This window comes from Phocoena phocoena, chromosome X (assembly GCF_963924675.1).
Source record: "Phocoena phocoena chromosome X, mPhoPho1.1, whole genome shotgun sequence".
In the NCBI taxonomy this organism is placed as follows: Eukaryota; Metazoa; Chordata; class Mammalia; order Artiodactyla; family Phocoenidae; genus Phocoena; species Phocoena phocoena.
Genome location: NC_089240.1, coordinates 84,008,370 through 84,080,458, shown reverse-complemented (window position 1 = coordinate 84,080,458; position 72,089 = coordinate 84,008,370).

The following is a 72,089-nucleotide window of genomic DNA, read 5'->3' as shown; positions in this document are numbered from 1 at the left end:
GGCCTTACATTTAGGTCTTTAATCCATTTTGAGCTTATTTTTGTGTATGGTGTTAGGGAGTGATCTAATCTCATACTTTTACATGTACCTGTCCAGTTTTCCCAGCACCATTTATTGAAGAGGCTGTCCTTTCTCCACTGTACATTCCTGCCTCCTTTATCAAAGATAAGGTGTCCATATGTGCCTGGGTTTATCTCTGGGCTTTCTATCCTGTTCCACTGATCTATCTTTCTGTTTTTGTGCCAGTACCATACTGTCTTGATTACTGTTGCTTTGTAATATAGTCTGAAGTCAGGGAGCCTTATTCCTCCAGCTCCTTTTTTCGTTCTAAAGATTGCTTTGGCTATTCGGGGTCTTTTGTGTTTCCATACAAATTGCGAAATTTTTTGTTCTAGTTCTGTGAAAAATGCCAGTGGTAGTTTGATAGGGATTGCATTGAATCTGTAGATTGCTTTTGGTAGTAGAGTCATTTTCACAATGTTGATTCTTCCCATCCAAGAACATGGTATATCTCTCCATCTATTTGTATCATCTTTAATTTCTTTCATCAGTGTCTTATAATTTTCTGCATACAGGTCTTTCGTATCCTTAGGTAGGTTTATTCCTAGATATTTTATTCTTTTTGTTGCAATGGTAAATGGGAGTGTTTTCTTGATTTCACTTTCAGATTTTTCATCATTAGTATATAGGAATGCCAGAGATTTCTGTGCATTAATTTTGTATCCTGCTACTTTACCAAATTCATTGATTAGCTCTAGTAGTTTTCTGGTAGCATCTTTAGGATTCTCTATGTATAGTATCATGTCATCTGCAAATAGTGACAGCTTTACTTCTTCTTTTCCGATTTGGATTCCTTTTATTTCCTTTTCTTCTCTGATTGCTGTGGCTAAAACTTCCAAAACTATGTTGAATAAGAGTGGTGAGAGTGGGCAACCTTGTCTTGTTCCTGATCTTAGTGGAAATGCTTTCAGTTTTTCACCATTGAGGATGATGTTTGCTGTGGGCTTGTCATATATGGCTTTTATTATGTTTAGGAAAGTTCCCTCTATGCCTACTTTCTGGAGGGTTTTTATCATAAATGGGTGTTGAATTTTGTCGAAAGCTTTCTCTGCATCTATTGAGATTATCATATGGTTTTTCTCCTTCAATTTGTTAATATGGTTTATCACATTGATAGATTTGCGTATATTGAAGAATCCTTGCATTCCTGGAATAAACCTCACTTGATCATGGTGTATGATCCTTTTAATGTGCTGTTGGATTCTGTTTGCTAGTATTTTGTTGAGGATTTTTGCATCTATGTTCATCAGTGATATTGGCCTGTAGTTTTCTTTCTTTGTGACATCCTTGTCTGGTTTTGGTATCAAGGTGATGGTGGCTTCGTAGAAGGAATTTGGGAGTGTTCCTCCCTCTGCTATATTTTGGAAGAGTTTGAGAAGGATAGGTGTTAGCTCTTCTCTAAACGTTTGATAGAATTCACCTGTGAAGCCATCTGGTCCTGGGCTTTTGTTTGTTGGAAGGTTTTTAATCACAGTTTCAATTTCAGTGCTTATGATTTGTCTGTTCATATTTTCTATTTCTTCCTGATTCAGTCTTGGCAGGTTGTGCATTTCTAAGAATTTGTCCATTTCTTCCAGATTGTCCATTTTATTGGCATAGAGTTGCTTGTAGTAATCTCTCATGATTTTTTTTATTTCTGCAGTGTCAGTTGTTACTTCTCCTTTTTCATTTCTAATTCTATTGATTTGAGTCTTCTCCCTTTTTTTCTTGATGAGTCTGGCTAGTGGTTTATCTATTTTGTTTATCTTCTCAAAGAACCAGCTTTTAGTTTTATTGATCTTTGCTATTGTTTCCTTCATTTCTTTTTCATTTATTTCTGATCTGATTTTTATGATTTCTTTCCTTCTGCTAGCTTTGGGGTTTTTTTGTTCTTCTTTCTCTAATTGCTTGAGGTGCAACGTTAGGTTGTTTATTCGAGATGTTTCCTGCTTCTTAAGGTGGGCTTGTATTGCTATAAACTTCCCCCTTAGAACTGCTTTTGCTGCATCCCATAGGTTTTGGGTCGTTGTGTCTCCATTGTCATTTGTTTCTAGGTATTTTTTTATTTCCTCTTTGATTTCTTCAGTGATCACTTCATTATTAAGTAGTGTATTGTTTAGCCTCCATGTGTTTGTATTTTTTACAGATCTTTTCCTGTAATTGATATCTAGTCTCATGGCGTTGTGGTCGGAAAAGATACTTGATACAATTTCAGTTTTCTTAAATTTACCAAGGCTTGATTTGTGACCCAAGATATGATCTATCCTGGAGAATGTTCCATGAGCACTTGAGAAAAATGTGTATTCTGTTGTTTTTGGATGGAGTGTCCTATAAATATCAATTAAGTCCATCTTGTTTAATGTATCATTTAAAGCTTGTGTTTCCTTATTTATTTTCATTTTGGATGATCTGTCCATGGGTGAAAGTGGGGTGTTAAAGTCCCCTACTATGAATGTGTTACTGCTGATCTCCCCTTTTATGGTTGTTAGTATTTGCCTTATGTATTGAGGTGCTCCTATGTTGGGTGCATAAATATTTACAATTGTTATATCTTCTTCTTGGATCGATCCCTTGATCATTATGTAGTGTCCTTCTTTGTCCCTTTTAATAGTCCTTATTTTAAAGTCTATTTTGTCTGATATGAGAATTGCTACTCCAGCTTTCTTTTGGTTTCCATTTGCATGGAATATCTTTTTCCATCCCCTTACTTTCAGTCTGTATGTGTCTCTAGTTCTGAAGTGGGTCTCTTGTAGACAGCATATATAAGGGTCTTGTTTTTGTATCCATTCAGCCAATCTGTGTCTTTTGGTGGGAGCATTTAGTCCATTCACATTTAAGGTAATTATTGATATGTATGTTCCTATTTCCATTTTATATATTGTTTTGGGTTCGCTACTATAGGTCATTTCCTTCTCTTGTGTTTCGTGTCAAGAGAAGTTCCTTTAGCATTTGTTGTAAAGCTGGTTTGGTGGTGCTGAACTCTCTCAGCTTTTGCTTGTCTGTAAAGGTTTTAATTTCTCCATCAAATCTGAATGAGATCCTTGCTGGGTAGAGTAGTCTTGGTTTCAGGCTATTCTCCTTCATCACTTTCAGTATGTCCTGCCACTCCCTTCTGGCTTGTAGGGTTTCTGCTGAGAGATCAGCTGTTAACCTTATGGGGATTCCCTTGTGTGTTATTTGTTGTTTTTCCCTTGCTGCTTTTAATATGCTTTCTTTGTATTTAATTTTTGACAGTTTGATTAATATGTGTCTTGGCGTGTTTCTCCTTGTATTTATCCTGTATGGGACCCTCTGTGCTTCCTGGACTTGATTAACTATTTCCTTTCCCATATTAGGGAAGTTTTCAACTATAATCTCTTCAAATATTTTCTCAGTCCCTTTCTCTCTTTCTTCTTCTTCTGGAACCCCTATAATTCGAATGTTGGTGCGTTTCATGTTGTCCCAGAGGTCTCTGAGACTGTCCTCAGTTCTTTTCATTCTTTTATCTTTATTCTGCTCTGCAGTAGTTATTTCCACTACTTTATCTTCCAGGTCACTTATCCGTTCTTCTGCCTCAGTTATTCTGCTATTGATCCTATCTAGAGTGATTTTAATTTCATTTATTGCATTGTTCATCGTTGCTTGTTTCATCTTTAGTTCTTGTAGGTCCTTGTTAACTGTTTCTTGCATTTTGTCCATTCTACTTCCAAGATTTCGGATCATCCTTACTATCATTATTCTGAATTCTTTTTCAGGTAGATTGCCTATTTCCTCTTCATTTGTTAGGTCTGGTGGGTTTTTATCTTGCTCCTTCATCTGCTGTGTGTTTTTCTGTCTTCTCATTTTGCTTATCTTACTGTGTTTGGGGTCTCCTTTTTGCAGGCTGCACGTTCGTAGTTCCCGTTGTTTTTGATGTCTGTCTCCAGTGGCTAAGGTTGTTTCAGTGGGTTGTGTAGGCTTCCTGGTGGAGGGGACTAGTGCCTGTGTTGTGCTGGATGAGGCTGGATCTTGTCTCTCTAGTGGGCAGGTTCACGTCTGGTGGTGTGTTTTGGGGTGTCTGTGGCCTTATTATGATTTTAGGCAGCCTCTCTGTTAATGGGTGGGGTTGTGTTCCTGTTTTGCTAGTTGTTTGGCATAGGTTGTCCAGCACTGTGGCTTGCTGGTCGTTGAGTGAAGCTGGGTGCTGGTGTTAAGATGGAGGTGTCTGGGAGATTTCCGCTGTTTAATATTATGTGGAGCTGGGAGGTCTCTTGTTGACCAGTGACCTGAAGTTGGCTCTCCTACCTCAGAGGCAGAGCCCTGACTCCTGGCTGGAGCACCAAGTGCCTTTCATCCACACGGCTCAGAATAAAAGGGAGAAAAAGTAGAGAGAATTAGTAGAAGTATGTGGAAAGAAAGAAGGAAAGGAGGAAAGGAAGGAAGGAAGAAGCAAAGAAGGAAAGAAAGGAGGGAGGGAGGGAGGGAGGGAGGAAGGAAGGAAGGGAAAGAAGGAACAAAAGACAGAAAGAAAGATGATACAGTAAAAATAAAATAAAGTATAATATAGTTATTGAATTAAAAAATATTTAGAAAAGAAAAAAAAAGGGACGGATAGAACCTTAGGACAAATGTTGGAAGCAAAGCTATACAGAGAAAATCTTACAGAGAAGCATACACATACACCTTCACAAAAAGAGGTAAAGGGGGAAAAATCATAAATCCTGCTCCCTGAGACCACCTCCTCAATTTGGGGTGATTCTTTGTCTAAAGGAGGGAGGGAAGGAAGGAAAGAAAGAACGAAGGTAAAGTATAATAAAGTTATTACAATTAAACTTAATTATTAAGAAAAAGAATTTTTAAAAAAAAGTCATGGACGGATAGAGCCCTAGGACAAATGGTGGAAGCTAGAGTATACAGACTAGATGTCACACAGGAGCATACACGTACACCTTCACAAAAAGAGGAAAAGGGAAAAAAATCATAGATTTCGCTCCTAAATTCCACCTCTTCAATTTGGGATCATTCCTTGTCTATTCAGGTATTCCACAGATGCAGGGTATATCAAGTTGATTGTGGAGCTTTAATCCGCTGCTTCTGTGGCTGCTGGGAGAGATTTCCCTTTCTCTTCTTTGTTTTCACAGCTCACAGGAGCTCAGCTTTGGATTTGGCCCTGCCTCTGCGTGTAGGTCGCTGGAGGGCGTCTGTTTTTTCGCTCAGACAGGACGGGGTTAAAGGAGCCGCTGATTCGGGGCCTCCAGCTCACTCAGGCCGGGGGTTGGGGGATGGGGGAAGGAGGGGCACTGCGTGCGGGGCCGGCCTGCGGCGGCAGAGGCAGCGTGACGTTGCGGCAGAGGCCGGCGTGACGTTGCACCAGCCTGAGGCCCGCCGTGCGCTGTCCCGGGGAAGTTGTCCCTGGATCCCGGGAACCTGGCAGTGGCGGGCTGCACAGGCTCCGCGGAAGAGGGGTGTGGAGAGTGACCTGTGCTCGCACACAGGCCCCTTGGTGGCGGCAGCAGCAGCCTTAGCGTCTCCCGCCCGTCTCTGGGGTTTGCGCTTTCAGCCGCGGCTCGCGCCCGTCTCGGGGGCTCGCGCCCTCAGCCGCGGCTCGCGCCCGTCTCTGGGGTTCGCGCTTTTAGCCGCGGCTCGCGCCCGTCTCTGGAGTTCCTTTAAGCAGCGCTCTTAAACCCCTCTCCTCGCGCACCAGGAGACAAAGAGGGAAGAAAAAGTCTCTTGCCTCTTCGGCAGGTGCAGGCTTTTCCCCGAACTCCCTCCCGGCTAGTCGTGGTGCACTAACCCCTTCAGGCTATGTTCAAGCCGCCAACCCCAGTCCTCTCCCTGAGCTCCGTCCAAAACCAAAACCCGAGCCTCAGCTCGCAGCCCCGCCCGCCCCGGTGGGTGAGCAGCAAGCCTCTCGGGTTGGTGAGTGCTGGTCGGCACCGATCGTCTGTGCAGGAATCTCCCCGCTTTGCCCTCCGCACCCGTCGCTGTGCACTACTCCGCGGTCCCGAAACTCCCCCCTCTGCCTCCCGCAGTCTCCGCCCGCGGAGGGGCTTCCTAGTGTGTGGAAACTTTTCCTCCTTCACAGCTCCCTCCCACTGGTGCAGGTGCCGTCCTTATTCTTTTGTCTCTGTTTTTTCTTTTGCCCTACCCAGTTACGTGGGGAGTTTCTTGCCTTTTGGGATTTCTGAGGTCTTCTGCCAGCCTTCAGTAGGAGTTCTGTAGGAGTTGTTCCACGTGTGGATGTATTTCTGGTGTATCCGTGGGGAGGAAGGCGATCTCCGCGTCTTACTCTTCCGCCATCTTCAAGGTCCCCCCCATAGTTAATTATTGATTTTTATTTATTGCAGAGAAAACAAGAGACATTAGGTATGTTTATCTATAATTTTTTCTTTTGTCTCAAATAACAGTAAAATGGGCTGGCTTGCATTATTAGTATACAGGGGATAAAATCCATATAGAATAATTTTTTATGGTTTAAATCTCCATTGTCTTTTTAACCTTCATTCATTTTCATTTGTTTTTACTTTTTGCTGCCAAAGGAGCTAGAGTCGATACAAAACAAGGGAAGACAACTGGTCTATTCAACCAATTTTTTTCCAATAACGAAAAAGGATTTTAGACAGATATCGCTCATGTAAATGGAGCCATTGTAGCCAGAGTTTCTCCAACCTGGATGACTCATTTCTCATAATCAATGTTTCCTTGGGGTTAGTGTCTTCCATGCCCCAGCCAGGGCTGATGAGACAGCTGTTACAGTGAACTAGCCTCTTCACCTCCCTGGTGCACCAGACTGGCTTTACATATCATCAAAGCTTCCAGTTTCTTAGATGTTGTGATTCAGATGGCTTGCTGGCAATGATCTTTACCCAGAGTATCTACTTCACTAGCTCTACCTGGGACTTTTCATATTAGCAGTGATAACTTATTGAGGTTCAAATGCCAATGTGATCTCAAAGCATTAAGCTCTTAAATAATTATCAACACTTTATCACAAAATTAGTTTATCCTTTTAAATTCTGGTCTCTAAGGAAATGGAACAAAATGTAAATAAGGTTCAATAGAAAGAGGAAGTCAGGAAGAATTTAAAGAAGTTATTATTGACAGAAAAAGCAAACAGGTGGGACATGGTAGTGCAGGACAAGAGGCAGCAGAAGAGACTGTACATTTGTTTATGGATTCCAAAAGGTGGTAAGTTACTATAGATGGGGATTGGAGAGGTACAATAAACAGGTTTCCACTTTTTAAGCAGTTTTATAGATCATGGTTATGCTATGGAAGTGTGTAATTTTTGATACAGAAAGAAAGGTATCAAAGGAAAGAAATTCCTCTGGGTTAATTATTTTATATGTAATCAGATGTTTTCTGGGGCTGCTTGGGGACTCTTATTTACCATACCCACAGGTCAGTGACACTGTCCAGTGTCACTTAGCTTAGTTTATTTCTACCATTAACTGCTTTTTTCTTTGGCAAAATTGGCCAAGGAGGCAAAGAAAAGGATTATTTAGTTAATCTTCTGCTGTGTTTTGTTTGGTTTTCAGCTTCCTTTCAGAACTTCCCATACAACTCCAGTGCTATCCACTCCCAAGTCTGCAGTCAGACTGTAATGCATTTATAGTTATATAACAGAATGCCCAAAGCCCTTTTTAGTCTCTAATACAGGAAGACACAGTGGTACAGGGATTGAAAGTAAAGGCTTTGGAATCAGATAGGCCTAGGTTAGCATCTTGGCTCTGCAGCTTACTAGCTTCGTAATCTTGACAAGCTATTTAAGCTTTCAGAATCTGCATTTCCCCCATTGTTATGTGAGAATATTAATAGTACCTACCTTTTAAAGTTACTGTGAGAATTAAATGCGATTATATATGTAAAAGTTTTTCACAGTGCTTGGTACATTGTAGTCACTCAAGTGTTAGTTATAAGCATGGTATATACATTACTTATAATTTTAATATCCTTATTGTAAACCAGGCAGCTCTTTTTTTCCCCTCTCTCTCCTCTCTTTCCTCAAAGATAGGATAAAAAGGAGGAGCTCGAGTATGCTTGGAAAGAGGTAGTCTAGGCTTCTACATCACTGTCCTCCACTCCCCCTAGGCCTGAATCCTTAAGAGGAAGCAAGAGCTGGTTTAGTCATTACTATAAATAGATAAACTAGGTCCCATCCTTTTGATTTGTCCTAAACCTACCTCCTACAGTCTTGGCTGCTCTGTACTGACCCACACAGATACCCACACTCCTGATACTATCGCCATATACCTTATGGCAGAGACTTACCAATTGTAGAAATTGATCCATTGCCAAAACCCTATTCCTCTTTAGTGTCATTTTCTCTATCTTCCCCTGTCCAGGGAAAAGTTGCCACTGACAATCACATCTGAGCATTTAAAATCTTACCACCTCTGAGAAGCGATCTGCTATAGTTCTCTCTATAGAGATTTTCTATGAAAGAGAAATACAAAGTAATTTATTTATAACTTCTGAGTGTTCACACTTGTTTCCAATTCTGGTGGGGATATTGTTCCCAGGTTGCATTTTCAAGGGTTCTTTCTTTAAATGGAATAGTTCCAAGACTGGTCTTTCTCTACTGTATTGGACAGGGAAATTTTTTTTTGAATACTGTATAGATGGATTTTCCTTCTATCCCTTGTTTGCTCTTTACACTTCCAGGGGTGCTGTGAGGGTTAGTTTATATTTGAAAAGCTCTCTGAGCTCCTTAGATGAAAGATGTCACAGAGAATGAAAATATACAGGAAATAAATAAATCATGCTAATTGGTTGCAACAGATCTCTAAAAATGCCTCAAGACTCTGTTTTTCCAGTCCAGCATAGTGCAATGTTTATCATATATACACATTTAAGAAATCTCTTTGGAGGGGAGCAAACAAAATTTAGAGTTCTAAAAAGCAAAGTCAGAGGGAAATGTCAGGGGAGTCAACCAATAGCCAGGCAAACAGCCATCTTGAGACACACACCCAAAAATTGAATTGTAGTGCAGTAGGAGGCAAATGAGTTTTTTAAATGGGTGTATTTTGAACACAAAAGGAAATACAAGTTTGTATTATTTCTAAGCATAATGTGTCAAACACAGGCTAAGGGCTATAGCTTCAGGGATCTCTATATGACTATTAGGATGATTAGTAGATGATATGTGAAAGACATGGAGTAGGTAAAATAAAGAGGATCAAGTGGTTTTAGTCACATTGAACGTTTGAAAGTTTTATTTATGAACTAGTCTTTTGGAATTTGAGCTAAAGGACAGAACACATGTCTTTCCTCCATGCCCAAGACTGATACTTTTATAATGATGATTTCTTTCAACAATGGTGTTTCTTTCAACCATGGTGTTTAAATAAAAATTACAGATATGTGAGTAAAGTTTGTGTTCAACACATTTTTATCCTTGGTTTCCCCCTATACCTTTCCCATGCACTCATTACACTTATTCTATTCTTTGACCATCCTTTGGTAGCCTCCCAAACCCCAAAATGTTCTTGCCTGTTCCAACCTTTTACACCCATTAAAACTTAGCTGTCCACTGTCATACTCACTTAAGGCCATTATCTTTACTAGATAAACTAATTTGTTTTCCTTTCCAGAGCTTACACTCACACTTGATCTGGGCCCTTGAGTTACTAAAGCCAATAGAGAGAGATAGTTGAAATTGTACCAGGGTCAATAGAGGAGATTTTTTTTATTTTGTAGGGTGAGGTAGATGTAGAAGATATTATTAGCAAGTGTCACCTAATATCCTGAAGTTCTCTGGTGGCTCTACATATTATTTACAGTTAGGGCAGCCCTAACTATATGCAAATAACATGTGCACAGATATTATTGGACTAGCCTGATAGAACGGTGAGAGAAATCTTAGTTTGGTCCTCTGGAGGATGGTGGCTATGGCCATAGTTGCAAAATCATTCCAACCCTTGAAAATAAAGGTTTATATAAAATATTTTCTTCAGAATTTGAGTAATACTGGTAAGCTTAAGGTCAGATAGATGAAATACAGGGAAGAATGAGAAACAATGCTTGTTAGGGAGGTAATTGAGTGGAAAAATGATTTTCCTTACATTGCATAAGAGTCAGCATTTTTTCACTGTGATAACAGAATGTGAAAACACACACAAACACATATATCTGTATTTCAAGAGAGAAGTGAAAGATATTGGGATGTTATAATGACTGTGATTTTGAAGAGATAAGTGGATGAGGAAGATTTTAAAGGAATTTTGTGGTGTGTAAACTTTGGAAATTCTTCTTGGAATTTCCTGACACAGTAAGTATTTTAATAACTTTGAATTATTTCTTGTGTGTTGATTTTTCAATTCTTTATGTGCAACACTGAATAGAAATTGGTCCACATGGTGTGTAAGCTTTATATGGGTTATGCAAAGATATAAACTTGTCTCATAGAATCAAAGGGCAGTGGGATGGGCTGAATCATGTCCCCCATAAGATTAATATGTTTAAATTATAATACTCAGTATATCAGAATGTGACTGCATTTGGAGATAGAGATTTTAAAGAGTTAATTAAGGTTAAATGAGGTAAAAATATTGGCCCTAATACAATATGACTGGTTTCCTTATAAGTAGATGAAATTTGAACACAGAGAAACAGACAGGGGAGATCATCTGAATACACAGGGAGAATACGACTATGTACAAGCCAGGGATAGAGCCTCAAAAGAAACCAACCTGTTGACACTTTGATCTCAGATTTCTAGCCTCCAGAACTCTAATAAAATACATTTCTGTATTTAAAAACACTGTGGTACTTTGTTATAGTAGCCATAGCAGGCTAATGCAGGTAGAAGCACATCTGGACCTCAAAAAGGGACTAGAATCAGGATATAGAAAGCTGCCATAAACCCAGCGAGTACTGTCTATTGCTTGATTCTCTTTATTTGCTTCATTTTTTTAACTTATACTGAAGACTAACTTTCCTTGCTTCTATACCCATGTGGCAAAATACGGTTGCCTTACAACTCTCAAATTTAGAGCCATATGAAAAGATTGACATGCAATTTCTGAATCCTAGATTTAAATTTCCAGAAGAAAAAAATTGATCAGCTCAGCTTGGCTAGTGTGTCTGCTCCTTGCCAAACAGCAGTAACCCAGTGCAGGGAGAGCAATGGCACATAATGCAAACATGATTGCCAGAGACCACCTATGTTATTACACTTTCTTGTCACTTCTATCTCCTCCATTGATTCTCTTATTTTATCACAAGTGTTTTAAAAGGGATATTTAAAGATATTTTATGTAGCACTTTAAGTTATTCTGTGTGAAGGTGTATTTTCTGCTCATCTAGTATACTCTATTGCCAGAAACTTATAGATTATGTTTGTAGCATGTGAGGTAAGTACAGTGTTCTGTGCCAGGAAGCATTTCTCTGTACATATAGTCCACCATATTACCAGAAACATAAAATATAGAGTGTAAGACTGTAACATATTAGGATAGATCAGTTCCTAGATATATAATATGTATAGTAAAGGCGACATAGGTCCTTAGGTTTTTGGTTGATGGGGTGAAGGAGGCAATAAGAGGAGGGCAACAATTTAAGAATACTACCAATAATAAAATGATTCTATTGTAAAGTTATATCTATGTCATACATACAGTCTAGGATAAAAGGTGGATAGGTAAACCATTTTAACCATTCAGCAAATGTTTAAATAGATAGCACTCACGATATAGGGGAGGCATTGTATTTTTTCTCTAAATGGAAAGCAAAGTAAACATTTATTTTTGAAATTTCAAGTGAGACATTTGCATAGCACCACCAGCATCTTAATCTTTCGAAAGGCTTTTTATAAGTCATTTCAAGCACTCTAAAATAAAGTTCCTTTTTATAACGTGACTGCTTGGCATTAAAAACAGAGCTGAATGTTGCCCTTCATGGTGCTATATGAAAAAGGAACATGGATTCTCTTTCTTTCTTTACTCTCAACAGCTCTGTGGCTCTTCAAGTAGGAACTGTTTGAAGCTCAGACTGTATAGTTGTGTTTGGCTGTCCTCCTGTTAGACAAACCTTTCCTCCCTTTTCATTATTTTAATTTCAAAGCACACGGGAGTTAGATTTTCAGAACTTCATCTCTCTGTGTGAAGAACCAAACTGCATATTTAACCAGGTTTTTTTCTAAGGGAATCTAGTCAAGAGTTTTAAATCAAGCAAAAGCAAAACAAAACATCAAAGAAGCACATTAACTATGATTATTGTTTAGTTAATATTATCTTTCCATTTCTTTCCAAGTAAAAGAGTGGCCCAAATCGTACATTGAAATGATACATACATTTATGTACATCATGTAAATAAACATATGTATATATATAGATCTCATATATGTGTATATATGTACAAATTACTTGAAAATATATATGATATCTGATGGCTGTACATACTGTAGTATATAGCAGCACATGTAAAAATACTTTGGATCTTCGTTTTTTGTTTAATGGAAAAAAACACTGAACAATAATGGTTTCAATTGCAATCAGCCCCATGAGGGTAAAATGAAATTTCTGACCTTCTCTCCAACTACACTGATCATGGGTGTATTTCTCAATTCCTTCTCTTCTGGACTCATCTAAACAAGTTAAAGGTCCTATGAGAATCTTCCAGATTTATATTCTACCTCAATTGTCTGGTGCTAGGTCACCAAAACAGTGAGGAAATGTTAAATAGGAGTGGCTCACTGATGGGTGGATGACACCCTTGGGGCCAAAAAAGAAGCAAGTGCAAATACACTTTGAAATGGAATTTGAAGGCTAACTAAAATTTGGCACTAATTTTTATTGACATTCATTGGTCTTAGCTACATCTATTAGCGAAAGAGAACTTTTGACCTCATGCACAGGAAAATCTGGAGGTAACTGATACTAAAGTACCTTTATGCCTTGAGCACATTGTAAAAGATTAAGTGGAGTCTGAAAACAAGAACTAACCCTCTGAGTTGGAATAAGTGGTCTCTGATGACTAGTAAAGTATTTGTTCTTTGCTTCTTGTTTCATTTTCCAATGTTGTTCCATTTATTCATTTAGTTTTTCGTTATTCAAGTCATTCATTCCTACAACAAATAGTTACTGAGGGCCCACTGTGTGCTAGGCATTGTGTTAGACACCAAGAATCCCATGGTCAGCAAGACATATATAGCTACTGCCTTACTTCTTCCTTCCTGACACAATAGCTTCATGGTATAAATCTTAGTTACAGTCAATATCTTTTTGTGGTAAAAGCTAAATCTCTTGTAAAAGGAAAATGTAGCAAGTTTTAAACTTAAAATCTCTTCTCTCTTCCTCTCACTCTAGCTCTTTAACAATATGGTCCAGGTGCCTCTTACTTTCTCCTATAACAGTATGAGCCAATCAAAGGCCATCTCTGGTTATGGACCCATCTCTGAAGTTATCAATTATCAGGGCTAATTCATCAACCCTGAAAGTTCCTACTAAAATGTGACAATTATTTCATAGACACAAGAGGGAAGAAGGCTGTGGGAAGAGATGTATGGGCTATAAATAAAGGGTTTTAAGGTCATTGACAAGGCTCATTTTTCTTTCCATTAGAAAGTATAGCCACAAACTCTTAGGAAACAGGGTATTTAACCAAAGATAGGAAGTCATTAGTATCTACCATCTACACATTTTTGGAGGTGTTACTATAACCACAACATATACAGTGTACTAGTTTTATGAATTTTATTCATTCACTTCACAGATATGAGCTATATATTGAAATTTCAAAAATAAATCATTGCATCTTCTGTATGACTATATCTTACTTAGCTGTCAGAAACAACCCTCTGATATAGATTTTATTACTTTTAAAGATGAGAAGATTGAAGAATAAAGGGGTTATACTCCTTGAAAAATCAACGATCACATAGCAAAATAGATACGATCTAGGACTATAATCTAGGCTACTTGACTCAAGAACTGATTACGTGGCCGGCACTATGTTAGGTGTGGGGATGCAGTAGTGAACTATTCTTTTTGACTAGTGTGGAAGACATACATTTATCAAATACCCTATGAAATATATGTAAAATTACAAATGAGAAAAGTGTTATAAAGGAGAGGCATATGGTCAATAAGATTCCATAATATGGAGATTTGAATTACTCTAGGTGGTTAGGGAGGGCTTCCCTTAGCAAGTAGTGCTTAAGATGAATTCATACTTTGAGTCAACATTAATTGGATATGAGAGAAGAGACAGACAGTCCTTGGAGATAATAGTATGTGCAAAGATATTAAGTTGGGAGAAAGAATGGTGAGTATGAAAAATCCAAATAAGATCAGTGTGGTTAAACTACAGTGCATTGCAAGGGAACACTGGGTGTACTGATGGAGAGAAGGTGGTCTTAGAATAAGAGGTAGTAGAATAAGTAGAATAAGAAGCCTTAGAATGAAGAAGTATATTGTTCCAGGCTGGCCCGTAAAGGGTTTATAGACTGGTTACATTAATGAATTAGTTTGTATCCTAATGGCAATAGATAACCAATGGAGAGTTATAAGCACAAATGGGTTGAGACAACATGATTACATTTGCATTTTGAAATGATTACCCTGGCTGTATATTGAAGATATGGGATGAAGGTAGATTAATGTACAATACTGAGGAAGCAGTTGTATTTGTTTAGACAAAAAATGATAGTGGTTTGGACTAGGCTAGAGGAAAGTTAGTGCACATCTTTGAAAGATATTTAGGTAGTAAAACTGCCAAGTCTTAGGGGTGAATTGCATATGAAGAGTGAAGGAGGTGAATGTATTAAGGGTCATGGGACATGATCAGAAGATCAGATCTTAAAAAGGTGATTTCGGAGCCAGTGATCTTTCTTCATCATGGCGACTCTATTATAATTTCAAAGGTCTTAAAACTGGAAAGCTGAGGTAAACCTTGGAGAGTCATAAGTCTTGTCTCTCTTTCACCCCTTTACGAGAAGACAGAGAGGTTATGGTTTTCAGTTCAGACAGCTAATAAGTGACAGAACCAGAGCTGAGTCCAGGTTCCACAACCTCAATACACAATGGCGGCTCACTCCAGAAATGGATGTTCTTCTGTTCAGTTTATACCAATTGATGTGAGGAGTTCAGGATTGGAAGGACAGTCTAGCTTTGGATACAGGCAAGATAGTTATGAGAGAATCTGAGGCAGAAGAAATAAATGGTGGAAATTCTATAAAATATTAGATTTTATAGGTCAAAGTGAAGATGAATATGTTTGAAATATATCCTATTGTTGATACAGCTGATGATTGAGCTGTAACTACCCCTATAGTTGGTTATTTCTACTTACTAGAGACAATTAAGATCAAATTGTTTCTAGACCTGGTGTATCAATGTGTACCGCTATGCAGTGATTGCCACCGATGGATTTGAAGTCAATGGGAAATAAATTTATTTCTTACCAAAACTATTTCAACAACTTGAACTGCAGAAAAGAATACATTCTGACACATGTACTCTGCCTACTTTTACTTTATTATTTTTGACATCTTTATTGGAGTATAATTGCTTAACAATGGTGTGTTAGTTTCTACTGTATAACAAAGTGAATCAGCTATATGTATACCTATATCCCCATATCTTCTCCCTCTTGTGTCTCCCTCTCACCCTCCCTATCCCACCCCTCTAGGTGGGCACAAAGCATGGAGCTGATCTCCCTGTGCTATGTGGCTGCTTCACACTAGCTATCTATTATACATTTGGTAGTGTATTTATGTCCATGCCACTCTCTCACTTCATCCCAGCTTACCCTTCCCACTTCCGTGTCTGCCTAGTTTTATAACTTAACCACATTATCATTCCATTTTCCAAAGAGGGGCTTAGAGAAAAGCAATTGACCATTCAGCACATTGCTGCTGTTGCCAGACTTTTGGTGATCTACATAGAAATCTTGACCTTTATATTAATGATTCTAATGAAAATGAAGATATGTTCATGTGGGGCATTTTGGGTGGTGTGTGGTGTTTAGAAGGTTGAGGGAATAGAGGAGTTTTCAAAAAAAACTCTCTTCAGAAAATTTCCCATAATGAAGCATTATGGTTGTAAAGTGCAAAAACGTGATAATGGAAGCACATATGCTTATGCTAGATCAAAATAAATTTAATCATTTTAAAATTAGAATATCCCAGCCTTCTTTTTCCTTTTCCTTTCCCTTTATCTACCCATACATTGCATTTCCCTTCCATTTCTTTCTCTTTCCTTTCCTTCTTTTTGAAAAATTCAGTCCTGAATCCACTAGGTGGGGCAGAGCAATATTGTTGAAGAGAAAGACCTCGGAGCCTAGAAGGGTAAGACTTCTGCATAGGAGGGATGTGTGGTATGTTAGAACCTGAGCAGGGTTAAGAGGGCATCCCCAGGGAGGAGTGGGTAGAATGTGGTGTCAGAGGTAAGTCAGGCTGAGAAGAGCAACCTCTCAGATGGACAACACGGTGGGATGGCATAGACTGACTGGGGTAAATTTGAAATCCACACATCATTGTTGGCTTAGTGCATGGTGTCCAAGCATGGTTGGAATGAGGAAGTTGTCCACATATGAAACAGCAGTGGCAGCCCAGCACAGAGTTCAAATGAGGTGAGATTGGAATTCATTTGAGGTGATGAGAGCAACTGAATGTGGGAAGGTGTAGCAATTGTAATGGGGTATTGGTCACATACAGGGGTAATGACCAAATAAGTAATTATATTAAGGATAATGAGAACCAGGTTCTTCCTCTTGGAGAAGGGAGTTACAAATATGGAAAGGGAGAAGGCTAAAATGAACACTGTGTAATTGGATTGGAATTGGAGTTCTCAGAATGAATTCTTGGTTTTAATATACACAAAAATATGAAATATAGATGTGTGTGTTTGTGTATGTTTTTGCACTTGCATATGTGTGTGTACATGTGTTTATATTCTGTCCACTGAAGGGTCTGGGAGCAGTGACAATCTGAGATTAATGAGTACAACCATTGACCAGAACATCACATCTTTTAACATAATTCTTCCTTAAAAGGAGCCAGAACTTTTTGAGGAAATGGTTGATTCCAAGACTGGGGCAAAGAAAGTATCAGATAAAGATGGAACACCTTGTTCATCAGAAAGCCAGGGAATTCTCAAATAATGATGGGACATGGTGGGGACATGTCAAAAGGATACTGGAGGTAGATTCAGTAGTATTCCCACTGCTTAAGTCAGGAACAATTTCAGCGTAAGAATAAATAATGATAATAATGGATTATAATCCATTGAATAAATTAAGGAACAATGAATCTATACTAATAAATGTTGATGAAATAAATAAATTGAAAGTGTGATGAAGACCCTGATATTTACATATATTCAAAGTGTCTCTCACAAAATAATTATTAATTACAAAAATAAAAAAGAGTAACTACAATGGAGAAGCCCTACAGGCACCACCCTAATTGAATGATCAATGTGAACACCATCTGTAATGAGACAGATTGAAATTGTGCACCACCTGATAAGGTACAATGAGAAGAATGCAGCTTCACTTCTGTGGTAATCCTGTCAAAGGTGTATAACCTGAATTTTTCATGAGACCACATCAGACAAACCCAAACTGAGGTATAGCCAACAAAATAACTGGCCTATAATCTTGAAAGTTATAAAGGTGGTGAAAGCAAAGGAAAGTTTGAGGAACTGTTCCAGTGAAGGAAATTAAAGTGGTATGGCAATCAAAGGCAACACACTATTGTGAGTTGGATCCTTGTTATAAAAAACATTATTGGGACAATTGTGGAGACTTGACTGGTGGTCTGAAAAATAGATACTAGTGATGTAGCAATGCAAATTTTCTGATTTTGATGGTTGTGTTGTGATTATGCAGGAGAATGTCTTTTATGGTAGAAAACACACAATGAAATATTCAGGGTTGATGGGGCATCATGTTGGCAACTTACTCTCCAGTGGTTTAGGAGGAAAAAGTTTCTTTGGCCTGTACTTTCATAATTGCAAATTTTCAGTAAGTTTGGCATTACTATCTGTGTATAAAGAGAAGGCAATATAGTGATAGTGGCTGAGAAAATGGGCTTTGAAAATCAGACAGATTCTTGGCTTTATCACTTAATAGTTATGTCACAGTGAACCAGTTATTTAACTTCCCTGAATCTAAGTTTTCCTATCTGAAATATGAGGATAATGATGATTACATTCTCACTGGGCCTACATTACAGTTAAATAGGAGATGACATCATGACCATCATCATCATTTTTCCTATTACTGAGAATTTCCTATTATGCATTGCATTTAGTGGAGTACAGTACTTGTCAAACTCTCCGTGATGAAGGATCAGATATTTAAAAAAATTAATTTAATTCATCAGTGACTAATACTTTTAGAAAATACAATAAAACTGAATTCAATACAAAAATATAAACCCACATTTTTATTAGATTCAACAAACATGAAAGTACATTTTAGTAAATATAACAATAAAAGACATAATAAGAAAAAAATAATTATAAAAACTGTATGTTATTCATTGAAAGTATAAGTATAGACAATTAATAGTTACATGAATGAAATAGGGAGTCCCTGTATCAGATGTCTATATGCACACTTTGAAAGACACCATATATATCAACACCAAAAGTTTTTAATGTGACAAATGAGTCTGCTTCTTGATAATTAATTTACATAATCTAGACTGGATCAATGACAATGATACTTGCAAGGAATGATTGTATGTATAACTCTTTCTATGCTTTGTTTTAATAACACTTAGAATAGAGAAATACATCTCACATAAGTATGTTGACAAGAATAAAAGAGATTTTAAAGCAATTTCAGAAAGCTCAAGTTATTCATTTTTTACCTTTTACTCAAAATGAAATGAATGATACTGTTACTTCAGAATTTATCTTCAAGTGTTCATTGACAGCCAGTTCCAAAATGTTAACCTGTAAAATTATAGTTAAATTATCTTTTGGTGAAGGAAGTGGATTTTGTATTTTATACATGTTTGGGTTTTAGTTTATAAACTTATCTTAAAGTTTCACACGTTGCAATGTGGTCCTACTGAACATGACTGCAACACAGGTTGCATCAAATGCAACTCTTCACATGAGTTCAACAACAACTGAGTTTATCAATACCCTCCTGTTCAAGGAGATAAGCACTTTCTTTGATATCGTGACAATGTCAATGTTGTTATAGAAGTTTCTAAACTCAGTTTCTATGCTTATTTCAGTGTGGACTGATAACAAACAGTTCACTTACTGGCACTGCTTCAAAGACTACATTTTGAGTAGTACTGGTTTAGAGCTTCAGATGGATTAACTCAAGAAATAATGTATGTAGAGCATTCAGCACTATGAGAGATACATTATAAGTACTCAATAAAGATAGCTATTTTTCATGTTGACATTATTAATATTATTTAAAATGTTGACCACCAAGCTTGAAGGGCTTTGCTCAGTGGGAAAAGCAACTTTCAATAGTTAAGACATATACAGCTTTAAGTTAAAGTACTGCCCACAGACCATGTAAATAGGAGATGTTCTCTCTGTCATCCATTCAACAGCAGGAGCTATCCATGCAAAAAATTAAGTAAATGCTTGCTTCACTAGTCACACTTGTCTGGCAATATAGTCTTTACCTAGTTTTGGGCAGACCCCCTTCAGAAAATACCTGTGCATGTCCTATCGCACACCATTCTGATTTTAGCTAAAGCAACAGCAAAGAGGAACAAGAGGTTTAAGTAGTCTCTTCAGGTTGACTACTGAGTCTCTTCATTTCCAGGAAACATGTCAAACTTCAGCTAAGTCAGGGAGTTCCTGATGCTCATCCTTATATTTTCTTCCCTTACTGGGGATATTTGAACACAGGAGTTGATATTTTGAAATTGCCTAATGGGTGCATGGAGGTCTCATGAGATTACAAAATTGACTGAGTTAACTTTCCACAGAGCAGACTGGGAAAGTGTGCTTGATTCTCTGTCATTAGCCAAAATTTTGAGGACCTCTGGCAACTGCTTCTCCATTTTTCTTTGCCATATTTTACCCTTATAAATAAATCACATCACCTGATTGGTCATAGAAAGAATGCTGGGTACTGTTTCCTTATTAATATTCCCCCTTGGCTATGAACCACCAATCTGGTCCCATAATCATCAAAAAAGTATAATCCAGGTAGAATAATTCAGTAGTGAATGACATCACAACAGAAATATATTAGTAACCACTAGACCAGTAGAGAATTCCTTGGGTAAGAAATGCCCAAAGGGATCTGAACTCTTCCTGCCATATTACAAAATGACCTCAGACTGCATTTATTGTCTTAAGATACCTAGAGGGTATCTATTTTTCTTTTATTTGGTATGTTTATTATTATTTTTGTGAAGTTGTTTATGACATTGTTTTGTTACTGTCTGGAATGAATATGCATATTTTCTGTGTTCAGTTGCACATTTTTTGTGGGTCAATGGTTTTAATTATGTATTTATTTTAAAACATTGTTTGATCATGGTTCTTATTAGTTCAATTATCACTCTGTTCCTGCTTTTATGTGTATGGCACAGTAACCTTGAAACTTTAGAGTAAGACAGACCTAGCCTCCCAACCCAAGAAGGTACTGTTTCATAGCTCACTGAAACATCTCTAAAAAACAACCAGAATAGATGAAAAATGGAGAGTGACAAAAGCCTTTCTAATGGCTGCTTCCAAGTTAAATTATCTCCTGAGTCCAATTCCAGTAAGATATTTCTAATAGCAAATGCCACAGCTACATTTCACTGTGAGAAAATAAAAGAGGACTCTGAGCAATTCATAGTTCAATTTTCACTTCTAAAAATCAAACAACTAGAAAATGATCATCTTCGAATTTGAGAAAACAGTGTTTTTAAGACTAGGAATAATTTCGTTGTATATTTTGTTGTAGAGACAAAATAAACTTCTAGTATTTAAAAGAAATCAACTGAAATTTGGTTGGATTGATAAGAATCATCTTTCTATTTTCTTATATTTGAAGAGTATCTCCTGGGTAATATTGAAGAAAAATGAGTTAACTTGGACTTTGCTAAAATTAATTGAAAAATTACAGTTTCCAGATGACCACCACAAAAAAGCTTACTGCATTATAATTACATTATTGTTTTCCCAAAATTTATAATATTGTGATGTTTCCAAAATATATAATATCATGACTTAATTAATGATCATGCTGGTTTAACTATTCTCTATTCAAAAAGTAATATATATATGTGTGTGTAAATACACATACATACATGGTTTTCATATACGTTCTTATTAAATATTATTACTATGTATTACTTCTTGATACATGCAGTTGTTTTTGTGGTCTCTTATACATAGTTTCCAGGTTTCAATACATTAAGCTTCTGAAGGAAATATCATTCTTGCTCCTATTGTATGCTCTGCTGACAATTAATATATAAGCCACTTAAGTATAATATATGTGCTTTAATAAGCTTTAGAGAGTTCTTCATTAATCATCCAATGTAGAGTGAGTCCCATTCCTTCATGCCATTCTTTATATGGGATCCTTGTTTGTTTATTTCATGGTACTTATAATTTTCAATAACTTTATTTTCTATTTACTTGATTTGTTCTTTCTCTCACCTCCACCAGAATGTAAGCTTCATGAGGCAGGGCCTGTGCTGGACATGTTCACTTTTGTATTCCTAGTACCTGAAACATTGCCTGGCACATAGTTGAAGCCTAATAAATTTCAACAGATGGAATGAAGATTCTTATAATTCTTTATAATAAACCTTGTACTTAGTACCATAGTAGGCATTCAGTAAATTTTTAGTAAATTACCATAAAAAATTACAATTACTAAAAAATTTAGTAAATTACCATAGTAGGTAATTCAGTAGGTATTCAGTAAATTTTTATTGATTATTAGATTTTTGGATATGACATAAGTAAAGCTATCTCCTCTGTGCAGTGATTTTAATACTGAACTTGCTAGTTAAGATGATACTACATTCATTTCTTATTTTTGTCTAAACAATGGCTGAATCTCTTTTTCCAGAGTGCCAACTCTAATATACTATCACTGTTCCACTGAGTCCCCAAAACATATGTAGCCCATTTTTCAATATGTTTTATCAACATGTAATATTCAGAAGAGCCAAGTACCATATGTGACCAGGAAATCAGTACTGCTAATGGAAATAGTGCAAAAGAAATACCTAATGCTGGTGAGGAGCAAGAAAGAGTGAAGCAAAAAAGAGAGGGGACAAAAAGAAATATAATCATTAAGCAGTCTGGGTAGTAGAGAGGAATGAAGCAGATAAAAAGCTGGTTATTTACCTGGTCTCTATGAGTTAAAGTGGTAAGGACTCCGGTTTGAAAATCTGATGATCTTGGTTTGAATCCTAGCTCTGCTACATACTAATTGTGTAACCTTAAGCAAATGGCTTAATTTCTTGGATCTTGTTCCCACCACTTTCAAAAGGGTGTAGTAATAGTCTCGTATATTATAGTGAGTATTAAATGAGATCATGTATATGCAGTTCTATGGACAACTACATTTTATATTAACCATAAGGTTTAATTTCAGAGAATGGAAAAATTAATTTCTTTATTATTTTCCCATTAGGCAACGCCACTTACTTTGGTAAATTATTTAACTTTGTGGGTCTCAGTTTCCTCATCTGAAAAATGGTCATAATTTTATCTACCTAATTGGATCACTGGGAAAATTACCTTGTGACATTACCTTGAATAGTGGCTCAATACATAGTAGATTATTAATACATTGAAAGTGCTGCTGTTGTGGCTAATGATAAACCTCAATTCTCTAAAAGTCTGTGTGAGTGTGAGTGTGTGTGTATGTGTGTGTGCTTGTAGAAATGAGGATAAAAACTTGCTTTATAGGAGCTTGCATCAGAGAGATACACAGAAAGTATAAAAGGGACACTAATAGTCCACAAAGACCAATTTAACCCTCTTACACTGTTGGTGGGAATGTAAATTGGTACAGCCACTATGGAGAACAGTATGAAGGTTCCTTAAAAAACTAAAAATAGAGCTAACAGATGATCCAGCAATCCAACTCTTGGGCATATATCCAGAGAAAAACATGGTTTGAAAGGATACATACACCCCAATGTTCATTGCAGTGCTGTTTGCAAAAGCCAAGACATAGAAACAACCTAAATGTTCACCGACAGATGAATGGGTATGTGGTACATATATATATTGGAATATTATTCAGCCATTAAAAGGAATGAAATAATGTCATTTGCCGCAACATGGATGGACCTGGAGATTATCATACTAAGTGAAGTAAGTCAGACAGAGAAACACAAATATTATATGATATCACTTATAAGCAGAATCTTTAAAAATGGTAAAAAGAACTTATTTACAAAACAGAAACAGACTCACACACTTAGAGAAGGAACTAATGGTTACCAGAGGGGATGGGTGGGGGGAGGGGCTGATTGGGAGTTTTGGATTGACATGTACACACTGCTATATTTAAAATAGATAACTAACAAGGACGTACTGTATAGCAGCAGGGAACTCTGCTCTTTATTCTGTAATAATCTAAATGGGAAAAGAATTTGAACAAGAATAGATACATGTATATGTATAACTGAATCACTTTGCTGTACACCTGAAACTAACACAAAACTGTTCATCAACTATACTCCAATATAAAATAAAAAAAAATGTAAAAGGCCAATTTAGAGATTCTATGATCCACTATAAGCTCCAATATTAGTGCATAAGTTGGAGAAAACTTCTGGACTTTCTGGAGATTGATCCTCTGAAATAGCACCATAATGCCACCCCTCTCCCAAAATTGTTGTAAAATATAATCAAAATAGTAGCTTGGGGACACCTTGAAAGTATAAATATACTATAGAATTGTTTAATGAGAAAATTAAAAAGAATATACTTCATCTCGTTCAACAATAAAAGTTGGACAGATACTATAAAGGTCAATAGTAGTCATAACAAATTGTATACTTTTCCACAGTTACAGTCAAAGAGAATAGACCAGGCAAATTTTCAGAGTAACAGGGTCATTTTCTCAGATAGAACATCTGGTGATAGAGATGTGAGGGAGAAGAATTTCAAAATAGCATAATGAGATTCAATGAAAATCAACTTAAGCACCCTCTGCTGAGCTAGGACAGCTAGCTCTAAACACTGTGGGTGGGGAGAGAGGGTAAGGTTTAGAGAAACCACATTCTTTTCAATCACCCCTCTTCTTACCATTGCCATTTATATCTCTCCTTCAATAGATAGGCTTTACAACTGTTAGCTATGTGGGGAGGCTTTGCTTTTAAGGAGCTCATCTGGATTATGGCCAGTATGGTGTGCTGGTAAATGTTTAAAAACTGTTGCTCCCCAAAGCCCTGATTTGTAGCACTTCCAGATTTTCATGGTAGAAATACACCCACTACCATTGGTTTAAAGCTACCAATGGTTTAATTACCAGCTTGAAAAACATTTGAAAATATAACAATAAGCTCTTGTGGTCTGGTGGTAGCTAACCCTGACACTGTGGCTGTAATTCACATGATTTCTGGTATAGGTTATGTAATTTTATGTGGAATTGTTGAGACAGAGATGGATGCTTTCATAAGAAACCCAACTGGGATGCGCTCAACTAATTTCATCATGATAGCAATACTTTCTATTGAATATTTCCATCAAGTTCTCTCTAGTAAATACAGTCTAAACGTTGAGTCTCTGGAGATGTTTAATTATTAATATCTTCCTAGGGTTTGGCTTTTTTCAGTGTTGCCTTCTCTTATTTTTTCCTGGTTTAGATGTTCTGAAATATCCAAATCTATTGTTTTAGGGATGAAGTTTTAAGGCTATGTCTTTGTAATCATCATCGTGGCCATTTAACTAAACTGGCAAGTCATTTCAGTCTAAACATTCAGGAAAATGGATTTAGTCCTCAAAAGCAATTGTCATTGAGTGATTGCTTCTCCTCAGCCTGCCAGTGGGCTAACCACTTGCCAATAAAAAATGAAGAAGATGTAGCTCTTGCCTTTGTAGAGATCATCATCTTGCCAACAAATTAGTTAGTGTTATGGATTAAATGGTGTCTTCTCACACTTCATATGGTGAAGTTCTAGGCCCCAGTACTTCAGAATGTGACTGTATTTGGAGGTAGGACCTTCAAAAATGTGACTACATTAAAATGATGCCATTAGAGTGAACCCTAATCCAATCTGACTGGTGTCCTTATAGGAAGAGGGAATTTGAACACACAGAGACATCACAGATGTGGATGCACAAAGAAAATACCATGTGAAGACAAAGCAAGAAGGCCACCATCTGCAAGCTAAGGAGAGAGACCTCAGAAGAAACCAAACTTTCTCACACTTTGATCTTATACTTCCAGACTCCAGAACTGTGAGAAAGTAATTTTTATTGTTTAAGCCACACAGTCTGTGGTAGTTTTTATGGCAGCCCTAGAAATTAATGTGGTTACCATAACTAAATATTCACAATATCTATCAGTTAGGGTTATGTTCAGTTATGAGGAGCATAAAACTAAAAGTAATAGTGGTTTTATGAGATAGGTTATTGCTCTCTCATATGAAAGTTCAGGTTACAAAGAGCACAGAACTGTCATGGCATCTCTGATCCATGATATGCATTTGAGACCCCAGTTCCTTCCAGTCTATCACTCTGCCATATTGAGTATGTTGCCTTTACCTTTATGTTTCAATATTGTGACATCTGTATTCCAGACACAAGGATGGACGAGGATTTGAAGTAGAGAAGGCAAAGTTGTCAACGGAAGAAGAATCCTGGAAGTTGCTTCATATTATTTCTGCTTATGTAGCATTGCAAATAACTGTGACTCGTGGCTACATTTAGCTATAAGGAAGGTTGGCAGTGTAATATTTAGCTCAGCTAAAAAGTGTACTACTATGAAAAAAGTGGATACTGGAGAAAGAAACAAGTAGTAGCCTGTGATGCACTCTGCTTCATTGACTATCCAAATGACATTGCTCACCCTTCCTTCCAAACATAGAACATATTTCACTCATTCCCAAGAGAGAAGACCCAATGTCCCATTTAGTTACTGTATTCATCTCAAAGTTCAAGATATCTGGTGACACACCTTTTAAAAATCACGTTCAGATGTGATTCATTGTGTTCTGGCCACCTATAAACTAAGAAATAAGTTCATTGTGCTTTGGTCACCCATAAACTAAGAGAAAAGTCATCTGACCTTGCACTCACCATCCAGTATACAATTGTAGAGAAGAAACAGAATAGTTGCAACAAAAACTCACATATATAAAAGGAGAGAATGAGAACTATTCAGAAGTTACTCATCCACAGCAATGATCAAATCATTTGGGGCAGAAGTTGTAAACACCCTGAACAGAAGCATGGAAGTATGAAATTGAATTTTATGAGTGGAACAGTTATTTCATATAGCTGATTAGTGATTTCAATGAACTGACCAGTTTATTTAAGTGTTCATAAATAACAACTGAATGATCACTTGATCAGTCTATTTCAAATGATCTTAAAAGTTAATACAATTTCTGATCCAATATAAAAGAAAAGGAAGAGAATGAAAATTACATTTACTGATTGCCTATTATATTCATTCATTCAACAAATTAAAAAATAATGATTTACTGCTATTCTGGACATTGCGGATAGAGTGAAGAAAACTGGTAAAGTGTATGCTTTCATGGAGTTTATTCTAACAATGAGAGATATTCTATAAACAAAAACATAGTTAAGTATATGTTGTACCATGTTTTAAGTGCTATAGATTAAAATAAAGCTTGATATAGGTCTTAGGAAGAGCCAGGTTGGTGTGCTTAGTGGTGGTAGTGGTTTATACAGAGTTGTTAAGGAAGATTTGAGAAGAGATCCAAAGAGACTGTGAAAGGTTGCATTTCAGTCTTAAGAATCATAGATAATTATATATGTATATTATATATTTATAATAAATAAATATATATATTTATATATATTTATACATATATAAGTATATATATATATATATACACACACATCTTATTCACCCTTCAGAACATTGCTATCATAAACATCAGTTGTTTGGATTATAATCTTACAGAGGAGGAAAAGAAGAGGGAAGATGGGAAAACTATACTTAAAGAAAACAAATGTCATATATCAAGGTGATCCAAAGACTAGATCTGTACTCAGGTCTTATCACCTGCTGTGCTTTCAACCTGGCTCAATTCCTCAGATACTTTTCAGATACATTTTGAAATTTTTATGCTTATATCATTTATAAAATACACAAAAAGTTTCTATTTATTTAAGGTAAGCATTACCTTTCTATATTTTATTATGGATGGACAAAGAAATATGGGCAGTACTGAACAGGGGCATAAGGCTTTAGAAGCAGATTGAAGATGGATCCTAGGCCTACAACCTACCCGTTGTGAGAATTTAGGCAAGTTGGTTTGAGTCTCAGTTTTCCAGGCTATTAAAATGGGTTAACACTTACTTATCTTAAAGCTTTGAGGAAATTCAACATAAGCATTGATATTAACGTTCTAGAATCCTACTTGGTAGATTCTCAGTGGTGATTTCCTTGCCCTTTTCCACAACATATCTAAAAACCACTTTAAAACATTTGAAAAGTTAATAAAACCTAAAAAATATCATTCATAAGAATATAAAGTTAATTCAGTTTGATGTAAATAATAAGGTGTTGAAAAAGGGGAATTTTGGAGTCAGGCAGACCTAGAGCTTCCTCCCTGTTCCATTACTTAATAATATGTGTCTGGTGTGTAGTCAGGCAGTATAACTGCATTCTTGCTTGATTCTCACAGCACTCCTGTGAGTTCAGTCTTATTCTGTTTTACTGATGTGAAATAGACTCAGAGAGGTTAAGTGATATATCCGTGATCACAAAGCAGTAAATATGGTATTTGAATCCATGCCTATTCAATTCAAAACCATGCCTTTTCTATTGTATTGTACTGCCATTACAGCTATCTGTTGGTAGATCAGATAAGCATTGTCATATTGTCTACTTTAGTTCTCTAAAGCCTTAAGATATCTAGTAGTACAATGAGAGGTTGGATCAAAGGAATACCCATCAATTTTAATTTCTGATTCTTACATACCACTGAAGGGTTTTCCATCTTTTGAGTCACTTTTTAATTGTCCATGACAGAAGCTATATGTTTGTCCCATTTCAGGGGAAACTTCCCAGTTCATCTTTGACATTCTGAATTTCTGCACTGGTTCCCAGTTTGTTGATTGTGTCACAAAGTTTTCTCAAAGTTGGATTAGTCTGGCAGTAGAATGGGATCATACAAATGTAGGTAGATATTCTCTACAATAAAATGTAAGTGCCCTTGAAATCAGCTTATGAGAGTTTTAATTCTGTTGCCTTTACAATATTTTGGACAATTATTTTGATTTTTTAAGGCAAATGTCTCAGTGATCACATTTTCAACAATCACTATTTTCTCCGGATATATTGCTACAGGAAGGAGACTTTGTTGAGGAATACCAATATCCTTAGTATGAATACTTCAATTTACTTATGAAAAAATAAATGCTTGGGGCTTCCTACAGCTTTATTGATTCCATGTGTATTATTGTGCCTAGTTTTAAAACCATTCTTTGAGTGTACATCGTTAGGTTCTTTGAAAGCAAGGGAATAAATGTAAAAATGTTCAAAATGAGCAGTAGCCTCAATAGACCACCACCTTATTTTTCTGAGAGTGTTTGTATAGGAGTCTTCATAGAAGTTATGTCAATTAACTACAAGTTTTGGAGTTTTAGAAAGGCAATACAGAATTTTAACAACATCAATATCAAAATAATTCCCATTTTATCTGAAAAATTAAAAACTCATGAAGATTATCACATACGCATTTGGTGAGATAGGGTTTTGTTGTCTTTTCCTAAAAACAGAACAGGAAGAAAACCCACTAAACTTTCTCTCAGGGTTTGATACTTAATCAACTGAAAATTTTACATTTTCAAGAGAAATTGTGTTTGATCTAAGAAGACTTATAACACTGAATCATTTTTCAACACTTGACATTGTTTGTTATCAATATCAAAATTTCTTAGTTTTATAAAAAGCTTTCTCTTAATTTTTATAAATTATCTTAATATTATTGAACCAACATTCGTGATTCTTGTCTTGCTCACTGTCATTCTAAACTGAAAATGTACCAGTGTCTTTAACAATACCAGTAACAGACTTTGTAAATAATCAACTAATACTGTCCATAACAGTTCAATACTGAGTTATAATTGTAAATTCAGTGAGCACTTCTTCCATCTATAGTTTAATTTATACAATATACTTTTGTAAAATAAGAATAAATTCGAGCTTTTCCTTTGTTAGTTACCATATTTCTGACTCAAAAAAGGAAGGTTATAGCTTGGCAAAAATTAAAATAGTGATTATTTATTGGATGCCTACTATATGACAAGTGCTTTCCTAATAATACTTCATATAATCCCCACAGCAGCCTGTGTGAAAAGTATTATTATACCCATTTTACAGATAATAAAATTGAGGGTTTTAGAGGTTTATAACTTTTCCAAGTACATATGGCTAATAGGCAATAGAGCCAGAATTTAAACCCAGATATATTTACTTCCAAAGCCTGTTTTCTTTCATTGGGTGAAATTTCTTCCTTAGATTATTTTAAATGAGAAAAGCCCTGAAGAATTCAAGACATATGTGGGCTTCCCTGGTGGCGCAGTGGTTGAGAGTCCGCCTGCCGATGCAAGGGACATGGGTTTGTGCCCCAGTCCGGGAAGATCCCTCATGTTGTGGAGCGGCTGGGCCCGTGAGACATGGCCGCTGAGCCTGCGCGTCCAGAGCCTGTGCTCCGCAACGGGAGAGGTCACAACAGTGAGAGGCCCGCGTACTGCAATAAAAAAAATAAAAAAGAAGAATTCAAGATATATGTTCTTTATAAGTCTGGGTTACTATTTTTTTTTAGCTGCTTTGTCCCTTGAAATCTGAACTTTCACTTATCATCAAAGTTAAAACTACTGTTTATTTTTCATAAACTTAACTTTTTATCTGGGCCTCTTCTGTTTTTGTGGCCTCTTGATTGTGAAATTGGAAAAAAGGAAGGAAGAACTGTGGTATCACTTCTAGGAATTTTGTCATATGTCATTATTTCATTTGAATTAAAAATTGTGTATTTCAATCTCTTCAGTTTTTATGTATGTCTCTATTCTATCATCCTGAATGTAAATTATTTAATGTAAACCTGGGTCTTTACTAAGCACATTGTACTAAAGAGTTCCTATTTGTTTTGAGAATTACTAAACTATATTGCATCTTTATGAAGAAGTACATATTTCTCAGGGAAATAATTATTTTAAAAAGTTTAAAATCCATAACCATGAGGAAAAATTCCAGTTGGTTAAATACAGGGAATTGAAAGTCTAATCCAAGAATGCCTTTTGGCATCAGACCCATGGCATGTTCATTTTATTGTAAAATAGATAAAATTTCAGTCTTGTAAATTTATTGTCTCTTAGTAATCTACTGAGAAGTGAGCAAGTGTCAATGACCATGCTGTCTTTAGTTAAATGATTCACCTCAAGTGCATTATTTACCATTAAACACAGCATTGTGCTTGCCAGAATGGAAATTGATCTAGTGAGAGATTACAGAAGAAATGGTGATGTTTTCCTACATAGTTTGTTTTCTTCTATCACTAACCTGATTTTTAAAAATTTTTTTAAACATCATTTTTTAAACATCTTTACTGGAGTATTATTGCTTTACATTGTTGTGTTAGTTGCTGCTGTATAGCAAAGTGAATCAGCTATATGTATACTTACATCCCCATATCCCCTCCCTTTTGTGTCTCCCTCCCACCCTCCCTATCTCACCCCTTTAGGTGGTCACAAAGCACTGAGTTGATCTCCCTGTGCTATGTGGCTGCTTCCCACTAGCTATCTATTTGAAATATTACTAACCTGAATTTGTATCTTGTTTCTTACAGACATTTTGCAAAACATGAGAAAAAAATCCTAAGTAAATCATTTTGTGTTTTGAGGGTCTCCTTCATCCACTCTTGGGTCTTACTATCTAACTCAACCTGGTTCTCAGTTCAGCCAAAAGCATGATGCTTCACTGTCCTGTCTTCACTCCCTTATCATTTCTTACTGTGAGCAATACTCACCCAGTGTAAAGGTAACTGCATGCCAGACATGATTTATAGATATTAAAAACTCCTCTACCTAAATAGCTCCCATTGTCAAGATATCTGATATGTTTATTTTCTTTAGCAATTCTTTTGAGTTGAGTGTTGAAAAAGTATTTCAAATGCAAATGTTATATGGGTAGAGTAACGTATTATAAGACATTAACTTTCTTCTTATTTTATTAATTAATACAATGTTGGAACATCTACTATATGATAAAGTACATGGCTTGTTGCTGTGGGGTGGAAGACAAATTAAAAAAGAAAAGAGTCTCAGTATTCAAGAAATTTAATTGAGGAGTTAAGATAACTCCAGCCACCTGACTGCAAGCCTGAACAATAACATGGACAAGACTGGGTGGACTACTTCTTTGGAGAAGGTCTAGGGTCAGCCATGGAGGGACAGTATGATGGTACTGGGTAACATTTTTTGTGTGTGTGTGTGCACGTGCGTGTGCATTGCATCCTAAGTGAGAGAGAATGAGGCCCCAACACAACCTCCCAAGCACTTGTTCTGGTTGTAAGTGCTGTTACACTCATCCATAATCACATATTTCTCGTTGATTCTGCCATTCCAGGAAGTTGGATGACTTCTGCCTAGTAGACTTTATAGAAGGCTGGGTGGTCACTGGAGTGAAAAATATGCTGTACGTACTGAGATTGGTGAGAAAAAAGAAAGGAAATAAAATTTTTATTATGACTTGCCTTGTCTTTGATCCCTTTCCATCTATTCTATGTGCCTGAGACAGCCTGAGGACATTTACTAAACTCTAGACTTCTTTTACTTATAAACAGGACTTAAAAACATGTTTCCCATTGAAATGTAAAATAGTGCAGGCTCTGTGGAAAATAGTATGGTCGTTCCTCAAGAAATTAAACATAAAATTACCATAAGATTCAGCAATTTTGCTTCTGAGTATATACAAAAAGAATTGAAATCAGGGACTTGAACAGCTATTTATACATCAATGTTCATAGCAGCATTACTCACAATAGCCAAAAGTTACAAAAAACTCAAATGTTTATTGACAGATGAGTAGATAAACAAAATGTGATGTATGTATACAATGGACTACTATTCAGCCTTAAAAAAGAAATGAAATTCTGACACATGCTACAACATGGATTAACATTAGGCTAAGTGAAATAAGCTAGATACAAGAGGACACATTTTGTATGATTTCACTTATATGAGGTACCCAGAGTAGTCAAACTCATAGATATAGCAAGTATAATGGTGGTTGCCAGGGTCTAGGGAGAAGGGGAAATTGAGTCATTATTTAATGAGTATAGAGTTTCAGTTTAGGATGATGAAACAGTTCTGGAAATGGGTGGTGATGATGGTTGCACAACAATGTGAATTTACTTGATGCAGCAAAGCTGTGCACTTGAAAATGGTTAAAATGGTAAATGTTATATGTATTTTATTACAATAAGGAATTTTTAAAAATTAAAAACAGGTTTACCTAAGTCTTCTCTAAGTAAGCAGAAAATTCCATGGCACATCTGCATTATAAATTTTACATAGAGACATAAATCTATATGTTTACAAATTATTCCTTGAAGGCAAAGCCTATCATTTTTTTCTTCACAATGAAATACTCTTTTTGAAGCCATGGAAGTATACAGAATGTATATAGTTTTTACCTTCAAACAGTTTATAAACTTGTTAGGTAGACAGCAGTAAAACACAGAATGAACAAAGAAAATTTAAGATACTATATGTCAAACATCACATTTAACAGTGCTAAACTCTGAGGATCATAATTACTGTGTAGTTCAAAACAAAGTTATATTAATAATTAGAACTGAGTTACAGGAAATAATTTTATGGAAGAAATGATGGCTAGGTTGGGCTTGAAGAATGAATAATATTTGGATGGCTGGAAAGGTTATAGCATGGCAGTTTAAGTCATGGGAAGACAATAGAAGTAAAATTATGGGACAGAGATCAAGATGGTGGAGTAAGAGGACATGGAGCTCACCTTCACCCACAAACACATCAAACATGCATCTACATGTGGAAAATCATCACTGAAAACTAGTTGGAAACTAGCAAAGGACCCCTGTACAACCAAGACTGTAAGAAAGATACACACGTGCCTGGGTAGGAAGGGAAGAAAAACAATCATATAGGGACCTGTGCCCTGGGAAGGGACTCAGAGGAAAAGGGAGATTACATGAGCTGACACTTTCCCTGGAGAGTGAGTGGGTTGAACCACAGACTGGGTGTCCCAGTCTTGGGGTCATCAGCAGAGGAGACAAGCTCCATTGGTTGATTGGAGGACCACTGAGTCAGATAGAAAAGCTGGAGAAGCCACTATTCTGCTCATGAGGAGCACCTGAGTGCTGACTAGCCCCCAAGGCAGAGTGGAGAAAGATCTGTCCTAGCTTTTGCTGGGTTTCCTGCGACTACCTCACCACCTACCCAGCCTGAGCTGAGTGAACACTCTGGTCCCACTCACTCCATGCCACAGTGTGGCACTGAATCTGGAGCAGCCAGGACCAGGGAAAGGACTCAACCATGGGATGCAGAGGGACTCGGTCCCAGGGTGGAGCCTGGGTGGGCAACAGTGGCCTTTGTTGGAGCTTTGTCAGGCAGGACTCCAGAAGCCCCCAGAACTTTGATGGCAGCTGCTATACCACAGCTAGCTCCCTCCCCAACATAAGTGGAGAGTACACATGGGTCCCTGCTTGCCCTGTGGAGCAGTTCCACAAGACTGGGTGGTGGAGGCAGTGGGCAGTGATCAGCTGTGAGAGATAAAAGGTGCCCACCACCTGAGGCTGCAATTGAGCAGAACCACAGATGCCTACACAGGCAGTGCATAAGACCTCTGTCTATGCTTGGGCCCCTCTTGCTTCAGCACTCCCGTCCTCTGGAACAAAGGTCCTGGGAACAAAATGAACAGACAGAGGAACTACTCTCAATTGAAAGATCAAGAGAAAACCCTTGAAAAAAATAAATAATGAAACAGAGGTTTAACAAGATAAAGAATTCAAAAAATTGGTAATAAAAGTGTTAAGTGAATTAGGGAAAAGAATTGTTCTAATCACTGAATATTTAAACAAGGAACTAGAAAAAGATACCCAATCAGAAATGAAGAATTCAATACCTTAAATTAAAAAAAAAAACACACTAGAAGGAATGAAGAGCAGACTAAGTGATACAGAAGAACACATAAGTTATCTGGAAGATATAGTAATGGAAATCACCCAATCAGAACAGCAGAAAGAAGAATAAATTTAAAAAAATGAAAGCAACCTAAGAGATCTCTAATATAACATTAAGCATTCAAAACATTTACATTATAGGAGTTCCAGAAGGAGAAGAGACAGAGGGGTATTGCAAATGTATTTGAGGGAATTATGGCTGAAAACTTCCCAAACCTGTAGAAGGAAACAGATATCCAGGTAGAGGAAGCACAGAGGGGTCCCAAATAAGACAAATCCAAACAGACCTATACAAAGACATTTCATAATTAAGATGGCATATATTAAAGATAAAGAGAGGATTCTAAAGGCAGCAAGAGCAAAAGAGTCATATAAAAGGGAATCCCCGTAAGGTTGTCAGCCAACTTCTCTGCAGAAACTTTACAGGCCAGAAGAGAGTGCTATGATATACTCAAAGTGCTGAAAGCAAAAAACTAGCAACCTAGGATTCTCTACCCAGAAATATTTAGAATAGAAGGAGAGATAAAATCTTCTCAGATAAGCAAAAACTAAAAGAACTCAATACTAAACTCATCAATACTAAACCTACCCTAAATGAAATATTGAAGGGTCTTCTCTAAATGGAAAAATAAGGAAGAATCTATAGGAAAAGGAATATCCCACTGGGAAAGACAAATATATAGTAAGAATTGAGGATCGACAATTTAAAAAGGCCAGTACATAGATTAAAAGACAAAAATTGTAAAAGCAACCATAATTATAATAAGTAGTTAAGGGTAAAACATGAAGATGTAAAATATGACATCAAAAACACAAATGTGGGGGAGGGGAGTAAAAATGTAGATCTCTTAGAATGTGTTTGAATTTAAATGACTAGCAGTTTAAAATAAGTAGATATATTATCATATATAACATACATGAACCCATGGTAACCACAAATCAAAAACCTATAATAGATATACAAAAACCAAAAAGGAAAGAACACAAGTATACTACTAAAGAAAATCATCAAACCACAAGGGAAGAACTAAAAAAAAAAAAAAAAAAAAAGGAAAACAAGTAATAAAATGGCAATAAGTACGTACCAATCAATTATTACTTTAAATGTAAATGGACTAAATGCTCCAATCAAAAGACATAGGGTGGTTGATTGGATAAAAAACAAGACCCTTCAGTATGCTGGCTACAAGAAACTCATTTCAGGGCTAAAGACACACACAAACTGATAGGGAACAGATGGAAAAATATATCATGCAAATAGAAATGACAAGAAAGCCAGGACTAGCAATACTCATATCAGGCAAAATAGACTTTAAAACAAGGGCAATAACAAAAGACACAGAAGGGTATTATGTAATGATAAAGGAATCAATACAATAAAAGCATATTATACTCCATGACATTAACATATATGTACCCAATATAGGAGAACTTAAATATATAAAGCAAATATCAGAAGAAATAAAGGGAGAAATTGACAAAAATACAATAATGATAGGGAACTTTAACAATCCACTTACATCAGTGGACAGTTCATACAGACATAAAATCAATAAGGCAAAAGCAGTCTTAAATGACACAATAGACCAATTAGACTTAATAGATGTCTACAGAACATTCCATTCAAAACCAGCAGAATACACATTCTTTTCAATTGCACATGGATCATTCCCTTGCATAGATCAAATGATAGTCCAGAACACAAGTCTCAAAAAATTTAAAAGCTTAGAAATTATATCAAGCTTTTTGTTTTCTGACCAAGATGGTATGAAATGAGAAATCTACTGCAGAAATAAAAATAAGAAAAGAATAAACAGGTGAAGACTAAACAACATGCTACTAAAAAACCAATGGGTCAATGATGAAATCAAAGAGGAAATCAGAAACTACTTTGAGACAAATGAAAATGGAAACACAACTTTCCGAAATCTGTGGGCTACAGCAAAACCAGTTCTAACAGGGAAGCTCGTAGCAATACAGGCCTTCCTCAAGAAAAAAGAAAAATCTCAAACATATGGCCCTAACTTACCACCTAAAGGAATAAACAAAAGAAGAGAAAACAAAGTCCAAAGTCAGAAGAAGGAGGAAATAATAAAGATCAGGGAGGAAATAAATAAAATAGAGAGCAAAAAACAATAGAAAATATCAAAGAAACCAAGAGCTGGGTTTTTGAAAAGATAAACAAATTTGATAAACCTTTAGCCAGGCTCACCAAGAAGAAAAGAGAGACAACCTAAATGAAATAAGAAATAAAACAGGAGAAATAACAACCAATACCACAGAGATACGAAAAATAATAAGACAATACTTTGAACAGTTATATGTCAACAAAGGGCAATCTAGAAGAAATGGACAAATTTCTACAAACATACAACCTGCACAGACTGTATCAAGAAGAAACACACAATTTGAACAGACCAATCACTAGTAGTGAATTTTAATTTGTAATAATAAAAGAAACCTCCCAGAAAACACAAGTCTAAGACTGGATAGCTTCACAGAGGAATTCTACCAAATATATGAAGAAGACCTAATACCTGTCTTTTTCAAACTATTCTGAAAAATTGAAGAGGATGGAACACTCCCAAGTTCATTCTATGAGGCCACCATTACCCTGATACCAAAACCAGACAAAGACGCTACAAAAAAAGAAAAATAGAGACCAGTATCTTTGATGAATATAGATGCAAAAATCTTCAATAAAATATTAGCAAAACAAATCCAACAATATTTTAAAAGGATCAAATACCATAATCAAGTTGGATTTATTTCAGAGACAAAAGGATTGTTCAACATTTGGAAATCAATTAATTTGATACACTACATTAACAAAGGAAGGATAAAAATCACATGTTCATCTCCATAGATGCAGGAAAAGAACTCGACAAAATTCAACACTCATTCATGATAAAAACTCGAATTAAAGTGGATATAGTGGGAACATATCTCAATATAATAAAGGACATTTGTTACAAAAAGACAGGTAACAACTTATTCAATGGTGAAAAGATGAAGGCCGTTTTTCTAAGTTAAGGAACAAGAGAAGGATGGTCACTCTCACCATTTCTATTTAACACAGTATTTGAAGTTGTAACCCCAGCAGTCAGACAAGAAAAAGAAATAAAAAACATCCAAATTGGAAGGGAAAAGTAAAACTGTCACTGTTTTCAAATGACATGATACATTATATAGAAAACCCTAAAGTCTCCACCCCAAAACTCTTTGAACTAATAAATGAATTCAGCAAAGTTACAGGATACAAGATTAATATACAAAAATCTGTTGCACTTCTATACACTAAAAATGGATTATTAGAAAAAAATGTAAAAATATCCCATTTAAAATTGCATCAAAAAGAATAAAATAACTAGGAATAAACTTAACCAAGGAGGTGAAAGATGTATACTCTGAAAACTATAAAACATTAATGAAGGAAATTGAGGATGATACAAAGAAATGGAAGGATATATCATGCTCGTGGATTGGAAGAATTAATACTGTTAAAATTGGTTTTCTACCCAAGCAATCTACAGATTTAATGCAATCCCTGTCAAAATACACATGACATTTTTCACAGAACTAGAACAAATAATCTTAAAATTCATATGGAACTAGAAAAGATCCTGAAATGCCAAAGCAATCTTGAGAAAAAAGAACAAAGCTGGAGGTATCACCCTCCCAGACTTCCAACTATACCACAAAGCTACAGTAATCAAAACAGCATCGTATTGGCACACAGACACATAGATCCATGGAAAAGAATAGAGAAGACAAAAGTAAACCCATGCACCTATGGTTAATTAATCTATGACAAAAGAGTTAAGAATATACAATGCAACAAAGGCAGTCTTGTCAACAAATGGTACTTGGAAAACTGGACAGCTACATGTAAAACAATGAGAGTAGAACATTTCCCTACACCACATGCAAAATAAACTCAAAATGATTTAAATACCTAAATGTAAGACCTGAAACCATGAATTCCTAGAAGAGGACACAGGCAGAACACTCTTTAACAATGAGTAGCCATATTATTTTGCATGTCTCCTAAGGCAAAAGAAATAAAAGGAAAAATAAACAAACAGGACCTAATTCAATTTAAAAGCTTTTGCAAGAGATACCATTGACACAATGAAAATACAGCCTACAGAATGGGAGAAAAGTTTGCAAATGATATAACTGACAAGTAGTTAATATGCAAAATATAGAAACAGGATGAGGGGAAGATGGTGGAAGAGTAAGATGCGGAGATCACCTTCCTTCCCACAGATACACCAGAAATACATCTACAAGTGGAACAACTCCTACAGAACACCTACTGAATGCTGGCAGAAGACCTCAGATCTCCCAAAAGGCAAGAAACTCCCCATGTACCTGGGTAGGGCAAAAGAAAAAAAGAAAAAACAGAGACAAAAGAATAGGGACGGGACCTGAACCAGTGGGAGGGAGCTATGAAGGAGGAAAGCTTTCCACACACTAGGAAGCCTCTTCGCGGGTGGAGACTGCGGGTGGCGGAGGGGGTGAGCTTCAGAGTCACGGAGAAGAGCACAGCAACAGGGGTGCGGAGGGCAAAGCGGGGAGATTCCCGCACAGAGGATCAGTGCCGACCAGTACTCACAAGCCCGAGAGGCTTGTCTGGTCACCCGCCGGGGCAGGTGGGGCTGCGAGCTGAGGCTCGGGCTTTGGTCCGAGCACAGGGAGAGGACAGGGGTTGGCTGCGTGAACACAGCCTGAAGGGGTTAGTGCACCACGGCTAGCCGGCTAGCCGGGAGGGAGTCCGGAAAAGGTCTGGAGCTGCCGAAGAGGCAAGAGACTTTTTCTTCCCTCTTTGTTTCCTTGTGCACAAGGAGAGGGGATTGAGACACTGCTTAAAGAAACTCCAGAGACGGGCACGAGCTGAGGCTAAAAGCGTGGGCCACAGGGACGGGCGGGAGACGCTAAGGCTGCTGCTGCCACCACCAAGGGGCCTGTCTGCGAGCACAGGTCACTATCCACACCCCTCTTCCGGGGAGCCTGTGCAGCCTGCCACTGCCAGGTTCCCAGGATCCAGGGACAACTTCCCTGTGAGAACGCACAACAGGACTCAGGCTGGTGCAACGTCGCACCAGCCTCTGCCACTATAGGCTCGCCCCGTACTCTGTGCCCCTTCCTTCCCTGGGCCTGAGTGAGCCAGAGCCCCCAGGCTGCTTTAACCCCGTCCTGTATGAGCGAAAAACAGATGCCCTCCAGCGACCTACATGCAGAGATGGGGTCAAATCAAAAGCTGAGCCCCTGGGAGCTGTGAGAACAAAGAAGAGAAAGGAAAATTTCTCCCAGCAGCCTCAGAAGCAGCGGATTAAAGCTCTACAATCAACTTGATGTACCCTGCATCTGTGGAATACATGAATAGAAAACGAATCATCCCAAATTGAGGAGTCTGAGCCGTGTGGATGAATGGCTCTTGGTGCTGCAGCCAGGAGTCAGTGCTGTGCCTCTCAGGTGGGAGAGCCAACTTCAGGACACTGGTCAACAAGAGACCTCCCAGCTCCATATAATATCAAATGGCGAAAATCTCCCAGAGATCTCCATCTCAACACCAGTACCCAGCTTCACTCAATGACCAGCAAGCTAGAGTGCCAGACACCCTATGCCAAACAACTAGCAAAACAGGTACACAACCCAACCCATTAGCAGAGAGGCTGCCTAAAATCATAATAAGTCCACAGACACCACAAAACACACCACCAGACGTGGACCTGCCCACCAGAGAGGCAAGATCCAGCCTCATCCACAAGAACACAGGCACTAGTCCCCTCCACCAGGAAGCCTACACAACACACTGAACCAACCTTAGCCACTGGAGACAGACACAAAAAACAATGGGAACTATGAACCTGCAGCCTGCAAAAAGGAGATGCCAAACACAGTAAGATAAGCAAAATGAGAAGACAGAAAAACACACCGCAGATGAAGGAGCAAGATAAAAATCCACCAGACCTAACAAATGAAGAGGAAATAGGCAGTCTACCTGGAAAAGAATTCAGAATAATGATAGTAAAGATGGTCTAAAATCTTGGAAATAGAATAGACAAAATGCAAGAAACATTTAACAAGGACCTAGAAGAACTAAAGATGAAACAAACAATGATGAACAACACAATAAATGAAATGAAAAATACTCTAGATGGGATCCATAGGAGAATAACTGAGGCAGAAGAACGGATAAGTGACCTGGAAGATAAAATAGTGGAAATAACTACTGCAGAGAAGAATAAAGAAAAAAGAATGAAAAGAACTCAGGACAGTCTCAGAGACCTCTGGAACAACATTAAATGCACCAACATTCGAATTATAGCGGTTCCAGAAGAATAAGAGGAAAAGAAAGGGACTGAGAAAATATTTGAAGAGATTATAGTTGAAAACTTCACTAATATGGGAAAGGAAATAGTTAATCAAGTCCAGGAAGCACACAGAGTCCCATACAGGATAAATCCAAGGAGAAATATGCCAAGACACATACTAATCAAACTGTCAAAAACTAAATACAAAGAAAGCATATTAAAAGCAGCAAGGGAAAAACAACAAATGACACACAAGGGAATCCCCATAAGGTTAACAGCTGATCTCTCAGCAGAAACACTGCAAGCCAGAAGGACGTGGCAGGACATATAGAAAGTGATGAAGGAGAAAAACCTGCAACCAAGATTATTCTACACAGCAAGGATCTCATTCAGATTTGATGTAGAAATTAAAACCTTTACAGACATGCAAAAGCTGAGAGAGTTCAGCACCACCAAACCAGCTTTATCACAAATGCTAAAGGAACTTCCCTAGGCAAGAAACGCAAGAGAAGGAAAAGACCTACAATAACGAACCCAAAACAATTAAGAAAATGGGAATAGGAACATACATATCGATAATTACCTTAAATGTAAATGGACTAAATTATCCCACCAAAAGACACAGATTGGCTGAATGGATACAAAAACAAGACGTATATATATGCTGTCTACAAGGGACCTACCTCAGACCTAGAGACACATACAGACTGAAAGTAAGGGGATGGAAAAACATATTCCATGCAAATGGAAACCAAAAGAAAGCTGGAGTAGCAATTCTCATATCAGACGAAATAGACTTTAAAATGAAGACTATTAGAAGAGACAAAGATGGACACTACATAATGAGGAAGGGATCGATCCAAGAAGAAGATATAACAATTGTAAATATTTATGCACCCATCATAGGAGCATCTCAATAAATAAGGCAAATACTAACAGCCATAAAAGGGGAAATTGACAGTAATGCATTCAAAGTAGGGGACTTTAACACCCCACTTTCACCAATGGACAGATCATAGAAAATGAAAATAAATAAGGAAACACAAGCTTTAAATGATACATTAAATAAGATGGACTTAATTGATATTTATAGGACATTCCATCCAAAAACAACAAAATACAGATTTTTCTCAAGTGCTCATGGAACGTTCTCCAGGATAGATCATATTTTGGGTCACAAATCAAGCCTTGGTAAATTAAAGAAAACTGAAATTGTATCAAGTATCTTTTCCGACCACAACGCCATGAGACTAGATATCAATTACAGGAAAAGATCTGTAAAAAATGCAAACACATGGAAGCTAAACAATACACTACTTAATAACGAAGTGATCACTGAAGAAATCAAAGAGGAAATAAAAAAATACCTAGAAACAAATGACAATGGAGGCACAACGACCCAAAACATATCGGATGCAGCAAAAGCAGTTCTAAGAGGGAAGTTTATAGCAATACAAGCCCACCTTAAGAAACAGGAAACATCTCGAATAAACAACCTAACCTTGCACCTAAAGCAATTAGAGAAAGAAGAACAACAACAACAAAAAAACCCCCCAAAGTTAGCAGGAGGAAAGAAATCAAAAATCACATCAGAAATAAATGAAAAAGAAATGAAGGAATCAATAGCAAAGATCAATAAAACTAAAAGCTGGTTCTTTGAGAAGATAAACAAAATTGATAAACCATTAGCTAGACTCATCAAGAAAAAACGGGAGAAGATTCAAATCAATAGAATTAGAAAAGAAAAAGGAGAAGTAACAACTGACACTGCAGAAATACAAAAGATCATGAAAGATTACTACAAGCAACTCTATGCCAATAAAATGGACAACCTGGAAGAAATGGACAAATGCTTAGAAATGCACAACCTGCCAAGACTGAATCGGAAAGAAAGAGAAAATATGAACAGACCAATCAGAAGCACTGAAATTGAAACTGTGATTAAAAATCTTCCAACAAACAAAAGCCCAGGACCAGATGGCTTTCAGGCGAATTCTATCAAACATTTAGAGAAGACCTAACACCTATGCTTCTCAAACTCTTCCAAAATATAGTAGAGGGAAGAACACTTCCAAATTCATTCTATGAGGCCACCATCACCTTGATATGAAAACCAGACAAGGATGTCACAAAGAAAGAAAACCGCAGGCCAATATCACTGATGAACTTAGATGCAAACATCCTCAACAAAATACTAGCAAGCAGAATCCAACAGCATATTAAAAGGATCATACACCATGATCAAGTGTGGTTTTTTCCAGGAATGCAAGGATTCTTCAATATATGCAAATCAATCAATGTGATAAACCATATTAACAAGTTGAAGGAGAAAAACCATATGATCATCTCAATAGATGCAGAGAAAGCTTTTGACAAAATTCAACACCCATTTATGATAAAATCCCTGCAGAAAGTAGGCATAGAGGGAACTTTCCTCAACATAATGAAGGCCATATATGACAAACCCACAGCCAACATCATCCTCAATGATGAAAAACTGAAAGCATTTCCACTAAGATCAGGAAGAAGACAAGGTTGCCCACTCTCACCACTCTTATTCAACATAGTTTTGGAAGTTTTAGCCACTGCAATCAGAGAAGTAAAGGAAGTAAAAGGAATCCAAATCGGAAAAGAAGAAGTAAAGCTGTCACTGTTTGCAGATGACATGATACGATACACACAGAATCCCAAAGATGCTACCAGAAAACTACTAGAACTAACCAATGAATTTGGTAAAGTAGCAGGATACAAAATTAATGCACAGAAATCTCTGGCATTCCTACACACTAATGATGAAAAATCTGAAAGTGAAATCAAGAAAACACTCCGTTTTGCCATTGCAACAAAAAGAATAAAATATCTAGGAATAAACCTACCTAAGGAGACAAAAGACCTATATGCAGAAAATTATAAGACACTGATGAAAGAAATTAAAAATGATACAAATAGATGGAGCGATATACCATGTTCTTGGATTGGAAGAATCAATATTGTGAGAATGACTCTACTACCCAAAGCAATCTACAGATTCAATGCAATCCCTATCAAACTACCACTGGCATTTTTCACAGAACTAGAATAAAAAATTTCACAATTTGTATGGAAACACAAAAGACTCCGAATAGCCAAAGCAATTTTGAGCACGAAAAACAGAGCTGGGGGAATCAGGCGCCCTGACTTCAGACTATACTACAAAGCTACAGTAATCAAGACAGTATGGTACTGTCACAAAAACAGAAAGATAGATCAATGAAATAGGATAGAAAGCCCAGAGATAAATCCATGCACATATGGTCACCTTATCTTTGATAAAGGAGGCAGGAATGTACAGTGGAGAAAGGACAGCCTCTTCAATAAATGGTGCTGGGAAAACTGGACAGGTACATGTAAAAGTATGAGATTAGATCACTCCCTAACACCATACACAAAAATAAGCTCAAAATGGATTAAAGACCTAAATGTAAGGCCAGAAACTATCAAACTCTTAGAAGAAAACATAGGAAGAACACTCTATGACATAAATCACAGCAAGATGCTTTCTGACCCACCTCCTAGAGAAATGGAAATAAAAACAAAAATAAACAAATGGGACCTAATGAAACTTCAAAGCTTTGGCACAGCAAAGGAAACCATAAACAAGACCAAAAGACAACCCTCAGAATGGGAGAAAGTATTTGCAAATGAAGCAACTTTCAAAGTATTAATTTCCAAAATTTACAAGCAGCTCATGCAGCTCAATAACAAAAAAAACATACAGCCTAATCCAAAAATGGGCAGAATACCTAAATAGACATTTCTCCAAAGAAGATATACAGACTGCCAACAAACTCATGAAAGAATGCTCAACATCATTAATCATTAGCGAAATGTAAATCAAAGCTACAATGAGATATCATCTCACACCAGTCAGAATAGTCATCATCAAAAAATCTAGAAACAATAAATGGTGGAGAGGGTGTGGAGAAAAGGGAACACTCTTGCACTGCTGGTGGGAATGTGAATTGGTACAGCCACTATGGAGAATAGTAAGGAGGTTCCTTAAGAAACTACATATAGAAGTACCATATGACCCAGGAATCCCACTACTGGGTATATACCCTGAGAAAACCATAATTCAAAAAGAGTCATGTATCAAAATGTTCATTGCAGCTCTATTTACAATAGACCAGAGATGGAAACAACCTAAGTGCCCATCATCGGATCAGTGGATAAAGAAGATATGGCACATATATACAATGGAATATTACTCAGCCATAAAAAGAAAGGAAATTGAGCTATTTGTAATGAGGTGGATAGACCTAGAGTCTGTCATACAGAGTGAAGTAAGTCAGAAAGAAAAAGACAAATACCATATGCTAACACATATATATGGAATTTAAGAAAAAAAATGTCATAAAGAACCTAGGGATAAGACAGGAATAAAGACACAGACTTAGTGGAGGACAGACTTGAGGATATGGGGAGGGGGAAGAGTGAGCTGTGACAAAGCGAGAGAGAGGCATGGACATATATACACTACCAAACGTTAGGTAGATAGCTAGTGGGAAGCGGCCGCATGGCACAGGGAGATCAGCTTGGTGCTTTGTGACCGCCTGGAGGGGTGGGATACGGAGGGTGGGAGGGCAGGAGACACAAGAGGGAAGAGATATGGTAACATATGTATATGTATAACTGATTCACTTTGTTATAAAGCAGAAACTAACACACCATTGTAAAGCAATTATACCCCAATAAAGACGTTAAAAAAAACCAACAAAAACACAAAAAAGCAAAATATAGAAACAGCTCACACAACTCAATATCAAAAAAAACCAAACAACCCAATCAAAGAATGGGCAGAAGACCTGAATAGACTTTTTTCCAAAAAAGATATACAGATGGCTAACTGGCACATGAAAAGATACTCAGCATCAAAAATTATTAGAGAAATGCAAATCAAAGCCACAATGAGATATCACCTCACCCCTCAGAATGGCTATCATCAAAAAGTCTACAAACAACAAATGTTGGCGAAGATGTGGAGAAAATGGAACTCTTCTACATTGTTTGTGGGAATGTAAATTGGTACAGTCACTATGGAAAGAAGTATGGAGGTTCCTGAAATACTAAAAATAGAACTACCATATGATCCAGCAATCCCACTCCAGGGTATAAATCTGCAAAAATTGAAAAAAAAAAATTCCAAAAGATACATGCATTCCAATGTTCACAGCAGCAGTATTTACTATATCCAAGATATGGAAGTAACCCAAGTGTCCATCAGCAGATGAATGTATAAAGAAGATGTGGTATATATATGCAATGGAATATTGCTCAGCCATAAGAAAAGGGTAAAATTCTGCCATTTGCAGGAAAGTGGATGGATCTAGAGAATATTATGCTTAGTGAAATAAGTCAGACAGAAAGACAAATACCATCTGATATCACTTATATGTGGAATCTAAAAAATTATACAAGTGAATGTACACGCAATACAGAAACATGGTCACAGATATAGAAAACAAACTAGTGGTTCCTACTGGGGAGAAGGAAGGAAGGTGGGGAAATTAGGGATATGGGACTAAGGGATACAAACCACTATGTGTAAAATAGATGAGCAACAGTGATATATTGTATACCACAGAGAATTTTAGCCTTTTTTTATAATAACTTTTAATGGAGTATAATCTATAATAATAATAAATCACTGAAATTAATGTAATACTGTAAATCAACTGTAATTCAATTTGAAAAGTGAAGTAAAATACATGTGTAGGAATGAGTTTGGCTTATCTGTAGGACAGTGAGAATAAGCACATGACTAGATACTGACAGTTTATAAGTGTTAAATTGTATCTAATTTTACCAGATATAGCTTCTCCCAACTTCCTTCTAAATTTTTTTGAGACTCACGTACACAAACTCACAACAACACTGAAACCTGGCACCAATAGTTGCCAAAAGTTTGAGAAAATGTACACTATTAGGCTGTTGGAATTGAACCTAGAAACACAACTGGTGGCCAACATATGCTAAGTTTCATCAAGAAGGCGATTTAAGAAAATGGTTGTTGGATTAATTCAGGGTTGGAGTTCAGCACTGTAAGTATAGTGCAAAGTCAAGGGAGTTAAGAAGGCCAATAAGGCATTGAGAAAGTTATTAAAATATGATAATAGGGAACAATCATGGAACAAGAAGGAACACAATTAAAGCAACACAGAAATTCCATGCAATGATAAGGTCTAAGATGAGGACTGAGGTGGAATAGAGATGGAAATCATTTAAGATGAAAGAATTATTATAATACCATTATAAGGAAATAATTTTGTTACATGAGATCTTTTAATAAATTATTAGAGCATTATGAAGTTGCCTCTCAAACTTATATTTTATTAAATTTGTATCTTATAATATCAAATCTACTTTATAATCATATGATGGTTTCTGGATGAAATTTTAATGCCTAACCTAAAACTTTCCAAAAGAATGAGTAAAAGGAGTAGGATACATTGCAGAAATCACTAAAATACTACAGAATCGATTAATCTGAAAACCAATAACTTGTATGATTCCCTTTGATTAAAAATTTTAATTAAGCATCTGTTTTAGGGCTTATGCTAGATGTTGAGGATATGGTGATGAGTATCTTGTCTGCAAGTTACTCATGTTTACCTATTTGAAGCAATGTATCAGATTTTCATTTAAAAATATAAAAAGAAACACATATCCTTCTTTTGATATAAAAAGCTAGAAAATGTAGACAACCATGATAAAGATAATAAAATATTGCTCATAAACCCACTATCTGGAGATGTCATTAAAATCACTTCCAACATTTTTAGAGGTGTGTGTGTTTACAAAAATATGATTTATGCATTGGTTTATAAATTACATTTTCACATAATTTCTTATGACCATATTTCTGTATCAATAAATGTAATTGTATACCATTTTAGCACATGCTAAATGTACTAAATACTACATAGTATCTCATTGTAAGACTGGTAATTTATTTTCCCAGTACTCTGTATTTGGACATTTAGGTTATTTCCACTATTGCATCATAAATAAATACTGTAAACATCTTTGATTGTATGGTTTTTAAAAGTATTTTAATACACTGAAAATTTTTATTGAAGTATAGTTGATTTAAAACATTATATTAGATCCAGGTGTACAGCACAGTGATTCAGTATTTTTACAGTTTATATTTCATTAAAAGTTATTACAAGTTAATGGCTATGATTCCCTGTACTATACAATATATCCTTCTTGCCTGTCTATTTTATACATAGTTTGTATCTCTTAATCCAATACTGTTAATGTATCTCTCCCCCTTCTCTCTCCCTACTGGTAACCACTAGTTTGTTTTCTATATCTGTGAGTCTGTTTCTGTTTTGCTCTATATATTCATTTGTATTATTGTTTTAGATTCCACATATAATTGATAACATATAGCATTTGTCTTTGTCTGATATTTCACTAAGCATAATATTCTCTAGGGCCATCCATATTGCTGCAAATGGGAGAATTTCATTCTTTTTTATGGCTGAGTAATATTCCACTGCATATATATCACATCTTCTTTATCTATTTATCTGTTGATGGACACTTGGGTTGCTACCATATCTTGGCTATTGTAAATAGTGCTTCCATGAACATTGGCGTGCATGTATCTTTTTGAATTAGTGTTTTCATTTTATCCAGATATATACCCAGCAGTGGAATTGCTATATCATATGACAGTTTCAGTTTTAGTTTTTTGAGGAACCTCCATACTGTTTTCCACAATGGTTTCACAAATTTACATTCACACAAACAGTGTACAAGGGTTTCCTTTTCTTCACATCCTTGCCAACATTTGTTGTTTGTAGACTTTTTGGTGATAGCTATTCTGACAGGTGTAAGGTGATATCTCATTGAGAGGAAATTACATCAGAGGCTCCTTGAATTTACTCCTCTAGTTACCTGATTAAATGCCATCTCTTTAGGCATAGTTGAAATAGGTTGTGGATCAAATGGCGTACTTTGAAAAACCTTTGAAATTTCCCCTGACATCCAATATTTCCTCTCCCTTAAGTGTCTTTAAATTGCCTATCTTTTTGACTTAAGTGTTTGAAGAATATACAATGTTATTAAAGAAGGATAAACATTATGCCATTAGCGCTTTAAGTTGGATGTGTTCACCAGGGAAGTTCTAGTCACTTATGTTCCCAAGGGCATGGTACTTATGAAAGACATGTTTTGATAGAGATGGGTAACAGGAGATAATATTTGAAATACTGGACATCCCAGGTAGGATGCTTTGTGGTGGGATACAAGAATACTGGTTTTCTGGAACGTGAAAAGCAATACCTAAAATTAAGGGTGAACATTAACGAATGGGAGAGCAGTTGCAAACAACTTGTCTTCACTCAACACTAGTGTGAAGAACAAGTGCTGAAAACTGAGATGTACCTGATAATGTGTATGTAGATAAAAGGATTTATTTATGTAGATAAAAGGATGAAAAAGGTTTCAACCAATCCAGGTAGGTATTTCATCCTTCTTCCCTTCTTCTCTGTTTCTTCCATTTCTCTCAAAATTGCTCTGTGGAAAAGTATCTTCTGCTTTTTTTTTTTTTGGCTGCACCCCGGTCAGGAATTGAACACGTTCCCCCTGCAGTGGAGTTCCCCATGCAGTGGAAGCATGGAGTTTTAACCACTGGACCACTAGGGAAGTCCCAAAATGTATCTTCTTTAAGAAAAAATATTGTGCTCTACTTAGAAAAATATGTCCAATGAAATTTGCATTATCTGACTAGGTGATGGAGAAATACTTATGATTTGCAATTACAATCTTGATATTTCTATTTGAGGTTTTGTTTTATATTTTGGGATGGTTACTATATACACAGACACACATACACACACATATATCTGTACATGTATCTTTGAATATATATGCCTATATATATATAAAGGAAGATATCTGGTTTATGTCAAAGCCATTGTGTTCAAAACTGCATACTTGCATGGCTGCTTATCTCCTGATCCAAACGATTATTTTTCTTTTCAAATTACCAAAAATGTCTACTACATTAAAGATACCTTTTAGTTTAAATTGTTCACTTGTTTTTTTATTTAGTATGAAGACCTTGGGAACATGATTATATTTGTGTCTATTCTCTACATATTCACATATGTATATGTGTATATGTAGGGATATTGAAATTATAAAAACTCATAAGTATAAATTATGTTGTATATACAAAGATTTTCAAATGTTTGTTAATTGGTTCTGATTGTTACTGCATTTTTTTAAAAGGTCGAACCAAAGATGGCCTTTGTGCATTGACTGCAAGGTTGTTCATTTCTTCACTGCAGGCTGAACCCCATTAGCTCAAAAGCCCACTGGTGCCAAATTCAAATTTGTATATATCCAATTATTTTTACAGTAGCCCCCAAAGAATTTTTTAGCCATTTAGGACCTGCCTGATTTGTATACTCTGTGAAATCTCACCCCCCATCTACTGGCCACTGATAAGATAGAGCCCTGTGGTTATAAGACCCCAAGATGCTATGGCCCTTTGGTGTCTCTGACCAGAGACTCCCTGCCATGCTGCTGAGTGATGTCACCTAGACACTTAAGCCCTTCTCTGATCCACCTCTTCCCAAGGAAGTTCCTTTGTCCTCCTCTCCTTCTGAGTAGAGACCCCTTCACCTTAGCATTTGGACAAGCTCCTGCTGCGAGGAACATCTCCTCTCAGGAAACTGTCCAAACGCCACCCAGTAAGACTGTTTCATGTTACTGTCTCTTGTGGTCATATCTTTTCCTTTATCAGCCCCAAATGCCTCGAATTCCTGACAGAACATAATAACATGCATTCAAAGACACACAGAGCCAATTAAACTTGCAAAACTTTGGTTGAAAATCTAATTAAATATATTATATATGAAGATGTGCATGAATTAAAAGTAGTATGTGCAAAAAGTGAAGAGTATGACAAAGCTTTATGAATATATATTTGTAGAAATGTCTGCATAATTTGCAATGTAAAATTAAAGATACTATTTTCCCCATGTTTTGAGATAGTGGCTGAAGGCAGATTTTTAAAGTATTTCCTGATCTCTTAGTGTTTTTGTTTGGCACTCTTTATATTGCTCTTCTTAACTTGATATAAAAATGAAAAGCATATAAATAAATTTTTGACAGAATTCTATTTATGAACAAGAACTTTTATAACTTAAGATAGTACTTGTAGTTTTCATGCTTAACTTGTGATAAATCAAATGGCTAAGTTTGTCAAATAGAGCACCTGAATTTTACCTAAGAAAATGCTTTGTTTCTAAAGGTAGACATCCTGTCTACACTTTTTTTGTTTATGTAGTCATTTACTTATTTAATAACCAGTTATATGGTAGAGGTAGCAGGTGTTCTGGAATTAGACTTGGGCTCAAATTATAGCTCTGAAGATTGCAATCATGATTGGGAAAATTTGGACAAGTTAGTTAACATTGTTAAACCTCATTTGCCTTAATCTCCCATTTTTTAATTACTTGATTAGTCATGTTTGTGCTTACATCCTCAAACATTTGTTGAACACTCAATATGTGCATATATTATTAGCAAAATTAAAACTTGCTTGTTTAAGCAGTTCCAAAGCCTAACAAATGAGTTGTTTAGAAATCACTTATTAACATATAATCAGGTAATAAGATGGAACTTATTCTGGATTTATCGAGGCACAGTAACCCCAATTTATATAGCTTCTGATATATATATTTGGCAATTCTCTTCTTCTCTGTTGCCTTCTTTTAAGGGAGAACTATCAAAACACTGATTTAGACTGTCAAAATGCAAAGGTTTGACAGTCACAGACAAGTAAGAAAAGGAGAATTTAAATGACTAAACAGAAGTAAACTTTCTGAGGAATATAAAATAGAGCCATGGCAATTCCAATGACAGGAATTTCTGCTTTTTGTTTGTTTCTGCTCTGGCTTACTTGCTCTATTATTACTCTCAAGAAAGAAAATGATTTAATACATATGCTCACTGCCACAAAATAATTTTCTCCAAAAGGGAAGAGTTCTTTTCTTACTGCTTCAGAAGCAAACCAAGCTTTTAAGAAAGGATTATTTTTTGATAATATTTGCCTTTGCTATGGAAACACATAGGCTATCTTTTCTTTTTATAGGCAGAATGTTGGGTAGTCAAAATTATGTGCCCTAAATTCTGGGAATGATTTAAAGCTGATTCCTTACCATTTTGAAATTACACCATTTGATAGACAATCAAATGCCCCTGCTGACTCTACTAATGATTATTCTCAAGGATTCCTTGAAGCAGAACCTGTTAAGTCTTCAAGCCATGAATCCAAATTTGTAGGTGAAGGTATGTGCAGCTACCTCCTGATGGCTCTTTGATTTATATGAAGTCAGTGTAAGTTCAGTCCAGACCTGAGTATGCACTCTTCACTATTGCAAATTGACCTCACAACTGGCTATAGTTGGTCTCTTTTTTTTCCATTGAGACCTGTTGACTAGATGTGGATATGCAGCTTTATGCTTCCTTTCAGGTGAGGGTGGATGATGATCTATTAGGTGGTTGTAAACTGTAATCTTAGGATTGTTCATGATTAGCATTGCCTTGTTTTGGCTTCCCACCTTACATAAAACAAGACCTCACTACTTACAATGACCTACAAAGCCTTAGATGATCTCATCCCTGCACACCTCTCCAACCTCATCTCCTACTATTTTCCTCTTTGGTTGCTAAGGCCCAGCCAAGTTGACATTTCTCCCTCAGACACAACAAATTCATTCTCTCTCAGAGGCCTCTTTACTTTTCATTCTCCCTGCCTAGAACGCTATGCCCTCTGATCTTGGATAATGTGCTTATTTTCATTCAGGTCACAGCTCAAATGTTGTTGCTATAGGGAGGACTTCCCTGATTACCCAATCTAATGTCATATTTATTCAATCCCACTCATCACTGATAGTCACTTTCTATTACTTATTTCTTCATATTAAGTATTTCTTCATAGCATTTATCTCTATCTGGAATTGTCTTGTTTGTATTGTCTATCTCCACTCACTATAATATAAGCCCAATAAAAGTGGGGCCTTGCTGTTTGATTCACAGCAATATCTCATACTTAGAACAGTGCCTGTGTTGCAATAGACACTCATAATTTACTGAATGAATTAATAATTTTTAACTTTGACTTATACTCCCTCCCCCAGTTTCTAATTTCAGAAGATTAATGTATGTTGTGATCAACAGTTGGGCTCCAGGAGCAAGGGCCCTAAAATCTAATATCAGAGAAGGAGTTCTGAGTACATTCAAATCAGCAGGGGAGAAGGTTTCTAAAGCAACCCTTGATGTAAGTCCCATAATTCTGAACTCCATTAAAAACCCCTCTGCTCTCCTTTTCCCCAATATTTGAAAATTCAGATAATGATGGCCTTGAATATGGATGTTAAAAATGGATCTTCTCAGAGCCTCTATCACATCATTTTCTTTTCCAATCCATTCTTCACACTAGACAGAATGATCTTTTAAAAAATGTAAATGTGATAACATTCACATGACTAATTCTTTTCAGTGGATAACATCCAAAATCATTACCTTATTTTTAGAGTCTCTGAACAATCTGGCTTTCCACACTCAAGCCACTTTGTTCTTCTTTCTGTTCTGGAATGTGCCATGTCCTTTCTCTTAGTTTAGGTCTTCACATATGCTATTCCATCAGCTTGAAACAATCTTTCCTCAGCCTCCTCCCCTTCCTAACTCATCCTTCAAGTTTCACACAAAATGTTACTTTCTCAAAGAGGTTTTCCTTACCCTTCAGACAAGTTGAAATCTCTAATATGTACTCTCATAGGCCCCTGTACCCTCCATCATTATGCTCAACACAGTTCATTCTGTTTCCAGGATGGAGAGCAGGGGATATGTTTTATTTACTGTCATATCCCTAGCATAGTGCCTGGAACAGAAAAGGTGCTCAATAATTATTTAAATGAACTTATCCAGTGATGTGTTTAGGGTTTAATCAGTCAGATCTATGTATATGCTTAGGTTTAATTTCATAACAAGAATTAGCTTTAGAAAAGTGACACAGACATTTTTATTTCTTGTACTGTACTCCACATTATTTCATCTTTCTCCTATGAAACAAGGCTTCTTTCCACTTACTCCCTTTACTTATTTTTCCAAAAATGTCTGTTAAAATTGTCTCATATCTTTGAAACTGCCTTTTTAAAACTTTTATTGATCATATCATATTTCTCCCTATCTATAAATTGATTTTTTAGGAAGACTATCTTCCCAGAAAACAACAAACAAACAATAACATTTGCTGTGATTCTTCCTATTTCTTTTTTTAAATTTTAGAACATAAGTGTAGAATCAGAATATAAATTTCACAAGAGCTGGGATCTTGTCTTATTTGTTTCCTTCTTTTGTTTACAGTGCTAGAACAGTACCTGGCCCATCATAGGTGATTAGCAAATATTTGCTTAGTGGAAAGGCTTCTGTCTACCATACTGGGCCTGGAGTAGAGAAGTTCCATAGAATCTTTAGATTCTTGTTAATGCTTGGCCTTTTCCTGGATGTTGTAGTTTTACACTCCTAAAAACAGGTTGTAGCACTTCAGAATCAGTGTAAACAAACACTAGATTTGGAGGACTCAGAGAATCCTCTGGGAAAATTTCAAAGTTGCTATAGCCTCATGGTCACCATGCCTCACTCACACCAAAATGGAAACATATCTTCTTTGGACTGTGGGATAAATAGTGGAACTAAAGCATCAGTGATGGTTTAGATCCCTACAATAGCTGAACATATCAGTTCTGTTGTGTGTTGCTGTATTTTGTTAATCTTATTTTCATCAAAGACAAGATCCATTGCAAATTGATCCTCTGTACCTATTAGAACTTCCCTTATGTGGTGTCGCAGAACGTTTATGAACTCAGCTAGTGCTTTTTGATTAAGATTAACACATATTTTACATTGTGAGAGCACGCTGTTCAAAAAGGAAATATCAGTGGTCAAAGTTCAAAAGATATTTGGTGCTTTAAAATGTAGTACATTCACTTATGTGACTTTCAGCAATCTTGTATAATCTAATGAAACAATATTTGCTTTCACAGTCAATTCCCTCTCCTGCTCACAAATGAAAATATAGACACAGTTAAATATTGGAAATATTGCTTATCTCTACTCCGATTGTATCTCCCACCATATTGGAAAACAGTGAACAGATAAATAAATGGGCTTTATTTGATTTATAATAATAGGATAGATACATGGATCTTAAGATGTAGCTACACCTTATTAGGGACATGAAGTTCCTTGTACATGCTGTTTCCTAGAGGCTGTATTGAAACTATTCTAGTTCTAACAAGGTTTCAAAGTTTTTAGTTGTGTGTCAATGTGATATTTTAAGTAAACTATGAAAAACATGGTTTCTAATATCAAAAATTTTCAAAGCATAGTCTGAAATTTTATGTATTCATAATATTGTGTTACATTGTTAAACAATAGGTTGATTTAAAATGTATAAATATATTTAAAATACTGTTTCAAAGGGCAATGAATCAGTACTGAGAAATGGAAAATTCCACTCACTTGAATGGAAGAATGTGACACCAGCAAACACATTTATTTATAAACTTTTCTCTCTTCCTTTCATTTTTACCATGGTAGAGAAAAAATTTTAGGGCTGCTAGAAAACAACTTCAGAGCTTTGATATTTTTTGGAAGTAGCCTGGTCTCTGATAGACACGGATAAGTTTTTGCAAAACTGGAAAGCTGTAGTTTTAATTTTTTTTTTAACTTTCAAAGAGGTCCGAAGGTTTGTAATAATACAATAGAAATTTTTAAACCATAAATTAATATGCAGTCTCATTAATGCTGAAAGTAGGGGAAAAGAGAACATAGGTTAATAATTAGCATGTTGATTCAGGATTACTGAGAAAGGAATCTTATCTGAGATAAGGGGTTATATCCTTTATTTGAAAGTTTTATTGAATTATGATTGACATACACTATAATATTAGTTTCAGGTGTGCAATATAGTGATTCAATATTTTTATACATTATGAAATGATCACCATGATAAATCTAGTTACATTCTGAAGCCCTACAGAGTTATTACAATATTATTGACTATATTCCATATGCTGTACATTACAACCCCATGACTTTTTGATTTTAAAGCTGGAAGTTTGTAACTCTTAATCCTCCTCACCTATTTCACCCACTACCCCCACCACTCAACTCTGGCAACCACCAGTTTGTTCTCTGTATCTATAAGTCTGTTTCTGTTTTGTTTTGTTTGTTCATTTGTTTTGGTTTTTAGATTCCACATATAAGTGATAACATACAGTATTTGTCTTTGTCTATCTGACTTATTTCACTTAGCATAATACTTTCTGGGGTTATCCATGTTGTCACAAGTGGCAAGATTTCATTCTTCTTTATGGCTGAGTAATATTCTGTTGAATATTTATACCACATCTTTTATATCCATTCATCTATTGATAAACACTTAGGTTTCTTTCATATCTTGGCTATTTTAAATACTGGGGCAATGAATATGAGGGTGCATGTGTCTTTTCAAATAACTATTTTTGTTTTCTTCAGATAAATATCCAGAAGTGGAATTGCTAGATCATATGGTAATTCTACTTTTGGTTCTTTGAGGAACCTCCATAGTATTTTCCACAGTGGCTGTGTCAATTTGCACTACCACTAACAGTGCACATCCATATCCTCACGAACATTTCTGCTTTTTTTTTCTTTTTGATGATAGCCATTCTAACAGGTGTGAAGTGATGTCTCATTGTGGTTTTGACTTACATTTCCTTTACAATTAGTGATATTGAGCATCTTTTTGTCTGTTTGTTGGACATCTGTATTTCTTCTTTGGAAAAATATCTATTCAGGTCTTCTGGCCATTTCTTAATCAGGAAGTGTGTTTGTTTGATATTGAGTTGTATGAGTTTAGTAATATATTTTATATATCAACCCCTTATTGGATATATCATTTGCAAATATCTTCTCCAATTTAGTGGGTTGCTGTCATCATAAAATGAGTTTGGAAGTACTCATTACTCTTCAATTTTTAAAAATAATTTGAGAAGAATAAGTGTTAACTCCTCTTCAAATCTTTGGTAGAATTCACCTATGAAGCCAACTGGACTTAGACTTTTGAGGGAGAGTTTTTTATTTACTGATTTAATTTCATTACTAATAATCATTCTATTCAGATTTTCTATTTCTTCATGGTTCAGTCTTGGAAGATTGTGTATTTCTAGGAATTTATCCTGTTCTTATTGGTTGTCTAATTTGTTGACATTTTTTTTCACAGTATCATTATTTTTTAAACATCTTTATTGGAGTATAATTGCTTTACAATGGTGTGTTAGTTTCTGCTTTATAATAAAGTGAATCAGTTATACATATACATATGTTCCCATACCTCTTCCTTCTTGCATCTCCCTCCTTCCCACCCTCCCTATCCCACCCTTCTAAGTGGTCACAAACCACCTAGCAGATCTCCCTGTGCTATGTGGCTGCTTCCCACTAGTGATTTATTTTACATTCAGTAGTGTGTATATGTCCATGCCACTCTCTCACTTTGTCACAGATTACACTTTCCCCTCCCCATATCCTCAAGTCCATGCTCTAGTAGGTCTGTGTCTTTATTACTGTCTTACCCCTAGCTTTTTCATGACATTTATGTTTTCTTAGATTCCATATATATGTGTTAGCATATGGTATTTGTTTTTCTCCTTCTGACTTATTTCACTATGTATGAAAGACTCTAGGTCTATCCACCTCACTACAAATAATTCAATTTCATTTCCTTTTATGGCTGAGCAATATTCCATTATATATATGTGCCACATCTTCTTTATCCATTCATCTGTGGATGGACACTTAGGTTGTTTCCAGGCCCTGGCTATTGTAAATAGAGCTGCAATGAGCATTTCGGTACATGACTTTTTTTTTTTTTTCAGTACGCAGGCCTCTCACTGTTGTGGCCTCTCCTGTTGCAGAACACAGGCTCCAGATATGCAGGCTCAGTGGCCATGGCTCACAGACCTACCTGCTCTGCAGCATGTGGGATCCTCCCAGACTGGGGCATGAACCTGTGACCCGGCATCAGCAGGCGGACTCTCAACCACTGAGCCACCAGGAAAACCCATGACTCTTTTTGAATTATGGTTTTCTCAGGGTATATGCCCAGTAGAGGGATTGCTAGCTCGTATAGTAGTTCTATTTGTAGAATTTTAAGGAACCTCCATATTGTACTCCATAGTGGCTGTAACAATTCATATTCCCACCAACAGAGCAAGAGGGTACCATTTTCTTCTCACACTCTCCAGCATTTATTGTTTCCATATTTTTTGATGATGGCCATTCTGACTGGTCTAAGATGATACCTCATTGTAGTTTTGATTTGCATTTCTCTAATGCTTACGGATGTTGAGCATTCTTTCATGTGTTTGTTGGCAATCTGTATAACTTCTTTGGAGAAATGTCTCTTCAGGTCTTCTGCCCAGTTTTGGATTGGGTTGTTTGTTTTTTTGTTATTGAGCTGCAGGAGCTGCTTGTAAATGTTGGAGACTAATGCTTTGTCAGTTGCACCATTTGAAAATATTTTCTCCCATTCTGAGGGTTGTCCTTTGGTCCTGTTTATGGTTTCCTTTGCTGTGTAAAAGCTTTGAAGTTTCATTAGGTCCCATTTGTTTATTTTTGTTTTTATTTCCATTTCTCTAGGAGTTGGGTCAAAAATGATCTTGCTATAATTTATGTCGTAGAATGTTCTTCCTATGTTTTCCTCTAAGAGTTTTATAGTTTCTGGCCTTATATTTAGGTCTTTAATCCATTTTGAGTTTATTTTTGTGTATGGTGTTAGGGAGTGTTTTAATCTCATACTTTTACATGTACCTGTCCGGTTTTCCCAGCACCACTTATGGATGAGGCTGTCTTTTCTGCACTGTATATTCCTGCCTCCTTTATCAAAGATAAGGTGACCATGACCATATATGTGTGGGTTTATCTCTGGGCTTTCTATTCTGTTCCATTGATCTATATTTCTGTTTTTGTGCCAGTACCATACTGTCTTGATTACTGTAGCTTTGTAGTATTGTCTGAAGACTGGAAACCTGACTCTTCCAGCTCCGTTTTTCATTCTCAAGATTGCTTTGGCTATTCGGGGTCTTTTGTGTTTCCATACAAATTGTGAAATTTTTTGTTCTAGTTCTGTGAAATATGCCAGTGGTTGTTTGATAGGGATTGCATTGAATCTGTAGATTGCTTTGGGTAGTAGAATCATTTTCACAATGTTGATTCTTCCAATCCAAGAACGTGGTATATCTCTCCACCTATTTGCATCATTTTTAATTACTTTCATCAGTGTCTTATAATTGTCTGCAAACAGGACTTTTACATCCTTAGGTAGGTTTATTCCTAGATATTTTATTCTTTTTATTTCAATGGTAAGTGAAAGTGTTTTCTTAATTTCACTTTCAGATTTATCATCATTAGTGTATAGGAATGCCAGAGATTTCTGTACATTAATTTTGTATCCTGCTACTTTACCCAATTCATTGATTAGCCCTAGTAGTTTTTGGTAGCAACTTTAGGATTCTCAATATATAGTATCATGACATCTGCAAACAGTGACAGCTTTATTTCTTCTTTTCCGGTTTGGATTCCTTTTATTTCTTTTTCTTCTCTGATTGCTGTGGCTAGAACTTCCAAAACTATGTTGAATAAGTGTGGTGAGAGTGGGCAACCTTGTCTTTTTTCCTGATCTTAGTAGAAATCGTTTCAGTTTTTCACCATTGAGGACGATGTTGGCTGTGGGTTTGTAATATATGGCCTTCATTATGTTGAGGAAAGTTCCCTCTATGCCTACTTACTGCAGGGTTGGTATCATAAATGGGTGTTAAAATTTTTCGAAAGATTTGTCTGTATATATTGAGATGATCATATGGTTTTTCTCCTTCGTTCCTTAATATGGTGTATCACGTTGATTGATTTGCGTATATTGAAGAATCCTTGTATTCCTGTAATAAACCCCACTTGATCATGTTGTATGATCCTTTTAATGTGCTATTGGATTCTGTTTGCTAGTATTTTGTTGAGGACTTTTGCATCTATGTTCATCAGAGTTATTGGCCTGCAGTTTTTTTTCTTTGTGACATCCTTGTCTGGTTTTGGTATCACGGTGATAGTGGCATCGTAGAATGAGTTTGGGAGTGTTCCTCCCTCTGCTACATTATGGAAGAGTTTGAGAAGCATAGGTGTTAGCTCTTCTCTAAATGTTTTCTATAATTCGCCTGTGAAGCCATCTGGTCCTGGGCTTTTGTTTCTTGGAAGATTCTTAATCACAATTTCAATTTCACTGCTTGTGATTGGTCTGTTCATATTTTCTCTTTCTTTCCGATTCAGGCTTGTCAGGTTTTGCATTTCTAAGAATTTGTCCATTTCTTCCATGTTGTCCATTTTATTGGCATAGAGTTGCTTGTAGTAATATCTCATGATCTTTTGTATTTCTGCAGTGTCAGTTGTTACTTCTCCTTTTTCATTTCTAATTCTATTGATTTGAGTCTTCTCCCTTTTTTTCTTGATGAGTCTGGTTAATGGTTTATCAATTTTGTTTATTTTCTCAAAAAAACAGCTTTTAGTTTTGTTGATCTTTGCTATCATTTCCTTCATTTCTTTTTTATTTATTTCTGATCTGATCTTCATGATTTCTTTCCTTCGGCTAAATTTGTGGTTTTTTTGTTCTTCTCTCTCTAATTGCTTTAGGTGCAAGGTTAAGTTGCTTACTTGAGATGTTTCCTGGTTCTTAATGTAGGATTGTACTGCTATAAACTTCCCTCTTAGAACTGCTTTTGTTGCATCCCATAGGATTTGGATCTTCGTGTCTCCATTTTCATTTCTTTCTAGGTATTTTTTATTTCCTCTTTGATTTCTTCAGTGATCACTTCGTTATTAAATAGTGTATTATTAGCCTCCGTGTGTTTGTATTTTTTACAGATCTTTTCCTGTAATTGATGTGTAGTCTCATAACATTGTGTTTGGAAAAGATACTTGATATGATTTCAATTTTCTTAAATATACCAAGGCTAGATTTGTGACACAAGATATGACCTATCTTGGAGAATGTTCCATGAGCATTTGAGAAAAATGTGTATTCTGTTGTTTTTGGATGGAATGTCCTACAAATATGAATTAAGTCCATCTTCTTTAATGTATCATTTAAGCTTGTGCTTCCTTATTTATTTTCACTTTGGATTATCTGTCCATTGGTGAAAGTGGGGTGTTAAAATCCCCTACTATGATTGTGCTACTGTCAATTTCCCCTTTTATGGCTGTTAGTATTTGCCTTATATATTGAGGTGCTCCTATGTTGGGTGCATAAGTATTTACAATTGTTATATCTTCTTGGATCGATCCCTTGCTCATTATGTACTGCCCTTCTTTGTCTCTTGTAAGAGTCTTTATTTTAAAGTCTATTTCGTCTGATATGAGAATTTCTACTCCTGCTTTCTTCTGTTTTCCATTTTCATGGAATATCTTTTTCCATCCCCTCACTTTCAGTCTGTATGTGTCCCTAGGTCTGAAGTGGGTCTCTTGTAGACAGCATATATACGGGTCTTGTTTTTCTATCCATTCAGCCAGTCTCTGTTTTTTGTGACAGCATTTAATCCATTTATCTTTAGGGTAATTATCAATATGTATGTTCCCATTCCCATTTACTTAATTGTTTTTGGTTTGTTATTGTAGGTCTTTTCCTTCTCTTGTGTTTCTTGCCTAGACAAGTTCCTTTACCATTTGTTGTAAAGCTGGTTTGGTGGTGCTTAGCTCTCTCAGCTTTTGCTTGTATGTAAAGTTTTAATTTCTCCATCAAATCTGTATGAGATCCTTGCTGGGTAGAGTAATATTGGTTATAGGTTTTTCTCCTTCATCACTTTTAATATGTCCTGCCAGTCCCTTTTGGCTTGCAGAGTTTCTGCTGAAAGATCAGCTGTTAACCTTATGGGCATTCCCCTGTGTGTTATTTGTTGTTTTTCCCTTGTTGCTTTTAATATGTTTTCTTTGTATTTAATTTTTGACAGTTTGATTAATATGTGTCTTGGCATATTTCTCCTTGGATTTATCATTTATGGGACTCTCTGTGCTTCCTGGACTTGATTATTTCCTTTCCCGTATTAGGGATGTTTTCATCTATAATCTCTTCAAATATTTTCTCAGTACCTTTGTTTTTCTCTTCTTCTTCTGGGACCCCTATAAGTCGAATGTTGGTTCGTTTAATGTCCCAGAGGTCTCTGAGACTGTCTTCAGTTCTGTTCATTCTTTTTTCTTTATTCTTCTCTGCAGTAGTTATTTCCACTATTTTATCTTCCAGGTCACTTATCCGTTCTTCTGCCTCAGTTATTCTCCTATTGATCCCATCTAGAGTATTTTTAATTTCATTTGTTGTGTTGTTCATCATTGCTTTTTCATCTTTAGTTCTTCTACATCCTTGTTGAATGTTTCTTTCATTTTCTCTATTCTATTTCCATGATTTTGGATCATCTTTACAGTAATTATTCTGAATTCTTTCTCAGGTAGACTGCTATTTACTCTTCATTTTTTAGGTCTGGTGGGTTTTTACCTTGCTCCTTCATCTGTTGTGTGTTTTTCTGTCTTTTCATTTTGCTTATCTTACTGAGTTTGGGATCTCCTTTTGGCAGGCTGAAAGTCTGTCGTTCCCATTGCTTTTGGTGTCTGTTGCCAGTAGCTAAATTTAGTTCAGTGGGTTTTTTAAGTTTCCTGGTGGAGGGGCTAGTTCCTCTGTTCTTGTGGATGAGGATGGATCTTGTCTTTCTGGTCAGTGGGTCCACGTCTGTTGGTGTTCTTTGGGGTGTCTGTAGCCTTATTATTATTTTCCGCAGCCTCTCTGCTAATGGATTGGGCTGTGTTCCTGTCTTGCTAGTTGTTTGGCATAGGGTGTCCAGCACTGTAGCTTGCTGGTTGTTGAGTGAAACTGAGTGCTGTTATTTAGATGGAAATCTCTGGGACATTTTTGTCATTTGGTATTACGTGGAGCTGGGAGGTCTCTTGTGGACAAGTGTCCTGAATTTCACTCTCCCACCTCAGTGGCACAGCCCTGATGCCTGCCTGGAGTGCCAAGAGACTGTCCTTCACACGTATCAGAATTAAAGGGAGAAAAAATAGAAAGCAAGCAAGAAAGAAAGAAGGAAAGAAAGAAAGAAAGAAAGAAAGAAAGGAAGGAAGGAAGGAAGACAGAAAGAAGGAAAGTATGAAGGAAAGAAAGAGGATAAAATAAAGTAAAATAAGGTAATATACAATAAAGTTATTAAAATAAAAAATAATTATTAAGAAACAATTTTAACAGTAAAAAAATTAATAAAACAACAAAAAAAACGGATGGACAGAGCCCTAGGAAAAATGGTGAATTACACACATACACACTCACAAAAAGAGGAAAAGGGGAAATATAATCTATCTTGCTCCCAAAGTCCACCTCCTCAATTTGGGATGATTCGTTATCTATTCAGGTATTCCACAGATTCAGGGTACATCAAGTTGATTGTGGAGCTTTTATCCTCTGCTTCTGAAGCTGTTGGGAGGAATTTCCCTTTCTCTTCTTTTTTCCCCCCCGCACAGCTCCGGGGGTTCATCTTTGGATTTGGCCCCGCCTCTGCATATAGGTCGCCTGAGGGCGTCTTTTCTTCGCTCAGACAGGACAGGATTAAAGGGGCCGCTGATGTGGGGGCTCTGGCTCAGTCAGGCTGGGGGGAGGGAGGGATACGTGTGCGAGGTGAGCTTGCGATGGCAGAGGCCGGTTTGACTTTGCACCAGCCTGATGTGTGCCATGTGTTCTCCCGGGGAAGTTGTTCCTGGATCACGGGACCCTGGCAGTGGCGGGCTGCACAGGCTCTGTTGAGAGAAGGTGGGTATAGAGACCTGTGCTCACACATAGGCTTCTTGGTGGCAGCAGCAACAGCCTTAGCATCTCATGCCTGTCTCTTCAGTTCACGCTGATAGCCGCAGCTCGTGCCTGTCTCTGGAGCTTAAGCAGTGCTCTTAATCCCCTCTCCTCGAGCACCAGGAAACAAAGAGGGAAGAAAAAGTCTCTTGTTTTTTTGGCAGCTCCAGATTTTTCCCGGACTCCCTCCCGGCTAGCCGTGGTGCACTAGCCCCCTTCAGGCTGTGCTCACGCCGCCAACCCCAGTCCTCTACCTGAGATCTAAGCTCCGAAGCCTGAGCCTCAGCTCCCAGCCCCTGCCCGCCCCAGTGGGTGAGCAGACAAGCCTCTCGGGCTGGTGAATGCTGGTTGGCACCAATCCTCTGTGTCGGAATATCTCTGCTTTTCCCTCTGCACCTCTGTGGCTGTACTCTTCTCCGTGGCTCTGAAGATTCCCCCTCCGCCACCCACAGTCTCCACCCGCGAAGGGGCTTCTAGTGTGTGGAAACCCTTCCTCCTTCACAGCTCCCTCCCACTGGTGCAGGTCCCATCCCTATTCTTTTGTCTCTGTTTATTCTTTTTTCTTTTGCCCTATCCAGATACGTGCAGAGCTTTTTGCCTTTTGGGAGGTCTGAGGTCTCCTGCCAGTGATCAGTGGATGTTCTTTAGGAGCTGTTCCACGTGTAGATGCATTTCTGATGTATCTGTGGGGAGGAAGGTGATCTCCGCGTCTTACTCTTCCGCCATCTTCTCCAAACCCCCACAGTATTCTCTTATGATACTTTGTATTTCTGTGGTTTTGTTTGTAATTTCTCCTCTTTCATTTTCTATTTTATTTATTTGGGCTCTATCACTTTTTTGTTGATGAGTCTGGCTAAAGGTTTGTCCATTTTATTTATCTTTTTAACTTATTAGCTCTTAGTTTCATTGATCTTTTCTATTTTTTTAGTCCATTTCATTTCTTTTTCTGTTCTGATCTTTATTATTTTATACCTTCTACTAACTTTGGGCTTTGTTTGTTCTCCTTTTTCTATTTCTTTTAATTGTAAAGTTATACTGTTTAATTGAGCTATTTCTTGTTTCCTGAGGTAGGCCTGTGTCACTATGAACTTCCTATTAAAACTGCTTTTGTTGCATCCAATAGATTTTTAAAAAATTTTATTGGAGCATAGTTGATTTACAATGTTGTGTTAGTTTCAGGTTTACAGCAAAGTGAATCAGTTATATATATATATATATATATATATATATATATATATATATATATATATATATATATATATTGGGTTGGCCAAAATGTTCCTCTGGGTTTTTCCATAACATCTTATGGAAAAACTCAAACAAACATTTTGACCATTATATATCCATTCTTTTTCAGATTCTTTTCCCATAATTGTTATTACAGTATAGTGAGTAGAATTCCCTGTGCTATAGTTATCTATTTCATATATATATAGTAGTGTGTATATGTTAATCCCTATCTCCTAATTTATCACATCCCCCGACATATATACAATGGAATATTACTCAGCCATAAAAATGTAACCATAAATTTGATTTTGAGATCTGTTTCTGTTTTGATAATGGGTTCATTTGTATCATATTTTTATTTGATTCCACATATAACTGATATCATATGATATTTGTCTTTCTCTTTCTGATTTACTTCACTTAGTATGATAATCTCTAAGTCCCTCCATGTTGCTGAAAATGGCATTATTTCATTCATTTTGTGGCTGAGTAATATTCCATCATATATATGTACCATATCTTCTTTATCCATTCCTCTGTTGATAGACATTTAGGTTTCTTCCATATCCTGGCTATTGTAAATAGTGCTACAATGAACATTGGGGTGCATGTATCTTTTCGAATCATGGTTTTCTCCAGATATATTCCCAGGAGTGGGATTGCTGGATCATATGGTAGTTCTATATTTAGGTTTTAAGGAACCTCCATACTGTTCTCCATAATGGTGGTACCAATTTACATTCCCACCAACAATGTAGGAGTGTATTTTCTCCACAGCCTCTCCAGCATTTATTGTTTGTAAATTTTTTCATGATAACAATTCTGACCACTCTAACACCCTACACAAAAATAAACTCAAAATGGATTAAAGACCCAAATGTAAGGCCAGTTACTATAAAACTCTTAGAGGACAACATAGACAGAACACTCTCTGACATAAATCACAGCAATATCTTTTTTGATCCATCCCCTACAGTAATGAAAATAAAAACAAGAATAAACAAATGGGACTTAATTAAACTTAAAAGCTTTTGCACAACAAAGGAAATCATTAACAAAACAAAAAGACAACCCACAAAATGGGAGGAAATATTTGCAAACAAAGTGACTGACAAGAGATCAATCCCCAAAATATACAAACAGCTCATGCAGCTCAATGTCAAACAAACAACCTAATTGAAAGATGGGCAGAATATCTAAACAGACATTTCTTCAAAGAAGACATACAGATGGCCAAAAAGCACATGAAAAGATTCTCAACATCAGTAATTATTAGAGAAATGAAAATCAAAACTACAATGAAATATCCCACAGATTTTGAAATGTGGTGTTTGCATTTTCATTTGTCTCAAGGTATTTTTTGATTTCCTCTTTGATTTCTTGTTGGCAAATTAATTGTTAGTAGCATGTTTACCCTCCATATGTTTATGTTTTTTACAGTTTTCTTCTTGTAATTGATTTTTAGTTTCATACATCTGTGGTCAGAAAATATGTTGAATATGATTTCAATCTTCTTAAATTTATTGAGACTTGTTTTGTGGCCTGACATGTGATCTGTTCTCAATATATGAATAAAACATGCATGTCAATTAGAAAGCATGAAACACTTTAGAAGAAAATTGAAGAAAGGACATAGACAGAAAATTTATAAATATTGTCAATTAATCTATGAAAAATGTTTAACAACCAAATGATTAAAATTCAAATTAAATTATCAAACTAGAAAAATATTTTTAAAATATAGCTAGTTCTGACAAGAATGTGAAATTGGCACTCATATGCACAGATAATGGAGTGTAAATTGCTACAAATCATCTTGAGGGAAACTTGGCAATAACTACGAAGAGTTTTAAACAACTTTACATCCTTTGACCTAGTAAATCCACAGATTAGAAAATATTCTAAAAAAGTAATCAGAAACATGTATAAAGACATGTTTCAAGGATGTTCACTATAATATTTAGTAGCAAACATTTTAAATCAGCTTAAATATGCAAAGATTGTGAATTATGATGCATCCAAATGATGGAATATTGATGCTATTCAGAAGCATGTTTTGACATAGTATTTAACAACATGGGAAATGTATATAACTTAATTTTAGGTAAATAATGAAGAATATTAAAAATATTTGAACGATATTATGGTATTTATATATACCTAGATATATAGAGAATACTAAATATATAATTTTTAACAGTGTGTATGTCTGTGTTGGGATTATAATTTTTTTTAGACTTTCCATGTTTTCTAAATTTTCTACAATGCATATGTTCTACTTTCTGTTATAAAAATAATTAATTTATGTTTGTTTACATTGAATTTCTGAAATTACTTACTCCATGGAAATTTTATTATAACACCTGAATATGAATCTATTCAGAGCTTACCTACAACCAGTGAGGTACTCAAAATTCATTGAAACTTAGTAGGCATAAAAAGAATAATACTTCAGAAATGTGAAAGCCCTCAAAATGACAAAGAGTCAGCCCAAATAAATATTACTTATAATGTATTTGTGAAGACCAAGTACAGGTAGGAAAAAAATAAATCCAACAAGTCAGCCCATAATTACATCCATCAGAATGAAGGAGTTAGAGGGATTCTTTAGATGGGTGCTTGAGAGATCACATTTTACTAGTTCCTGGGTCTTTTGTTTTTCATTTAGCTTTTTCCTTTTTTATGATGCATTAAATTTTTTGATCAGATCCACTTTGCTGTAAGGATGGATTTGATCATTTAACATTGTATTATAAAGAGTAAGCCCACTAGACCAAGCATTCAAGGTAATTTCATTTTATCTGGGAAGTATAATTGAAGAATTGCATTTTCAATGTTAGAAGATCTCTAAAATGGTTGCTAGCATGAACCTTGGTCAACTGGATAAAATCCTATTTAATAGTGCCTTTGATAGCATTCATTTAAAACTCCAGTGCCAAATTCTGGGGGGAAAATGATCTTGAATGAAATTAGTTTCTAAAAGAACAAAGAAGGTAACATGTGCTTCTTTGTCTCAGAATTGATGACAATCTTAAAATGTCAGATCTACCTGCATATAAATAGCACATTCATGGCAAAAATGAGCTATTTTTGCATAGCATGAAAACGCATACACATGGGTAGTCATAGAATTTCCAGAGGACAAATACCTATTTCATGTTTTCTTTATATTACTAGAAAATAGACTGAAATATACTCTACAACATGGTTTTTACAATATTGCCAAAGAGAAAAAAGTGACCGAGTGATTTGATTAAAGTTCTAATAATCATGAGATTGATGTACAATTTAGTTATCAGTATTTTATTTTAATTTAGCCTTTTAAAATAAAAATGTATAGCTATAGGGCATAATAAAGTTACTGTATTCACATTATAGAGACTGGGTCACCTCTATTTACTCTAAGAACTAATTGTTTCAAGCATAGAATTTATTTATTTATTTATTTATTTAAAAATATATATATATTTTTATTTGGCTGTGCCAGGTCTTAGTTGCGGCACACGGGATCTTCGTTGTCACATGCAGGTCCTCGTTGTGATGTGCAGGATCTTCAGTTGCGGCATGCAGGATCTTTTAGTTGTGGCATGCAAACTCTTAGTTGCGGCATGTAAGATCTAGTTCCCTGACCAGGGATCAAACCCGAGCCCCCTGCATTGGGAACACAGACTCTTAGCCACGGGACCACCAGGGAAGTCCCGTAAACATAGAATTTAAAGTAATTTACCTCTCTTGGCAAAAATAATCTTGTAGGTAGCTACTATTTGAAGTATGTATTATGTTTTCCCTTCATATCACAAGAGAAAAGTGAAAAACATGGTTAGTACTAAAGTGAAATGGGCAAGAAGTATGTTTTTAAATCAACAAAGTTTACCTTTTCTCATTATGCAAATAAAGAGCTGGTGAAGGCAAATGCAGAAGCCACAATTTCTTCTTGCATGGACAAATTTTTCAGACTGTGAAAGTGTTTGTGTGTGTGTGTGTGTGTGTGTGTGTAGGGGGAGAGGAAGAGTATTTGAAAGAGAAAGCCAGCAGAAAGCAAGAAATCATAGGTGGGTAGAAGGATTAAATAATAAGTATCCACTCAGGCTATTGTTTTCTTAAATCATCTAAATGGCTGTATGTAGACAGTTGTCAAGGCAGCAGGTCAGTCCAGGGATTTGTGTTTTAGTAACAGTGTAATATAGTGAAAACTTTTCATACCTCTTTTAGTTCTTACTGGATCTAATGCTACTAAGTAAAATGTTTTCACTAAGCTATTTTTTCTAAGCCATTGTTATTCTATAATTTCTAAAAGTCAGTTGGCAAAGTACTGTCTGAAGAACCCACATATGTGGCAATGTGGAAGCCAGTAGTTTGGAACCTAAAAAAAACAAGTGGGTGGATTGAAACTGAGTTTTGAGGACAATGAAAGTGAAGTGTAAATACCAAATTGATTCTACCATTGATCCAATTTTATCCAATGGATTGGGTGCATGCATCACTCTCAGCACCTCAGGTGTGTTATGAGTGCTCCTTAATGCTGATTGTATGTGAGGCTCATCTGCATCAGAATTTAGGAAGATGTCCAATTTCTCTCTTTCTTTCTCTCTCTCTCTCTCTTTCACACACACACACACACACAGACACATACACACAAACAGACACATACACGAAGTTTTCTTTAACTCAATTATGTGACATAAGACACTGATTTGAGAATACATGGTAGTAGGGAGTTAATGTGGTGAGAATGCAAGCAAATCAAATAGAAAAAAGTACTACAAATAGTTTTGGGTCAAGCTTTTTATGAATGTGCTTTATATATTCTTTCCCTCCAACATCTCCCACCTCCAATCATCCAATGAATGTGTTTTCTTTTCCTTGTGATATAAAGACCATTAGCAGAAAGTAGGGATACATTAGAAAAATAAAATTTCATGGCATTGACAATTTGGAAAAAGGACATATTTTCTTTGTTATAATCTGAAAATTCAATTCACCAAACATTTCTTGTGTGCATATTATATTTCAGGACAGTGTTGGGCACTAAGGGTACTAATGGGAATATTTACAAGCTTTAGTATTATAATTTAGAGATTTTAGAAAAACAAAATAGTGGATTTCATTTTAATATGGTAACTGACAAGATGAACTGTAAGCTCTGTGGAGGCAGGAGTCAGGTCTAACTTTGCTCACTCGTATCCCGATCATCTAGCACATTGTCTTACACATGGTAAATTCTCAATAAATGTTGAATAAATGAACAGAAACATATGATGGGTAGTATGGGATCAGAGAATAGGGAAGATCACAACCTGTGGTTTGTAGAGAGCTTCTTGAAGAGATGATGGCTGTACTGAATCATAAACATTAACATTTTAGTCAGGTGGAAGTCTTCTAGGCAGAAAAATGGCATAAGAGCAGGCATGGAAGCATGAAATAAAATGATGGATATGAAAAACCATAAGAATTTTAATAATATCATAGTAAAATATATTTATATAGCCTATTATGTTAGTGAATTATAGGATTTTTAATGGGAAAATGGAAGGCATTTCTATGTAATCGACATATATTGATCATAGTGACATGCACCCAATGTTCATAGCAGCACTAGTCACAATAGCCAAGACATGGAAGCAACCTAAATGTCCATCAAAAGATGAATGGATAGAGCTTCCCTGGTGGCGCAGTGGTTGAGAGTCCACCTGCCGATGCAGGGGACACGGGTTCGTGCCCCGGTCCGGGAAGATCCCACATGCCACAGAGCAGCTGGGCCCGTGAGCCATGGCTGCTGAGCCTGCACGTCTGGAGCCTGTGCTCTGCAACGGGAGAGGTCACAACAGTGAGAGGCCCACGTACCGCAAAAAAAAAAAAAAAAAAAAAATTGATGAATGGATAAAGAAGACATGGTATATATACACAATAGAATTTTACTCAGCTATAAAAAAGAGTAAAATAATGCCATTTGCAGCAACATGGATGGACCTAGAGATTATCATACTAAGTGAAGTAAATCAGGCCAAGACAAATATTATATATCACTTATATGTGAAATCTGAAAGAAAATGATACAAATGAACTCATTTACAAAACAGAAATAGATTCACAGACATACATACAAAAAAACTTATGATTACCAAAGGGGAAAGGGGGTGGAGGGATAAATTAGGAGTCTGGAGTTAACAATACACACAGGGAACTATATTCAATATCTTGTGATAACCTATAATGGAAAAGAATCTGAAAAGAATATATATATATATATATATATATATATATATATATAACATAATCACTTTGCTGTACACCTGAAACTAACAAAACATTGTAAATCAACTATACTTCAATTAAAAAAAGAAACTATATCTAATATCCTGTGATAAATCATAACGGAAAAGAATATGAAAAAGAATATATATGTATAACTAAATCACTTTGCTGTACACATGAAACATACACAAAATTGTAAATCAACTATACTTCAGTAAACAATTTGATTCCTAAAAAATTATATTTTTAAACGTGAATTTTAGCAGAAATGATAAAAAGTCATTTTAAATTATGTTAAAAATTGTATTCACACAAAGTGCACTGTTACAAGTAAATGAGAATAGTGTTATGAACAGAGGACTTTGGAGCCAAGGGTGAATTTACTTTTAGCACTAACTCCAGCTTTCCCTCTACAATGGTCTTAAAAGTGATTTCAGAAGTGACATAAGGGAAAATATGCTTTCATAGTTAGATGGATCCAAACATAGCCCAGAGTTTGGCCATATAGCCAGAAATTTTAGAATTATTTGTGCAATTATATTCTCCTCTCCAAAATTTGAAGGATATTATGTATATGTAGTGCAGATAGGTTTTCTTTCAGCTCAGTCAGTTCCTTTCAGAAATGAGCTTCACTAATGGGTCAGATGTGTGATAATTCAGTTACTTCATGAGATATGAATTCTAAAGACAGCTGCAGAATCTTTTTAGCATGAATCATTTATTCTTTAAATACCCAGATAACACAAGACCATTTTAGATAAACAAAAAATATAGATAAGCAGAAAAAAATAAGGTCATTCCAAATCCCACAATTCAGAGTTAGCCATTGCTAACATATTGATATATATTTATCTAGAAATGTGTGTGTGTATATAAAAGAGAGAGGGAGACTGAGAAAGAGAGAGAGAGAGTGTGTGTGTTACTTATTAATAAAAATGTAAAAATACTAGTGTTCCATAACCTGCTTTTATACTTAAAAATACGTCATGGTGGG